The following is a 72,089-nucleotide window of genomic DNA, read 5'->3' on the forward strand; positions in this document are numbered from 1 at the left end:
CAGGCATGGACACATCATTTTCCTAATTTTTCTTCATTATTATTATACATGAATATTCAGTAAATATTTTTTCTGTCATCTAAAGTAGTCTAGCAAAACATCCATTTATTTTTTTCTTAATATTTTTGTGTTAATTTGATTAAATTACAACATAACGCATGTTCAAACACAGCCAGACACATTGCGGTAATGAGATTTTCAGCAGAAAATGAGATAAAATTTACAATTATAAATTCTTATGTTGAAATCATGTCACAAGTCGGGGTGGACCCAGATGTAAATAAGGTCACGCCCCTTTCTCCACCTCGAGGAGATTCCCAAAGCCACCCCAATGACCAGACACACAAGGTAAGCATAAATTAAAATGTACTTTATTTAATTTATTTAAAATTAATAAATAGGGCAGGGAAAAAGGGGAACTTAAAATAACAGCCCCTCTAGGCTCTCTTCACAGTTCGTTATCTCGACGTTCACGCTGTCTCTCTCTCTCCACAGATGACTGCTGGGACACAAGGGCACAGTGAATCGGTCTCCAATGGTTTCTCTCACCTCGTCGCTAACTACAGCTTTGGGTAGGTATGGCTCTCTTCACAGTTCGTTATCTCGACATTCACGCTGTCTCTCTCTTTCCACAGATGACTGCTGAGACACAAGGGCACAGTGAATCGGTTTCCAATGGTTTCTCTCACCTCGTCGCTGACTACAGCTTTGGGTAGGTATGGCTCTCTTCACAGTTCGTTATCTCGACATTCACGCTGTCTCCCTCTCTCCACAGATGACTCGACATTCACGCTGTCTCTCTCTCTTCACAGATCTTCACGACACACTCCTCTTTCCTGTCGATCAGGCAGTTTTCACAGGTTATATTTCACTGAACAGGGGGCGGACTTACGGTGGCTGGCTATGCGGTGCGTCAACTAGACGGTGGTTTCCTAGGTGGCGCCGGGGGCCAAAACCCTCTCGGCGAGCTCGTTGGTCTATAGAGGGGCGAGAACCGTCACGCCGGCTCACCGGGTCGAGCGCTGCCCTTTCCTCGAGACCCGTTGGTCGATCGAAAACTGGCCCGGGGCGCCCTTTCGTCGAGACCTCGGGCCGGCGGATCTCCTTCGCCTCAGGCTCTATGTTGATCAAAAAGACACAGGTAAGGGAACAATATCATGGATGATACTCACGCACCGTCAGTAGCACAGTTCTTCAACCGCCACTCCTAAGCTCAAGTCCGCCGAGCGTTTAGCTGGGAAAATACTTTGAGACACACTCCGTGATTTGAAGACTGAAACACACTCACAGCATAATTATGTACAGGTCTTACTCTAGGACCGTTCTTTCCTCTTCGTCGTCTCAAGAGTGAGTGACTGGAGGCGGGGGTACGTCAGACAAGACAACAGCAATCCCACTGCAATACACAGCATTACACAGCACCACTTCAAGTGAAAATTTCTACATCCAAAACTCACCCACCACTCAGTGCACACATTAGACGCCCGTCTTCCTTGACTTTGCTCTGGACGAGAGTGTAGCGATGGTGACACGGCCTAGTGTTAGTTTTCGTCGCTGGAGTGGTTTCCTCACACAGACCCTTCGGCTCACCCACCACACTAGCTCAGGGGTAGGGCCTTCCACTCTCTTTCAGAAACACTTAGAGAAGCATACAGGTCACATATATATACAACACTCCCATAAGAAGGTTTCCGTTACTCCCAACTGCTGTAATTTCTCCGTCTTAGATTTCCTTCACACTGCAACGAATTTCAGATGCACAGATAGGGCGTTTTCCAGCCACCATCAACACTTTTCCACAGTCGTATACTCACAACGGTGCGTCTTGCCTTCGTTTCTTTTCCTCCAAGATCAACATTCGTTTAATCCCTTCACCTATAAGGTCTTCGGTATCTTCCTCAATGTAGGTCTAGAATCCAGACGAGAGAGAGAGAGCTATACAACAATCCAGAATAGCGTACCCGGTGAGCCTAACTCAGCGCTCCATACACACCAACAACAGGGATACTAAGCACCGCTTCGGGGTGCTCCTCCTTAAAGATCCCCGCCTGCCTTCCTTTCGCCTCCTGTGGCTCTTCAAAAGGTGCGTGTCTTTGTTTGCCTGTGGCAAAGGAGCTTCCCCCGTGTCAATCGCTCCCCGTGTACATCGCTCTCGTGTCCATCGCTCTTCGTGTTCGAACCCCCTCTTTGTGTTTCAGCAGAGCTATATATTTCATACGGCCTCCAATCACCCTTCGCTGGCTTCATTCCTCTCACCTGCGGCTCGTCAACCCCTGATTCCGTTGTCCTGGAAACCAGGAAGTGAGAAGGTCCGTCCTCGTATGTGGCCCGGTGGGGAAACCTTCCGGGCGGAACCAAAACTTCCCTAACTTTGGTTCCGCCCTTAAAAAGATCGTCACCTTGTGACATCCTCCCCCGCCAATGCATTCTAGTCCCTGGAATGCCTCGGCGTCGTCCACTCACCGTACCGGGCAGGGGGGCGTCCTCGGCTCTCCCGTTGGGAGCGTCTCACGGGTGACTCGGGTTCGACTGGCTCGGGTACTACCTCTGGTTGCATCTGGGCCGCCGGGGGTTCAACCGGCTCAGGTACCAACTCAGGCGGTATCTGGGCCACTGGGGGTTCAGCTGGCTCGGGTGCTATTTCTGGCTGCCTCTGGGCGGCCGGGGGTATCGCCACCTCAGGTCGACCTGGTACCACAGCCCATCCCTCCATCCAGGGGGCCGCCGGTACTGGCTCTGTGGGCCCCTCTATCACAGCCTCGGGGTAATTCGGACAGGGGCGGAGCATGTTCCGATGTACTACGCGTTCGGGGCCAGATTTTCCTTCGGGCCGAATGGTGTACACCGGCTGTCCCGGTCTCTGCTGCTTGCACACCACATACGGGATAGCCTCCCAGCGGTCGCTTAGCTTTCCCTTTCCTTGCCGCCGGTTATCCCTCGCCAGAACCCTCTCACCTGGTAACAGGGGGGCATCTCGAGCGGTCCGATCATACAAGCGTTTGTTCCTCTCTCCTGCCATCTGTATCTTCCTAGAAACTTGTTCGTACGCAAAGTGTAAGCGCTGGTGATGGCGCCCCACCCACTCCGTCACACTCACTTCTTCCCGGTCTGCTGCGACTCCCAGGACCAGGTCAGTGGGCATCCGTACGTGCCTGCCGAACATCAGGTAAGTAGGGGCATACCCCGTCGTGCTATGAACACTGTTATTATATGCTTGCAAAAGGTTTGGTAAAGCACTCACCCAATCGCTCTGCTGCCGTTGATCTAAAGTCCCCAGTAGCCCCAATAGGGTCTGATTGAACCTCTCACAGCTTCCGTTCCCCTGGGGATGATACGACGTGGTGTGGGTTTTGGTACATCCATACAACTGGCATAACTCGCGGATGACCTTGGATTCAAAATTTGCCCCCTGGTCGGAGTGCAGGAACTCGGGACACCCAAATGTCTGGAACACATTTCGCCATAGAGCTGTGGCGGTGGTGTTGGCTGTCTGATCGAGCGTCGGGACTGCCCAGGCGTATTTAGTGAATAGGTCAGTGATTACCAGAATATTTTGATATCGATCTTGAGGGCGGCCCAGCGTCAGGAAGTCCATTGCCATTATGTGGAGGGGGGCTTTCGCGTAAATGGGTACCATCGGTGCTCGGGCCTCTCGTCTGGATTTAAACAGCATGCACCGGGGGCAAGCTTGAATTAAGTCGTGCACAGACGCCTTCAATCCCGGCCAATAGAAGAATCTACGCAGTAGGGATACGGTCCTCTCCTGTCCCTGGTGTCCCAACTGGTCATGATAGACTGAGACCAGTGCGTTTACCTGGTTGGCAGGCACCACGATCTGGCACACTTCTTCGCCCACTTTCGGATCGCGGGTCTTCCTACAGAGCACTCCCTCCTGTAGCTCCAGCTTCTCCCACTGTCCCAACAACTTCTTCCCAGTCTCTGTCTGGGCCAGCCTCTCCGCTGGCGTGGGCCGTCGGCCCTGCTCTACCCACGTCCTCACCTGACACACGTCCCGGTCCTGGGCCTGCCTCTCTATCCAACGGCGGGGGTCCCACCCCCAGTTCCCTGGTGCAACTTCCTGCTGGCCTCCTGGCGCCTCCACGGCCCCTATCATGTAGCCCTCCTCACGGCTATTCTCCCTTCGATACCCCTGATGCCTGGGGCTCTTTCCCTCTGGTAGTCTGGAAAGGACGTCCGCGTTCGTGTGCTCCCGTCCAGGCCGATACTGCAGCTTGTAATCGAAGTTGGCCAGCTGAGCCACCCATCGTTGCTCCACGGCCCCCAGCTTCGCCGTCTGTAAATGTACCAGAGGGTTGTTATCGGTGATGACTGTTACCTTGGCTCCCCAAAGGTAGTCCTTGAACTTTTCGCTCAAGGCCCACTTCAGGGCCAGCAGTTCCAGCTTGAAGGAGCTGTAGTTCGCGTCGTTCCTCTCTGCCGGGTGGAGACTCCGGCTCGCATAAGCGATCACCCGCTCCGTTCCTTCTTGCCGTTGGGCCAATACTGCCCCCAGTCCCAGGTTGCTCGCGTCTGTATATAAGACAAAGGGTTCAGAAAAGTCAGCGTACGCCAAGATAGGAGCCTGTAACAACTCTTGCTTCAGCCTCTGAAAAGCCATCTCACAGTCATTGTCCCAGTTAATAGAGGGCGACCCACGGCCCCGGCTTCGGCCCGTGCCAACCAGCAACTGGTTAAGAGGCTTGGCAACCTTCGAGAAATCCTTAATAAATCTCCTATAGTATCCCACGAACCCCAGAAAGGATCTTACTTGCCTCACAGTCTTAGGTGCGTCCCAATCCTTCACTGCAGATACTTTCTCTTGGTCCACGGCCACCCCCGCTGCGCTGACCACGTGGCCCAGGAACTTCACTTCCCGCCGCAGCAAGTGGCATTTGTCCGGCTGCAGCTTCAGCCCGTACCTTTCCATGGCGCGGAAGACTTCCTCTAGGTGCCGGAGGTGGGAATCGAAATCTGGGGAATACACAATCACATCATCCAAATATACCAACACTGACTCCATCAACTGACCTCCAAGACAGCGTTGCATCAAGCGTTGGAAGGTGGCCGGAGCGTTGCAGAGCCCGAAAGGCATCCGGTCCCATTCAAATAGTCCGAACGGGGTCGTGAAGGCGGTCTTCTCCCGGTCTGCCTCGGCTACTTGCACCTGCCAATATCCACTGGCCAGATCTAAGGTGGAATACCAGGCCGACTGCGTAAGGCTAGCGAGGGAGTCTTCGATTCTTGGTAAGGGGAAGGCGTCTTTCTTAGTTACCAGGTTCAGCTTGCGATAGTCCACACAGAACCTCCAAGTTCCTGTCTTCTTTTGTACGAGCACGATGGGGGCCGCCCAGGGACTACTACTTTCTCGGACAATGCCCCGGCTCAACATGCCCTGCAGGAGTGTACGTACTTCCGCATACAAGGTAGGTGGGATCGGTCGGTATCTCTCCCTACTTGGCCCTGCATCCCCAGTGGGGATGTGGTGTTCCACCACCCTGGTGCACCCATAGTCCTCGTCGTGCCTCGCAAACACATGTTGCCACTTCCGAAGGAGTGCCTGCAGTTTCTGTGCCTGTACCTGTCCCAGGGCGTCCCCTTGCAGCGACTCACCTGCTAGGTGCTTTGGCACACCTCTCCCCTGGTTACTCACTGGGGCATCCATTTGGGTCAGGGCCACCTCGATCACAGTGGGGCACACCTGACGAAAACTGACGTCCCTCTCTTCCCTCACCTGGTGAGGTGTGACCATCGTCAGCCGAGCCAGTCGTTGATGCCGGTATAACTGTACTGCATAGGGGTGCTCGTTTCGTACTCTTACCGGGATTCTCCCCCGGTGGACCGCTGCTAGTCCCCGTGCTACCTCCACTTGTGGACAATCTGTATGTGGCTCTACCAACACCCACTCCTCTGGGTTCACTTCCCGAAGGGGCACTCTTGCCCATACGATGGCCTCACTCCTAGGGGGAATAGACAAAGCAAAACGACACATTACTCTTCCCACTTCCTCCCGATCTCTACGAACCTGGTTCAGTTGGACCCGTCGGCAGTCGGCCATTACACGCTCCCACTTGGGTCTCTCGGTAGGTGAGATCCTCGGACCAGGCCTAGCCTGGAATATCTCCTCCCAGCATTCGGAGAGGACATTCATGCCCAATAAGGCTCGGTGGGTGCCCAAACACTTATCTTCGACAATGATCACACCTTTTTGGGGGACGACTACCCCATGCACCTCAAGATCCGTCAGGCGATAGCCAATGTAGGGGATTTCTAGGCCATTAGCGCCCTTCAACGTCAGCCAGGGGGCCTCCGCTCCTTTTGTTCCTCCCTGTCCGAATATCTCCTTGGAGAGGCTTTCTGCGAACATCGTTACCTGTGAGCCCGTATCTACCAGGCACTGAATCCATTTGCCACACACTTTTACTTCTGCCACCGGGCTATGCCCGACCATCTGTTGCCTAGAGCTGTCCCTTCTTCCCGGGTCTTCTCGAGGGGTCCCGGCCACACGACCCACTGTGGCCGGTCGTCCTAAAAACCCCCCTCTGATGCCCTGCGGGGCCCACACTGACGGCTATAATGCCCTGGCTCACCACACCGGTTGCAGATCGGCCGTCCCTGCTCATCCCACTCGAAACGGGGCCGAACATAGCGGTTTGGGCGTCCAGGTGGCTCCCGGCTGCGTCCAGATGGCTCTCGGCTCCTCTCCGAGTATGCTCGCTCTCGGGGTGCCGGCCTTGGTTCCTCCCGCGCCTTACCTTGGCGCAGCTCTCCCAACAGAGCACTAGATAATTCTGACATCTGTTCCCGGACATCCTTCAAGAGTTCTGCTTTCAGAGCCTGCTTCCAATCCGCGCGTTCTGGTTGTGTTGGCACGCTCTCATTTACAGCCGCGCATACTGGGGTCTCACTCACCTCTATCTCATCGCCCTCCAGAGCTAGCGCCTCCTTCCTTAGATCTTCAAATGTGAGGCCGGGGTCCCTCCGAAACTGGACCCTCAGGCTCTGTCTCACGGGGCCCTCTTTCATCCCCAGAAGGAACTGGTCGCGCAACAAAGTTTCTCCGTCGCCCAGCCCATGATCGCGGCGGGCCTGTAGCCGGGTGAACTGTTCACGCAGTCTTAGGGCAAACGCTCTAATGGGTTGTCGGGGGCCTTGTTTAAGATTAAAAAATTGGGAACGGAGGACGGCTACGGGGGTGTGGTCACCATATTGCTCGGTGAGAAACTGGAATATAGTTTGGGCACTGGTTCGGACAGCTTCAGGGGCGGCCTGTACTTCTCGCCGCGCTTCTCCCTCTAGGGAGTTCAGCACGAACTGTAGCCGCTGAGCTACACTAAGGCCTTGTAGGTCGGCTAAATACTCTAACTGAGCCTTCCATTCCGTTAGCCGTACTCCCGACTCTGTCCCTCCATACTTCTGGATCCAAGGGCTGCCCATAAAAACAGGCACCGCACGGGGTTGGGCTGCGGGCCCCGCGTTGTCGGTCATTGGGCTAGTCTGGTTACTCAACTCGAGGTGGAACCCTGCCGACTACGCCAAAATCTGTCACAAGTCGGGGTGGACCCAGATGTAAATAAGGTCACGCCCCTTTCTCCACCTCGAGGAGATTCCCAAAGCCACCCCAATGACCAGACACACAAGGTAAGCATAAATTAAAATGTACTTTATTTAATTTATTTAAAATTAATAAATAGGGCAGGGAAAAAGGGGAACTTAAAATAACAGCCCCTCTAGGCTCTCTTCACAGTTCGTTATCTCGACGTTCACGCTGTCTCTCTCTCTCCACAGATGACTGCTGGGACACAAGGGCACAGTGAATCGGTCTCCAATGGTTTCTCTCACCTCGTCGCTGACTACAGCTTTGGGTAGGTATGGCTCTCTTCACAGTTCGTTATCTCGACATTCACGCTGTCTCTCTCTTTCCACAGATGACTGCTGAGACACAAGGGCACAGTGAATCGGTTTCCAATGGTTTCTCTCACCTCGTCGCTGACTACAGCTTTGGGTAGGTATGGCTCTCTTCACAGTTCGTTATCTCGACATTCACGCTGTCTCCCTCTCTCCACAGATGACTCGACATTCACGCTGTCTCTCTCTCTTCACAGATCTTCACGACACACTCCTCTTTCCTGTCGATCAGGCAGTTTTAACAGGTTATATTTCACTGAACAGGGGGCGGACTTACGGTGGCTGGCTATGCGGTGCGTCAACTAGACGGTGGTTTCCTAGGTGGCGCCGGGGGCCAAAACCCTCTCGGCGAGCTCGTTGGTCTATAGAGGGGCGAGAACCGTCACGCCGGCTCACCGGGTCGAGCGCTGCCCTTTCCTCGAGACCCGTTGGTCGATCGAAAACTGGACCGGGGCGCCCTTTCGTCGAGACCTCGGGCCGGCGGATCTCCTTCGCCTCAGGCTCTATGTTGATCAAAAAGACACAGGTAAGGGAACAATATCATGGATGATACTCACGCACCGTCAGTAGCACAGTTCTTCAACCGCCACTCCTAAGCTCAAGTCCGCCGAGCGTTTAGCTGGGAAAATACTTTGAGACACACTCCGTGATTTGAAGACTGAAACACACTCACAGCATAATTATGTACAGGTCTTACTCCAGGACCGTTCTTGCCTCTTCGTCGTCTCAAGAGCGAGTGACTGGAGGCGGGGGTACGTCAGACAAGACAACAGCAATCCCACTGCAATACACAGCATTACACAGCACCACTTCAAGTGAAAATTTCTACATCCAAAACTCACCCACCACTCAGTGCACACATTAGACGCCCGTCTTCCTTGACTTTGCTCTGGACGAGAATGTGGCGATGGTGACACGGCCTAGTGTTAGTTTTCGTCGCTGGAGTGGTTTCCTCACACAGACCCTTCGGCTCACCCACCACACTAGCTCAGGGGTAGGGCCTTCCACTCTCTTTCAGAAACACTTAGAGAAGCATACAGGTCACATATATATACAACACTCCCATAAGAAGGTTTCCGTTACTCCCAACTGCTGTAATTTCTCCGTCTTAGATTTCCTTCACACTGCAACGAATTTCAGATGCACAGATAGGGCGTTTTCCAGCCACCATCAACACTTTTCCACAGTCGTATACTCACAACGGTGCGTCTTGCCTTCGTTTCTTTTCCTCCAAGATCAACATTCGTTTAATCCCTTCACCTATAAGGTCTTCGGTATCTTCCTCAATGTAGGTCTAGAATCCAGACGAGAGAGAGAGAGAGCAATACAACAATCCAGAACAGCGTACCCGGTGAGCCTAACTCAGCGCTCCATACACACCAACAACAGGGATACTCAGCACCGCTTCGGGGTGCTCCTCCTTAAAGATCCCCGCCTGCCTTCCTTTCGCCTCCTGTGGCTCTTCAAAAGGTGCGTGTCTTTGTTTGCCTGTGGCAAAGGAGCTTCCCCCGTGTCAATCGCTCCCCGTGTACATCGCTCTCGTGTCCATCGCTCTTCGTGTTCGAACCCCCTCTTTGTGTTTCAGCAGAGCTATATATTTCATACGGCCTCCAATCACCCTTCGCTGGCTTCATTCCTCTCACCTGCGGCTCGTCAACCCCTGATTCCGTTGTCCTGGAAACCAGGAAGTGAGAAGGTCCGTCCTCGTATGTGGCCCGGTGGGGAAACCTTCCGGGCGGAACCAAAACTTCCCTAACTTTGGTTCCGCCCTTAAAAAGATCGTCACCTTGTGACAATCACACATTGTGCAAGGTAGAACACAGTATTGTGTTAATTCTGATGCTTTTTAATGTTACTATATTACACATTTTAAAGCTAAAATCATTAGTGCCGTGGTGTTTCAATGGTTTCGTGAGAATCACCCATATATAGTTTTTTGTTTTTTAGTCAGGTAAATACTTTTTATCAATGTCCCCAGTGAATAAGACATGTCATCAGATTAAATAAGATCCAGAAGGGCCATTTTGGCATGACTTTGTGATATGGAAAAGAGTTAAACACAAAAGCTGGGGTTTCATAGATGAATGCTGAAGATGTGGGAAGCTTTAAGTGACGGTCTATGGGGAGCATTTACAACACAAAAGATGTGACAATTTGTTTGGGAAAGTCATCGCTTCTCATGCCAAAAATTTCCCATAAACTCAATTACTTCAAAAGTAAAGCAAAACATACCAGGAAATCACACATCTTTCAGTATGTTTTATTAACACATTTTTATTGAATGAATGATTTATTAAGTTACTATTGATAACAAATCTTCAGCAGTGATTGTTTCTGCTATGCTCAGATGTGATAACAAGAGGGCATCTGAACATCTGAGAATGTGATTCGATTCAATAGCAATTAATTTAAATATATCAGCATTATTTAGCTACGCGTTTTTATCCTTTTAACTCAAGGTTGGGTAGATACTGGACAGAACGTATGAATAAACCCAACCATGGGTTAAAAACAACCCATCATAGCCAGGTTTATTTACCCAATAAGCATGTTGTTATAGTCTCGTCTTTGTTGATCAGATTACTGGTTGATGATGATCATCATCATCATCATGGTCGTTGTGACTCGTGTGTATAATTACCCTTGCCTTTGTTCAGTCGTTGTCGATCTTGTTTGTATCATGTTCATGTTTTGTGTAATATCGCCTGTTTTCCTGTTTTGTTTTGTTATTCCTAATTAAAGTGTATTTGTTTTTGCATCCATCGTCCTCCTCGTAGTGATGGCGAAGTGAAGCTTTCTTGAACCACCAACGCTTTTAGCACAATTGTATCAGAAAAAGATTCATTACTCCAAGCTTTTCAGATCAGAGCTCGAAGAGGACCTCTGCTAGCGAACGTGGGGGAAAGCGCTGTGTCACAAAATGTTTTACAACATCTCAAAAGCAAAAAAATGAATAAATGGAAAGATTAAAGGCGGAGTCCATGATGTTTGAAAGCCAATGTTGATATTTGAAATCACCTAAACAAACACGCCCCTACCCCAATAGAATCTGGACCTTCTGTTGATAGACCCGCCCCACACATACGCAACCCGGCATTTGATTTGATTTGATTGGCTATAAGTGTGTTTTGGTAGTCGGACCGTCTCCTTTTCCAAAGCGTTTTTCAAACATCGTGGACTCTGCCTTTAATAAATGTATTAGTCCATATATGTATATATAGTTTTTATTTATTCCATTTTATTTTAAACATGTAAATGCAATTACAAAATAGAAAATAGAAAAAAACACATGTTAACAAAAAGTAAAAAAATATATTTTTTTCCAGTAACAAATATATAAAACAACTCAATTTACATGTACAAAAGGGAGTAGGAAGAAACAAAACTTATGTACTCCTACCCCTTTAAACCCCTACTTAAAATTTATAATCTGTAGATCTCCATATTCACATACAAACATTACACATACACAATATTATTTATATACATATAAGTTATTCCAAATACACTTAAATTATTATTAACCCTATGGGCCGTATCTTGCACCCAGCGCAATTGACTTTGTCAGTGACGCATGTATCATTCGTATTTTGCACGGCGCACAGCGGGTTTTTCCCTCCACAGACGCACGTCGGCAAACTAGGGAATGAACTTGCGCTCCCTGGGCGGTACAGCGTAAAAAAGGAGGCGTGTTCCGGCGCAAACCATCCCTGATGCTATTTTGCAGTTTCAAAAAACAATTGCGCCACTGACCCAAAAAACTAGTCTAAAATCAATGGCGCGTTGCGCGTAGTTCATTATGCTATTTTAAGGGCGCATGTTTGACCATAATAGCGTGCACAACGCGCACACACTTTGCTTATCTAATCTACACAGATGCAACAGTTATTTTTGCAAACCATAAATTGTTACAAAAAAAATATTAACACATGAGATAAGGGAAATCATAGTGGTGAGCATAGTGGTGATAGTTTTTATTAATTGTGTGGCTGCGTAAAAAAAATCTCATGCAAATAACGATTAAAATATTTTCATAAGTTTGTTGTGTGGCTGTATAACGTTTATTTTATGTAAATAATAATGAAAATGTTTTTATAAGAAACCTTAATGTATATGAACTTGATTTGTAAGTGTACTTTGGGGTTGGACCTTGCTTGCGTTTTTTGGGTCCGATTTCAAAGCCCCCAAACCCTTTCGGCGGTGAGGGTGGACGCAGCGATGTCCTCTGCTGGCGTCAGGTCATGTGTAGAGGCAGATCCATCTCCCATTACACGGCGTGCCCGATTTATGCTGGCAAGCTTGGGATTCCCCCGTCTCCTGACATCATTGTAGCGCTTGGCGCAATGATGGGGATACCAGCTGATGAGACAATTTTGGCTATTTCCTCTCGCGCCTGTTTAACCGACGCTGATTTGGGCGGGTTTCTCCCATCCCCATACAAAACAACTTCTCTGTTTTTGACTGCTCTTACAAGAACGTCTGTCTCCTCGGCTGTGAACCGCTCCTGGCGTGCGCCTGGTAAATCCGTCATAATAATAGCAACCCGCCATGGAACTTGCACCCTTGCATTTAAAGGGAATGTTGTATAGCGTTCTGATTGGTTTATTTGACGTTACGCCCAAACCACACCTATGAATAATGAACCTACTTCAGACCAACCCCTTATTGATTTGCGTCTGGCGCAAGACTCATTTCTCCCGCCGGGAAAATAGCAACAGCGCCCAAGATCCGCCCACAAACTCACTTGCGCTTTGCGCTTCGCACTTGCGTTTCAGATCGTTAAAATAGGGCCCTACGTGTCTTTATACCTCTGAAATATAATTTCTTTACACATCTTTTTAAAATGTAATATGTTTGTACATTGCTTTAACTCACTATTTAATTTATTCCACAATTTGACACCACTGACAGATAAACAAAAACTTTTCCTTGTAGTTCTAAAACTTTTTTATATAACTTTTATACATCTTTTTTGATAACAAACAATCAATTACATACTCATAGTAACTTAAAACAATAAAGATTTTGTATTGTGGGTGTGGAAATTTTTCCTGTTTTAAACAAATCTAAAACACGAATAAAGGATGTAAATATGCACACAAAGTCATACACATAGGTTATTATTTATTTTCCAGCTTATTACACTACTATCCAAAATGTAAATAAAAATGATGACATGACTGCTGATTGGTGTGCCACACAGCTGTGAACTGATATGACACGATAAGGCATAACAAATAAAATATGTGACACTATGTTGACAAGAACGGGACATCCCAGTATAGGCTACTTGATGGAATGATATGAAAGATGTGAAATAGAACAAAGCAAGTTGCCTATCGGTCAGAATTCATTTCAGCAATCAAATAATCTCATATTCACAAATATAAGGCTTCAGCACAAAAGCCAAATATATTATCAATTCAATTATCAATCCTATAAACTCTAGTAATACAACAGAAAAAGAACCACACAAAACAATACACCTTAACAACCCACAGGGGGGCTCCCTGTGTTGACCATTTTAAACCATTGAATCAAAGTACGAAGCAGTCACGTGGGTGTGTGTGAAACAATAGATGTGTTCAACATCCTCTCCAGAGGGGCTGCACGGAGTTCTGATCATAAATATGTACACTAGATGTCGCCTTGGCTCAGCGGTTCATTGGACCGAATTCATCAAACAGAGCCGCCATCTTGAAACAGGGGAATCCCGCATCAGCGTCATTGTAGGCAATGGTGTAACAGAAATAAAATCACCATGAATCGTCATGAATGCGATTTTCTTCGTTTTCTTTTGGTTCGTTTCAACAGTCAGAGATGTATTTAGCATTGAGTCCAGAAAAAAAATAAAGTTTTAAAATTTTGAAAATCTACTTTTTCTAACTGTAATGCATAGTGCTAGTAGGCCTAACATCCATAGGCTACGCAGCACAAAAGTCCGACATCGTCCATGAATTCGAAGTACAGGCGGAGATAGCAGCTTTACCCAGATACTTCCTATTACAAGACCCCTGTTCCAAGATGGCGACGGTTTTGACGCGTGCTCAGAACCCCAAGGCGACATCTAGTGTATATATCTATGGTTCTGATGACGACACAGCTCTTCGTGATTGGCCGCCTCACTGATGACAACTATCACGTGCGTTTCAGGTTTAGTCCAACCTTTAGTTCCACTAATAAACTTTATACATTCATGTTTTTTTATCAGGAAAAAAACACGTTAATATACATAAGTATGTTCTATTGTGTCTAATAAAATCAAAATACCAAACTCTTGGTATTTTAATAACTTAAGCTTAATTGTTTCCCATTATTTTCAGACATACGGTATAAGCAGCAATTAAAATATTCAATATAAATTGTTTCTGTTTGCAACTTTTTATTAAAAGGTTTGTTTTTATCAAATTCACTATCTATTTCACTTCATTCACGATAAAAAAAAAAGGAATCATGTCACACACGTCACTACGGCAAGCAGCAGGTGTCCGGATCCGTCTTCAGCTCCTCCCTCGAACAGGGCTGAGTTCCACTCCAGTTTTAGACACACACTCGCGAACTTCCCTAAGCACTTCCCCTCGGGGGAATCCCTGTCGCCATTTTGAAGTGCGTTCCACTTCGTGAAGTGGACAAGGGAAGTTTGTATGGACAGACCCTCGCTCCCTCGGTCAAAATCGAGGGAGCGAGGGTCTGTCCATACAAACTTCCCTCTGCTTCATATGTACACTTCATGCAGCTTCATATCCCACAATGCAACACGATTGTGACGTCACTTCAGCAACTCACGCTTTGCACATGGAGGGGGCGGTCTCCACTTTCCATGTGATCAAGGGCTTAGGGCGATCCATTTCAACCCACTACAAGTGTTCTAGCAGTAGTGGGCACTCGTACAACGTAAGCAATGACGTACATCCGAGTGAACGCGACTGAGGGAAGGTCATAAAAAAACGAACTGGAACGCAGGGCAGGAGCTGATCTCGAAAATACCTAAAGCGTTGGATGTCACTGGTCACGTGATTTTGACAGAACGAATACACCACTTCACTAAAAATAATTTCATTTTTTTGACACATGCCCCGGAGCTTTGGCTAACATCACTACCTCGTCTCTCTACACCAGCGTAACATAACACTTGTGTTCTGCCCAGTCTTTGGTTAAAACAAGTACCAAACATTTCTAGTGTTTATATGTTGACCATAACTTTTGCGAAAATACTAATATTTTGTCCCAAAATTTTTTTTATCCAAACCTGTAGTCCAGGCTTCCCCAAATCTTACCCTGGAGGGCCGGAGCACTGCAGAGTTTAGCTCCAACCTTGATCAAACACACCTGAGCAAGCTAATCAAGGTCTTCATGATCACTAGAAAATCACAGGTGGGTAAGTTTGATTAGGGTTGGACCTAAACTGGACCTAAACTCTGTAGTTTAATCGCGTGTGTGTGCAGAAACACCCTGTTATTATACAAATCCATTTTTTCTTCTTTGTGTAATCTCCTTTAAACCTCAAAAGTTACACAAAACAGGCTGTTGGGGATCCATCATCAATGTGATGTCACATTGATTACGCTCCACCCATGACCGCTCACAGACTCTGACTTATCGCGTAGTTCAACCTTCTGCTAGAGACACATGTTTTGATGTAGACCTCCTACTTTGCATATGGGGATGGGAGCAGAAGCATTTAAAGAGACACACACAAAACAACACGTTTTTCATTGCAGCCATAAATTGCCATGTTCAACATCGTATAATGAAAGCTATGTGGTGTACTTTGAGCTGAAACTTTACAGACACTTTCTGGGGATACCAGAGACTATATTTTAATATTGCTGAAAACACCTAGGTTAGGGGGCCTTTAATGCCTTAAATAGATGTTAACAGCTCTGACTATTTAACTTTTTCTTATTCTGTAATAAAGAGATGCACAAATCAAACAGACAATATAATTTTTAATGCAGTAAATGTGTTTTATTGTCAAAGAAACACATCTTTCAAAATTATGTATTTAACAAACATCTAAGGGAAGTCAAATAAACAGTTCATTTAGATCTACATTTCCCTCAGAGGCACCACACATATGGGGAATAATCTGTTTTAGTTTACCATTGACCGTCTCTTAACTGGGAATCATTTTCAGCAGTCGTAACTTTTATGAAGTAACAATTTATTATACAATTTATTATTGTATACATTCCAGTAGTGGATAAAAAGTCCTGACAAATGCCTCTAATCGATAATTTTTCATATACAACACTTGTAGTCAAAACTCTTAAAATTTTTATTAATTGACATCTCATGTCTAAATATTACTTTAAAGTAATTTACTGTAAATATGTTAACAGGAGTGATTGTCCAGTGTTGGAGCCTGACTCAATTATATTATTCATACTGCTTTACACCGGTGAATTCATAAACTGAGATGTCATTGTGTTGTTAATTGTTTCCAGGTTTTGGGGGGTTGTAAGTCCAATATTACCAAAAGCTGTACAACAGAAAAAAGATAGCAAATTTATATACAACACTGATCTTATATACTGATCTTGTTATATACAACAAAATATATTTAAAAACATTCAAATTAAGGGAATACAAATACATTTAGCATATTATAAACAAATACTGCAGTTTTTTATGATTTGCAAGAAAGTTAAATAGGGCCATATTTCTCACACAGTTATGAAAGAGACCTGTGATATGATACTCACATGAAAGGTTTATCTGGGGTTTTAATATAATGACTTTACTGAGAGGGAAAGACTCTCTTCTTTAATGTGTATTGTACTGTCCATACCTCATTGTGTGGATGACACTCATCTGATCATTATCTTCTTCCTCTATACAGCACTGATAATAAAAGAAGATTTTTAATTCTCATTTTTAAAGCATTTAAAGAAATTTATAAAGATCATTTAAGGTATAAGAAAATCTTACCCATTCCTACATCGCTGCCTAAACATGAAACTGAAAGATAGAGAAAGTGCACAAACATTAGGCAACCTATAGTATCAATCAATTTTATCATTGATTAGATTAAAGACTTAAAGCAGCATCTAAAAACTTTAAGGAAAACACCACCGTTTCTCAATATTTACTATGTTCTTACCTCAACTTAGACAAATTAATGTAGATAAAAAATTAGAACTATATTGCATGGTGTTTGGTGGCTTCTAAATTCATCCCTGTTTGGATCCTAAGAAATGAATGGGCTGGACTAAATGCTAACACATTTAAAACACGCTGTACAAAGATTGAGTGCATGCATTGAAAAAAGAAAAGTATGTATTAGTTTGTCTAAGTTGAGGTAACAATATAGTAAAATATTGAAAAACGGTGGTGTTTTCCTTTAATGACTGACATTACTATAGGTAGCAGTACATTTGAAGTAATTTTGCTAATACAAAGACAAAACACATTTTTAGAGGCACGATATGTAAAAGATTTTTGAATTAAAATATCCAAAAATCTCTAGCACAGTATTATATATTTTGTTCACATAAGTACTTATCCTAAATGTTTTTAATGTTTGAATTTAGATAATTCACAGTTTTAACCATCGCTCCGCCCTCTGTTCAAAGGATCGCTTGTCAATAGTTTCTGCTTTTGCTTCTGGTGTGTTCATGTGACACGCTCCAACCAATTGGCTTGTGACATCAAAATATCATGAAAGCGATTTAAAAACAACACTAATGAATCACATGTCATAAACCAATTGATATGCACAGTGCCGTATGTGTGTCTAGCATGCATGCAAGTCTGATTTTGCTTCTATGGTTATAAAACTTTATTTCATTACATCATCCATTAAAATGATTTGTGAGTCTTGTCAGATCGACACTGAAGGTCAACTCCCACCATCCCATGCTCTCATCAAGTTGCACTGCTGTTGTTGTTTAGTGACCTCTAGTGTTGAAAATAACTTATTGTGTTTTTAAAAGTGACTTGAGCGTTCAGAAAATCTGGTGCCACCAAATATTACCTGAATACATTCTCTTTGAACAGAACTGGACCTTGGTTCCATCTTTATGCAACGGGGCGACGACCACCGAGTACACTTGACCGCACACTATCTCTAACACATCACACATGTTCGTGCCGGGTTGTGGATTGCACACGTGGGTGCTTTGGCTTCCAGTTACTTCTGCCGTGTAGTTGGACAGGACGTTGTTGGACCTCCATCGCACACGCAGTGTGTTATTGGTTCCTCTGAAAAGCCGAATTCCCATTGGACAACACTCACCTCCAGAGACAAAGAGAAAATGGCATGAAACTCTTGCATTGTATTTAGTGATTCAACAGCAGAAAGTGTGTGTGTATATATGTGATAATTCATTATTAAAAGACACATATTTTGGATCTTATGCATTTAAAAAGTCAGTGATGAGAACGCACTGGTAGAGAAGCCGTGATACGTGCACTCCGACTTGTGTCCAGTACGACTGATGGCTTCCAGAGAGACAGTGTAATTCGTGCCACAGGTGATGCATCCCATCAAACAGTCAGTGTCCATAGTGTGACACTGTGCATTGCCCCGTGCCGAAGAGAGGGTGACAATGTAGGTCTGCGCTCCAATGGCAACTGACCAGGTGACGTTGCTCACGGCCTGGGTCACCTGGCTCACCTGAAGGCTTGCTGGGCAACAAGGTGCTGAAAGTACAAATATAGTGCATTACAGACTATTAGGCTAAACATTAGCTGCTATGCTCTCTACTGCTTGCAGATTCAAATGCGTCTTAGGCCCTGTCCCAAATGGCACACTCCGGACTTGTGGTCCTCCTCTGAGTCCGCACTTTGATGACATCATGTAGTCCAGACTTTAGGGACCCTTGATGCGAGTCCACGTGGGTGCACCGGAGTCGTATTTTGGGACAGACTCGAGCGTCACACCGGAAATAGGTAGAGAAGTTGTCCGTCAGTGTGAACTCCTGCCTTCCATCCTCTGATTGGTCTGATTGCTCTTTCGCAAGGACTTCTGGGTTGGTAAAGTGCTTCGCTAAAGACCGCATCAAGGGGGCGAAGGAGGCGCTGATGAGCACACTTCAAAGCATAAAAATGACAGATGGGACACCCTACGGACTCGTAGACTAAGCGAGCACGCGCAATTTAAGGCCACGAGACCTAAAGTCCACATTACGTGTGCTATTTGGGACAGGGCCTTTACAGCTGTCAAAAAAAGAAGCTAACATTTAAACATCAAAAGTGACCTTAAAGGAAAGCAAAAACATTAAAGTAGTGTAGATTTTAAGTTGCATCTAGCAGTAAGATTGACACCTTTAAGGAAACCTAACCTGTTTCTAGTGGAACGGTGTAACTAGGCATGCTCTGTCCGGCTGTGGTGTATGCAATAGCACTGACTTCATAGACTGAACCACAGGGCAGATTGGGCACCAGACAGGAAGTTCCATTTGATTGACAGCTGTGTGTGTCATTCACTGAGCCAATCACACTGACGTTGTAGTTGGCAGCTGTGTTAGATGAAGTCCAGGAAACCAACACACCGGAGCTGTTACTCTGACTCACTTGGATGATCTCAGGCATGCATGGAGCTTTTGAAAGAAAGAGAGATTACACACTTCTGTCACATAAACAGATTCAGTGAACGTGTGTGTGTGTGTGTGTGCGTGTGTAAGTGGTTTTACCTGTTTCATGTGTTTGTGGGCTGCAGGTGAGGTTACATCCGCGGAGGTCGTTGCATGGTAGGACCACTACACTGTACCTGCTGTTGCATGTGAGGTCAGAGAGGGCACACATGGGTGCCGTGTCATTACACAGAATCACCTCAGACGTATCCACAGCCCGGGTCTCATACAGATCCGCTCCACGTACAGGAGACCATTCGATCTTCAGTGTCTCCCAGGACTCAAGGGAAATTGATGTAGTCTCTGGACAGCAAGGCACTGTGGGAATTAGGATTTATGCATTAAATGCATTATAAAAAATGTGTTATTTGTTTTAAGTGTCAGGTGGTTTAAAAAACAAACACTGCCTTATTTAACTGTCTTCATCACTTTCTGCATGAGATTTGGACCCCAAACACAACAGGTTAAATGTTAAGATTCTTACAGGTGGTGTAGTTGAGAGCAGGACCCGGTGGACTGGAGCCGGCCTGGTTATGTGCGAAAACAGTTATGATGTACGTATAACCACAGCGACAGGTGAAGTTACAGGAGGTCTGACTGGAGTTGATCATGTTCTCTATGCCGTCATCACTCTTGATGAACGTGGTGTAGATCTCAGCGTGAGGAACGGCGTTCCACATGACGGAGCAGTTACCAGCCACCGTCTCCTCCACCCAGATGGGCTGTGGGGGACAGGGGACTAAAACACAACAGATGAATGTACTATAAAGCATTTTATCAACGATTATCAAGCAGGTGTTGAAAACATGCTCTTTAGGAACAGCTGGCCGTAAAAATGGCAACTTGACGAATATTAAAACTGTCCTTAGATTATGCTAATGTCTGTTTTGTAATTTGAATGAGATGATTTTTTTGTTTAAAGGAACAGTATGTAAGAAATTTATATCAATTAATCATAAAATTGCCCTAATATGTCACTAGACATTAAGAAATCGTTTTCATTTCAAATACTTATACAGTATCACTGACAACAGTGGTCTGACCAGGATATTGTCATTTAAAAAGTAGAATTGCAGCCCTCAATTGATGTTTATGTTGTCATTTTATGTATTGGCCACCAGTTGTGTGATTGCAGTACCAGTTTTAGCCACAATCCTACATACTGTTCCTTTAACAATCCTCTGAGTAGTCTGAATGGACTGAAATGAAAGTTTGCAATGTTATATAGTATGTACACACACTAAATTAGAAGGAGTAGTTTATCTTGTAAACCTGTGAATATGTTTACTCACATGAAATAAACTGTACTGGCTCTGAGGGGACACTTGGTCCGGCTTGGTTGATAGCGGTCACTTTGACCAGATGTGTTTCTCCACAACTCACAGGGATAGCGCAGGAGTTACTGGATGTAGTGCAGTTCTGTCCGACTGAACTTGAGGCCACATACTGCTCTGCACCCTGAGACCGTTCCCATGACACCATAATAGTACGTAACACCAATTTGAATTCAATTACCACACCCCCTATTTCTAACCGCATCTGTATCACAAGAGGAGGACCTGTGTAGAAACAAAATGTGACTCATTACTCAGTGTAAATTTTTTAATGTATGCAAATGTACCAATTTTATTTGACCTCTCTCTCTCTCTCTCTCTCTCTCTCTCTCTGTCTGTCTGTCTCTGATTATTATGCATGACACCATATTCACAAACTAATTTTCAAAACTAGCTCCTACATCTGAAAAGTTAGGGGTAGTCTAGAGGACTCCAAAGCACTGTAAGGGGTCGATCACACCAAAGCATTTATGGCAGTTACAGGCACCTTTTTTGCATGATTTTCTATGGACCGAGAGCGCTATGTGCGCTGTTTATGTGTGCCGAATGCCTTGTGTTATTTGCCGCATGCCGCAGCTCATGGTTTTGAAAAAACGTTGAAAAGCGCCCGACGTCATTCGCGTCTTTCCATTGTCCAATTGAATGAGGAAAAAGGCAGGCCTTCCGTTGTGGTGAGGGAAGTGTAATGTAATGTAATGTAATGCATAAAGCGATGTTCTTTAATCGGGGAAAGCCAATAAACGGCGTAAGCAAAAACCGATCGGCACAGGTAGTTTTTTGCTCATTACCCCGATTTCGCGTGGCATGTAAACACCTTAACCGGCTTTTTTACGGTTTTGTCCATGTGCGCATGTCTCCGCGTGTGAAAGATAAACGTCAGACGCGGAAGTAAGCGCAAAGTAACGCATAAAAGTCTCCACTTTTGGCAGAGAAACTGCGAAAATAAAAACTGATGTTATATTTACAGGTACTGGACACACAAAAAGAGATAAAACAATATAGCTTAAGACAGATATGCCATCAGCTTTTTGATCGACTATCATGTGCTATAGGCGATGATGTCACTGTCTGCGAGAAACCTGACAAATCTCCAAGTCCCATGTAAACGCAGTTGTCTGCATAGCCGGTTTATTGATTTGCATGTAAACGCATGAAAACAGTTTTTTATAATAAGCAGATTTTTGATAGTAATCTGCTTATTATGTGCATGTAAATGTACTCACTCTCTCCTGTGTGTTTGTGCACCTCTCACCCTCAATGAAGTCAGAGCAAGCACCCTCTTTTTAAAGTTTCTGCTAATATGACAGTTAACAGCAACAGAGCGCTCACGCTTTAATATTTGATTGAGAAGACAGCTGCCTCAGGGTTGCCTAGCAATATAAAAAGCTGCATGGCACAGCTCTTTTTAAAGGTGACCAAAAAAGGCAGTGCGGTGCGTCTTGCATTTCCAAGCGTTTAAAACGTGTTTGGTGTATTTGACCCAAATGCAGCACAAAGCTTTTGCAAGTCAATTCAACCTGCTATTTTAAGTTTGGACTTGTGATAAGTTGTAAGACATAACTTATAAGAACAAGTTGAAATTATTTGACTTAATTTGTTAAGTTAAACTAACATAAAAATCCATGTTGATTTTTTACACTGTAAGACCAAATCATAAACAATCCTAAAATGGCCTATTTTCATGTACAAGTTAAGCAAGAAGTAACAGCTGTAAACTGTATCCAGTTATTTTTATGTTTGCATGTCTTATAGGCGGTATACATTTCGCATATGAAACCACACGGAAAACGCGACTGCGCCGCTTTTCTCCCATTTCAGCATTCTGAAAAGTTTAAGTATTTTCAACTGGCTGCAGCTTGCCGTGCGTCCAGGGGCATAGCAGCCATTTTAAAAGTGGGTGTATATTTTATGTATGGTGATGTGACCCAAAGCTGATGTTCATAATAATGAATTCTAAATAGAATTTGCGGTCGGTCGGATCATTTGAAATAAAGATGACAATTAACTATTGTAATTACTACTTTTAAAAAATGTGGGCCAGGGAGCGGGTCGGGTACAATATTTATTTTAATTTGCGGTCAGAGTTGCAGGCGGGTTAGTTGAAAACGTCGGTTAGCCTTGTTTGTGTCATGGTCCTACAAAGCCATGTTTTTAGCCTTCTTAGACCACTGCATTCTCTGGTATCCTCTCAAGTGGAGGTTCCCGCTTTCGATTGGTTGCCGCCAAACATTTCCGCCTTCCGTTTGGTTCCTGCCAAACCGCATCATAGCCTATTAACATAAAGTTGAGCTGATTTCAACTCTGCTCGAGTTGACGCTCACACCGACCATGACACGTCGTGCCGGAGCTTGCCAACCTCGCGGTGGCGTGGCGGTGTAAAGCAATTCCGGGGGACGTGTCCCCCTGTCCCACAGTTGCTACGCCCCTGCACAAGTCTAAATAATTTATACCATGGGTCTGCTGAATGCTTTATTCTAAATGGTTGAGTAATGTTCCATGGGTGTTGATTATTTTTCAGTAAACCACACCTGACCTGTCAAATGTCTTAAAAATAGGCACCAGAGCAATGTTTGTCAGAACCGTGGCATAAAAGGAATAAGTGACAATGGGCCATTGGAATTATTTGAAAAATTATTTTCTTATAATTCCAAAGGCCCGTCATCAATTATTCCTTAAATATTTGCGCGTGCAAAAGACACAAAATGTGAACCACCTCTTACTATCATCTATGATTATTCTAGTCTGTTTATTAAAAGTCTGCTTACACACTGTTAAAATTAAGGTGCTACGTACACAATTCCATAAATGAACCATCTCTGGCCTTATGGTTCCATGAAGAATTAACATCTAAAGAACCTTTCTGGTTCACAAAAGTTTTTTTATTGTTAAAATGTTTTTTTACTATAGAAAGCCAAGAAAGAAATTATTGTTTTAAGAACTTTTGACTGAATGGTAGTTTGGGGAATCAAAAAATGCTTTTTTATGGAATGTAAGACATAAAAGAGAATGTAAATTAGATTAGCATTTACTTGTTTATAATTAAATAATACATAGCCTACACTTTACAATCTTTATTTTAAAATACAAATTTTTTATTTTAAAGGTATAGCGGAAGATTTTCTTTTTCCAGCCAAGTGGATCATCAAGACTGTTGGCCATCCCCATTGTCAATCATTCTGGTGATATGTTTCTATAAAGCCGTCGTACGTGCTCGTCCCTAGGTTCGCTTTCTGCACATGCACACTTTCCGGTGTATATGTGTGGTAAGCTATACGGTTTCAGCCATTCATTGAAGCTCGCGTTTTCACCGTATTTTTTCGAAATGTCTGAGGTCTACAAATTGTATGACTAGAAGATAAAGACCTTTGAAGAAAGAAACAAGACCAGGGTGTTTTTGGAAGGATATTTCACACGCTGGTGTGCGTGCGCTAAAAGCACAGGTTGGGCTTCCCACTGATGTCTCAGTCGCGAAGTTTCGACTCGACAAGTTTGTCATGCTATTTGGAGAAATCCATTTAAAATCACTGCTAGTATAAATTAGCGATGCTAGCCCTGGCACAAGTCATGAACCACACAGACACAGTAAACATCTCAATGTATAAGCCATGCCGAGCCGACAGAAACTTGTAAAAGAGCAAAGAAAACAACTAGGCTTGTGGATTCTCTCTCGTGCACACGTTTAATAGGAGTTTCCTCTTGGGAGCAGGTGGAGTGTTGCGCAATTGCATATTTTTTTAAAGCGGAGAGGGCGGTTCTTTTCTAAAATTCGGGAAAATCTTCCGCTATACCTTTAAAATCTTTATTGGAATATGCCATCATGATACTTTCTATGATATATATGTGTTATCTTAAATCACTCACAGAGACTCATTCAGCCATATCACATGTGGCCATAGTTAATAATTTAAGGTCAACCCCACCCTTTTTTTAGCGTTCTTTAGTTAAGGTTGCTCTCAGCAGCTTTGTGAATATGTTTTAGGAAGAAACTTTTAGCTAAGAACGTTTCCTGCTGTTTAGGAGAGCTCCTAAAATGTCTTGTGAATACAGGCCCTGATGTCTAACATATCTAATCACCTCAATCATCTAAAGAGAAAACCAGTGGGTGGATTTAAAACACTACTCTTGAGCTCTATCGGCAGTGTAAATGTTTCTCTTTTGTCCTCACGTGTGATCTGGCAGACACTGAAGTCATCTCCAGGGATGTTCTCCGGACTCCAGGCATTTCCCTTTATACAGTAAGTGGTCCCTGACTCCAGGTTCACGATAGTATTGTCAAACGTGACCAGAGAGTTCGTAGTATTGAGACGGGTTTGGCTGTATGAGCCGTCCCTGACGATGCTGAGGCTGTAGAGAACAGCATGATTCACTGGATCCCACTTCACCAGGATACTGCTGTTACTGGGTGAACTGGTGTTGAACTGAGGAGCAGGGAGGACTGTGAAGAAAAAGCAGAAACAGAGAAGCTGCTATGTGACCAGGTTTGTGGACAAAGATCTTTGCTGATGCATGAACCCTAAAAGATCAGACCTGTGTTGAAAGTTTAGTTGTTGGATTCTTGTTCAAGAGATTTAGAAAAATACATTCCTTAAAAATGGTTTTATTTACCACTTTCTACTCTGTCCTAATTGTTGTCATCTCAGATTGCTCAAGTGTTTGAAAAAACTATGCCATCCCATTGTACTGTTATGAATCACATCATGACATAATTCTGTCATGTTTGTAAGTGATTCTGGGCAATTCTTCTGTTTGTTCCTGTGTGACCTTTTCAGCGTGCTCCCTGACAAAAACACAAAACTGCTGTGGGCTATCAGCGAAGAAACAGAAGAAATGTTTTCTCAGCTCTTTGTCACGATTCGACATCTTATATTTTGCCTGCAGAGCAAAACCGGATAACGTTACTTACAGACAGATGTGGGAGAAACCTACTTCACAAGCTGCTAAATATCAAGCCCTTGAGAGCAGCTATGTGACCTATGCCGATCGTTCCTCTTTTAACCTCAAATAGAAGATAAGGTTACCACAATGGTCGAGGGTTAGAGAATAGCCAACTCTGTCCCTGCATGAATGGATCATTTCTTTGGCCTCGGGGTCAATGAGGGTGGAGAAAGGGGAGAAATGTACCTGTCTTTGCTTCCACGGAGATGGATGGCTGGCTCCTGCCTGCGCTGTTGACAGACATGACACTGAGAGTGTAGTCTGTGTAAGGCTGGAGGTTGGTGACGGTCCCCGGAGAGCTCGGTACCGGGGTCTCCGAGAAGAAAGAGCCATCGCTGGTCTCGGCTCGCAGGATGTAGGAAGTTGCGCCGGGGACTGTGGAGAACTCAACTGTAATTTTCTGGCTTTCTTTGGAGGAGGCCGTCTGAATGGTGGGAACGTCAGGAGCTAAACACAAAGAAGCATATGTGAAAATCACTTAATGCGAATGTGATGCGTCATACTATACTATATTAAATAGGAACCAACAGCTCATTCAAAATGTGTCAAATTATTACTTTGTAGATCTTGGGGTGTCATCAGTTTAGAAAGAATTTAAATGTTCTCACACATCTCAGGTACATACCAGTAGATCCATCCACAGTGGCATCTCCCAGCAGATTCATAAGGTCCCCCAGGGCTTCCACACGAAAGGTGTACGCAGTGTTAGGGTTCAACGAATTAACCGAGCCCATGACGGTGTTCTGTCCGAAGCTGGCGAAGACCACAGGGACTTGAGAGTTAGGTAGAGACGCTGTTACTCTGTAAGACAGCGCACCTTCATATCTGCTCCAGCGGACAACGGCACTCTTGGATGTCACCGTGAAAACACTCACTGTCATTGTGCTGCTGCCTGAGAGATATTATGAAAAAAGGGAAGAAACTGAACATTTTCCATTTCTAAAATATTGTGTAAAGTGAAACATTGCCTTAAAGAAGTGTGATGAATTTATATACGGTAGATAGGTTTGGTCGAGGAGAGCAGTACCTGATGCCTGTAAACAAAACAATAAACAAAAAGATGCCTTAGATATGTAAACATTTTACTTAATTTTATATTTTATAAAGGATTTTAATATCATTTCAGTATAGTTATTGTTTTACACAGATTTTAAAATTAAACCCTAAACATACAGTGTCTGACAGCATATGTAAAAGCATTTCTATTTTATTACATTAAAAGAATTACAGTTTCCACATTTTTTATTCTGTAGAGCCTCTTAATATTTAAATTTGTGTATAAAATACATTAATACATTAAAGTTTGTACCTGTAAGATTATTCCAAGCAAAAACACCAGACACTTGATTCCTCCAAGACCCATCTTGTTTCTTAATCTGTAATCTTTTTTTTAATAAAAGCTCTGTGCTGTCTGTTGTTTTTTCTGTTTGGTCTGAATATACATCTTCAAGTCATCTACTTTAATCTAGCCCCACCTACTTAGCAGAGGTGGCCAATCAGAATTAGATGTGTGAGTGAGCTGGCTAATCAGACAAAGGGATGAGAAATAATCTTCAGACAGGTGTTACACAAAACTAGTGTAAATCTAATACAATGTAATTTAGTAGAGTAAAAGTGTTACAGGTAGTACGAGAGATTTCTAAAATAAACTTACGCAGACATCTGACGACAGACTGTTTACAATATTGTAATCTTGGCTTGTCAAAAATGTATCATTTATTATGGATCTGTATCGTTTAAAATTAAATTAAACATTTACTACAATAACTCTTATCACACTTTAGTTCTCTATATTGTCTATAAACTAAGATTTCTCATAAATTTTACTTGCACACAACTAAAATTGTACTTGACATTACAATCTGTGTTTAATGGTAGATTGTTTATCATGTGATTTAAAATATATATATATATTTTTTGAACATAAATATGTTAACTTTAATGTATCTCGCTGTGCTTTAAATAGAGACCATGTTGTGTACACGGATTATCTTGTATAAGCTGCAAGTTTTCTGTGGAAAAATATATGTGGAAACGATCACTAAAACGTTTAATAAATAAATAAATAAATAAATAAACATATATAAATAAAAATACATTTTAAAAGTCATGGTAGTGAAAATAAGATGATTTACACTTGGTCTACGAATTTTACACAGTGGTGAAAACTTAATTTACTATAATATTTCACATACAAACATACGAGCGCTCGTGCACGCACACAGACTTCTGCCCAATGACGCGCGCGCGCATCCGCCTCGATACAACTCAAGATGGCAACTGGACCAGAACACGGCTTGAAGAAAGTAGTTTGGCAAAGTAAGTTCAACATTCACTAAACTACTGTTTTGTCTGCACGCTTCGTGAATGCAGCATTGTTCACATGGGCTCACTTCAGACTGTCAGAAGTTTAAATGTCTTATACAGACACACGCGCACACAGAGACCGTCGTTTGACAAGAGCTGGGCTTGGCTGAAAAAGTTACAGATTTTCTGTTAAGTTTAAATTTATGAGTGTAAAGTTAAGTTACTTAAACTTTAGTTAGGAAATGAGCCGCGTCTCGCGCGCGTGCTGTTGTATTTATCTCATGCACGCGTCTCACTGGGTCACTTTATCCGTTAGCTGCTTTGCTAATGTTAGCCTGTCCTGTTTCAGTTTCAGTGCTTCGATGCTCACTTCTACATTTCTGCTCAAGCTTTCCCTGTCATGCTTTGAAAAGTTGATAATCGGGGGCTTGTATGCTTTGCCGTCATGACTTTGATGACGTAATGGGTAGTTTGTGAAGTTTACAAGTGACTTCCGGTCTTGTGTTATTTGACATTGTAAACATACAAATCTACTAAGTGTTTTGAAAGCATGTCAAATTTTATTACAATATTTACTTTATTACAAATAACGTTATATCATAATGTTTAAGGTGGCGCATTTCTGCCACATAAATATTATTTTTCACCCAGATATTTCGTTAAAAGTAAACGTCATCTTTTCTCATAATAATGAGATATTATGTCAGTAAAACAACACATTTTTCTTATTAAAATTACATATTTTACCGTATTAAAAAGCATATCGTTTTAATGACACACTATCTCGTTAAAACGCCATAACTGAGTGAAAAATTAACATGTATGTGGCAGCAGCTGCACTACCATAATTGTTAAGATTTTCTAGTCTCAATATCTGAAAATTTTACCATACACTTTAGTTTATTTAACATAAACTAACTTGTCTAATACAGTATTTAAATTTTTGTGACATAGAATGAGTGTTTCTTTCTTCAGGTCACCATGATGTGAAATAAGCCGCCTGTTGTGTTTAACCATCTTTTCCCCTTCTTGTTCAGAACAAAACTGATATGAGGAATAATGTTCTTGCTTTTTTGTTTCATACTGCATCAGCAGAACAGAGTCTGTAAATAACAACTTAATTTATGTGATATATAACAGGAATCAAGGACACCATCATTACTGACTGCAGAAAGTCAGAAGTATGGAAGGTCAGTGAGCATTGCTTTTTCTTCTCGTTTCTTCTCTTCCAAGTTAACTGACTCCACATTTGAACCAAAGCAAAATAATGTCGCACCCCTTTGACCCAATATAGTGTTTGCTTGTGTAATAGTTCACTATTGTTTACTACACACAGAATCTGGTTGACTCAAAAACAGTGTATCAGTTTGGGGCGTCTACAGGACACAGTTACAATCCTTTTGAATTTGGCTTGCTAAACTATACTGAAGAGTTTTTAACTGCCAATGACAGTCGTGATTAGACACGATTGATTAAGTCACATGTTATTATTCCAGATCCTCATCCTGGACCACTTTACCACCCGCCTTCTCTCCGCATGCTGCAAAATGTCGGATCTCATGTCAGAGGGCATCACGAGTAAGTCTGATAAGAGATTCAGCTCTGGCATCCTTTGAACATCCTTTGTGCTTGATGGAAACTAAACAGTTCTGTGAGGTTCATTGTGGGGTGTAAACCAAACGCTCTTCCTTCCTGTGTTGTTCAGAAGGGAAGCATTCTTAGTTCCTCACTTACCTAAAAAACGTAGACATGAAAGTGGAGTATAGGAATGATTATAAACATATTACCTGTCATTGTTCACTGCAAAAATTGATTTCTTAGTATATTTGTCCTATTGTCAGTACAAATATCTAAAAATTCTTAAATTAAGATGCATTTTCATGATGAGCAAAATGACCTAAGAAAATAAAGTTTTTAAACAAGCAAAACAAATTCATATTCATATACATTCATATATATATATATAAAATGTAAATATTTTTTAGTTGTCATATTTCGTAGTTTGCAGTTAACTCATATTTCTGAGATTTGTTTACAGTTGTGGAAGACCTTTACAAGAACAGAGAACCAGTACCAGAAATGAAGGCTGTCTACTTTATGACTCCCACTGCCAAGGTAAATGCAACATGATTTACTAATGTTTGCGCGTGTGATATTAATGGTATTTGCACCATTATTTAACACCGAAAGAAAGCATGTCTTAAATCATTTTGCGCTTGAAATGGCTGCAATTGTTTCTAAAAGTAGAGGCATCACAGAGATCAGAGAGCGTGCGGTACAGATTTCTTTTTAACATGTAATACCAGAGGAACATATTACTCAAAAATATTGTTTGCCAAGACATGTTTTTTTTATTTGCTGGAGAAAATAAAAGAGGAGTCACTAGCAGAAGTCACACAATTCAAAACTTCTTATAAACCTTTATTTTTGTCCTTCAGTTTTTTTCAGTGTCGCATCAGGCATTAGTAGATTACTCGCACCTGAGGACCATCAGCTCTGCTTATTTGCACGACCCTGAACTAATGCTGCGTTCCAGGCAGGTTTTTTAACCCGTAAATTACGACTTCAAACCACGACTCACGACTTTGTAGCGTTCCAAGCAAAGTCAAGCCAAACTACCTGAGCGCAAGGAATTTCTGTCACCTTAACATGCCCATGCAGCGATATACTTTCACGACATACTTATTGTTTTAGACACATAACATTGTAATATATAATTGTGTGTATTATGTAAGGAATAATTGACGACGGGCCATTGAATTATAAGAAAATAATGCACACCAAGGTGGTAATGCCGTTACACCGCAGGTGTGCATTATTTTCAAATAATTCAATGGCCCGTCGTCAATTATTCCTCTTATACCACGGTTACCACAAACATTGCTCTGGTGCCTATTTTTAAGACATTTGACAAGTTACGTGTGCGGTTTACAGAAAAATAATCAACACCCATTGAACATTTCTCAGCCAATCAGAAACCAGCATTCAACAGACCCGTGGTATAATTACAATTATTATTATATTATTATTAATTTAACTGCAGCGTTATATTGTCCTAAAGTGTATTCCCACCGTGTACCACTTGCAGAAACACTGCATCCGTGGGGGCCGCCATTGTTGTTTTTTATGGTTTCACGTGCTATGTGACGTCAGAGCTCGGAACTGGGAGTACATCGATCTAGTACGAGGTCAAGGGTTTGACTGCCGTTCCAGTGCACTTTCACGGGTAGAAGGTTGGAAAAACACGGGTTGCAGGTTGCCTGGAACGCGGCATAATTTGTGCTGCTTTTAGTAGATTGCGTTGGTCATAATGGCAATCAGCTATTGTGCTTGTGCTATTTAATTTGCGCTTTTTTAGTAAATAAACCACAGATATTGCCAATCCGATCTTCACTTTTTGAAATTGCGCTCTCGTGCTAATTTGCCCCATTTAGTAAATCTGGCTTATAGTTTGCACCCCTACACTTGGGCTGTCAATCATTTTAAAAATGCCATTGCTTTCATTTCAATTCTTACACAAATCAAAATATTTACTAAATCACAGCCAATTACATGAAAGCATGTAGATAAGAGTTTATGATGATCTGCTAAAACAAGCTTCAGAATAGGGATAAGCCTGGTTTGTTGGTGCCAGACAAGCTAGCCAAAACTGTATAGGAATTGATTGGAAAAACATTGCCTGGTCTGATGTCTGTCTGTTTATACTGCGCGAGTCAGATAGTAGGATCAGAACATGAATGTAAAGATTCATCTCATCCTGGTTTGTTGAACATAATGAGTTTACTGTAGTCAAATGACCTCCAAAGTCAGCAGATCTCAGTTCAACAGAGAACCTTTGAGATGTAGTGGAACCAGAGATTCACATCACGAATGTGTAGCTGACAGATCTGCAAAACTGAGTAGTATAATATATGAATGTTTCTTGTTGAATCAATGACAAAGAATTAAGACATTTGTGAGGGCAAAAGTGAATCCAACACAGTATTAGTAATGTGTACATTATAAAGCGTCAGATGAGTGTATAGTGCCAATCTTTGGTGAAAAATAAATTTCTAACAATTTGTAAAAAAAAAATGTGTTGCATTGACAGCCCCTATAATAATGCTAATAAACTGATGATGATTCTGTGAACTATTCTTCATGTGTGTTGTATTCTGATTCAATCTGCTCACTTTACTGTAACAACCTCTTTATGATCCTGTTGATTTGTGTTTACAGTGTATTGATTCCTTCATAAATGACTTCAAGGTGAAACCCAAGTACAAAGCTGCATACGTCTACTTTACTGACTGTAAGTCCACTGCTTCAACTTTTTATTTCTTAAAAAGTCTTTCCTTACCAAGAAATAAAAAACACTTTTACATTCATTCATTTAGATTTTATTCAAAGTAATTTATACTGTATTATTTGTTATACATTATATAGAATTGAACCCAGGACTTGTGTTCCTAATTGGGGTGTAACGATACATTGATATGGATCGATACATCAATTATATTACTAATGATAAGTTGCAATGATGTAAAATTAAGGGTGAAATGTCACAATGCAATAATGCTTCTGACCTCCTTGAGAATGACAAGTGTTTTATGCAGCTCATTACATGATTGACAACTCTTAATTTCAGATTGTCCTGATGATCTCTTTGACAAGATGAAGAAGAGCTGTGCCAAGTACATAAAAGTGTGTAAGGAGATCAACATCTCATTTCTACCGCAGGAAGCACAGGTGAACGTCTCAATGAAAATACCAGGATTAATGTAGATGGATCATCTATCTAGTACCTCTCATTTACAATCAAGTGTTGTGTTTGTGTCACCTGTGCAGGTGTTTACCTGTGAGAACCCAGAGGCCTTCAAGAACATCTACAGCCCTCACTATCAGGACCGAGATCAGACTCTGGACCAACTTGCCAATCAGATCGTCACACTCTGTGCCACACTGGATGAATACCCTGGAGTGAGATATAAGAAGTACAGTGAACCTTGTGTGCTTTTTCAGTTTACACATGCTGAAATTACACCTGGTGTATGAACATTTGATATACTTACATGAAGTCGTCATTATCTGCAGAGATTCAGCACTCGATTATGGAAAGAAATTGGCTGAACTGGTGGATAATAAACTGGCACGCCATTGTGAGATGGATGAAAACTGGAAAAAAAAGGTGAGAATACAAAATTAACTCGCAGAAAAAAGAAAGTAATTTTTTTATGTTTTACATGTTTTAGCGCACGTCCACACGAAGCCGGTGCATTCCCTGTCCGATCATTTTTTTTCCTTGCTCTAAAAAAAGAACCCGTAAACACGAAACCACTGAAACCGACTGAAAGCGGTGTAGTATATATGCCGGACCAGTATGGGGCGCTGTAATTCTGCCACAGATATACACTATACACGGAGAAGAAGACTTTTAAGTAAGATAACCAACGTATGGTGTTGTCCATTATCGCTTGTTGGTCACCACAATTACATAGAAGCAATAGATTTTGCTGTAATAAAGCTAGTAGGCTTTAGTAGCTTCTGTAGCACGAACACAATCACGTAGTCCGCCGTTATTGTTGTTGCTGTTACGTGTGACGCTTCCGACACGTGACGTGATGACGTTTTCGCTTCACAAAATATACGGATTGGCTGTACAGACGAAACCGCAAGGGTGTCTGTTTCAGATTTATCCATTTTAGGACCCGGTTTCAAAAGATAGCAGATTCAGTCTCCCAAAACGCCGGATCCGTGTGGATGAAACGCCAATACGATAACAAATGTATACGTATACGGTGATAGCGTCTCCGTGTGGACAGCCAATTTAAAAGCACATTGTTTCCATACCCCACAAAAGTTGAATCCTGCGGAATATTCTGACTGTTCTTTACCATATGAGAAAGCTATTGTCTTGCCTCATACATTTTTTTTTTAAATATCACTTTTGGACTGATTTTGTGGTGCTTTACATATTTTTTTGTGGCTCTTTTGGAAAGGTTTATGTTTCACGTTGATCTTAGAAATGCTGTTTCTGGCCTTTTTCAGTAGGTCACATAGGGTTGCAAAGGGACGGAAAGGTTCAGTGAGAACTTAATCTGAGGAATTTTGGAAATATTTCAAATTGGAAACTTAATGGGAATTTACAGGAATTTATGAGAATATTTGGAAATTTAGGGAAATATATGTAAACTATATCATGTGCAAACATAAATAAACATTTTGTTTGGACATTCTCATATATTTCCGTTAATTCCCATTGAAAGTTTCCAGCCATGAAAATTCCTGTAATTTTGCAACCCAAAAATCATATTAAAATCATATTAACTTTGCACACCTTTCATCTGCAGGGCAAGACACAGGCACAGCTTCTGATCGTTGATCGTGCATTAGACCCTGTCAGCCCGATACTTCATGAGCTGACCTACCAGGCCATGGCTTATGACCTCATACCCATCAAGGACAACATCTATGAGTAAAAGACCCCATCCATTAACTTGATTTAACATTGAATTACAGGGCTCCAGACCTCCCCTTTTGACCCAACACTAGGTTAAAAATAAACCAGCATTTTTTGTTGAGATGCCACACTGAATAATAATAAAAAAAGTAGCATGCTTTACTAAATTGATGAATTAAATTACTTAGCAAAAATACATTAGCAATAATATATGAAGAAAAGCTAAAATGTAAGAAGTTGCATTTTGTCGTGTGTGATTGTCCAGACAACCATGATCACTTGTGTTTTGCATTGGTATGTCCCATGTCAGTTCATTTTCATCTAAGATGTTTTGATGGTTGTGTGTGTGTTTTTAGGTATAAAGTAAAGGATGGTTCTAAGAAAGAGGCCTTGCTGAATGAAGAGGATGAATTATGGGTCAAATTACGACATATGCATATCGCTGAAGTCACTGAGTGAGTAGGGCTGAATGATTTTAGTTTTGGACTTTATTATGTCTATGCAGGGCTCGACATTAAGGCTTTTGTAGGACAAGTGTAAGAGAAAATGAGTTGTCCGACTGGACAAGTTAAATTTCAATCACGTTATGTGCCGTTAACGACAGAGCAGAACATGCAGCGCAAACACAGAGCGGAATATTAAACAGAGAGCGCGGCACGCCGACACACATGTTTACATGTACTGTTATTGTTACTAAACAAGCTGTGCGCGCATTAAACCTGATCGCCGAACACGGAGGGGCGGGAGTCGCGGAGAGTGATGTTTCTTCAGGCTCCGGCGTGAATATAAATGACTTCACTGTGTGTCAAAAAAGCCGATTTAAGTCCGTATTTTTTCTCTTCTAACGTTCCGTAAAACACATAATAGGCTTAAAATCTTGTTTAAGAATCTGTTTTATAACGAGAATCTCTCTTTCAGCGTGCCTATGATTGTGTGCACTGCGCGACAGCTGATTTGAATCGGACAGAGTTCGTCACTGTACATTAAAAATCCCACACGAACATTACAGCGTAAATGCTAGGTTTAAGATTGATTTTATATATATAACAGATAATCTATACACATTTATTCAAATAAGTTATTTAAAACATGGTAATGTTCAGTGTTTTAATGTCAGACAATCATTGAAAAATCTTCTATTATTTTGCTTTATTTGCTAACGTTAGTCCGGGTTTGGTTGAAGGCTACAGTTTGTCCGGTTAGAACAAGTATGTCTCACTCAAAGTATTCAAATCGTTGACTTTATTAAATGTCCATAGATGTGTGGTTAGTATAATGCACACAGACGCACAGTCCACAAAACGTCCTTTGATTTGAATCAATCCTGCTTATTTAAACTATAACTATTTACACTCTTCAGCCGATCTCCTTTCCCGTTATCATTCACCTGCTCTATTCTCCGACACTGCGCAGACTCTATAGCGGAAAGGTTCGGAACAGTCCATTTTGCACTTAATAACAGGGGTGACCGGATTAGTCCATTTATTAAAGGTGACACTTTTCTACAATCATTGAAATGTGGGGAAAATGAAGAGAAAGGCAGCAGATATAGCATCATTCTTCAGAAAGAGTAGCAAGAAGCAGCCAAATGATTTGATTAAATTATTTGATTATGATTATTTGATTAAATGGTTTAAAAAACATGAGGTTCAATTATGACTATAAATTGTATGTTAATCTCAATTCATTTGAATTAAAATTAAAGTATTGTAGCAATTCTTATTAACACACCTATAATACTTAAAAGTATTTTAAGGTTGGATGATAGAGATTTTATGTGCACCAGAGTAACTGCTGGCCCCTGCCTGGTCACCCCTATGAGAAATCCCTTGCTCCGCCACTGATTAGCAAAACACAAAAAATACATTATATTATAAATCTTTACCCGGACAAGTGACTTTTGTTCATGGACAAGTGAAACACAAATTTACTTGTCCGAAGGACAAGTTGCTCAAAAAGTTAATGTCAAGCCCTGCTATGTATCCCGTATGTCTTTGATATCTGTCCAGATACTTGCTTTTAAGCATTAATTAGGAATATTATCTTAGCACTAATAGTAAATGTCTTGCACAGGCAGTTAAATTGCCTTATTATGCTAAGTACACACCGAAAGCTATTTAAAGCGATACTCCAGCCAAATATCAAAATTTCCCTATGATTTATTTACCCTAAAGCAGGGGTGTCAAACTCAATTTCATCCCGGGCCGCATCAGCATTACGGTTGCTCTCAAAGGGCCAGTTGTATTTGTAAGAATATATGAATCAACTCTTTTATTACTGTACATTGCATAATTTACTATTGGTTTTGTTAATAACTCAATTAATATCTAGCTTTGAAAGTTAAAGCCCAGGCAAATAATGACAAAATGTATTTAAGCGTACAGCTATTCTACAGATTATTTTAAAAGTAAATGTGGTAACAAAAACACATGTTGTATATGAGCACACTCAAATTTTTCTGTTATCCTTCATTGTGCAGGCAATTAAATGAGAGGCATTTTTAGATACTAATAAAGAGTTTTACAATCTCCACCATAATATGCATTTATTAGACACAGATACTCTCACTGTCGTAATTTCTTGCTCTCTTTGCAAAAAAGCTGTGATTTTTTTTTTTTTGTACCTGGCTTTGAGTGTCTGACTGATTTACTGACGTCTCATGAGTTCAGTGTTGTACAGATCAGTAGTTTGCGTATTTAGCGGAAATAGACGCATTGTACTAAGCCCAGCTGGACATCGCAAAACATTTATGTAAACGAGACGAAAAACAATTCCTCACTGAATAGGATTTGCACAAATCGTAGTGAACGCTCGTTGCCATGGGTGTGTTGCGCAGTTCAGACTCTTGAATCGTGTGAGTCCAAGATGGCGTCATTACCAATAGCTAGTAGGGATGTAACGGTATCAAAAATTCTAACAAATGAAGACTTGGAAAACTGCCATAAGTGTTTATTAAACAAGACTGAACATTACAATGTACGTAGTGTAGTGTAGTGTCATAAAAAGGACAAAAATAATTAGACCATGTAATAAAATAAAAAAAAATAAGTTTCAGTTTAGTTTGTCAACTTTAAACAACTCCTAATCAGTCAGGTTTTAAGAATTGAGTCACCCCTCAATTGACCTAGTTTATTATTATTATCATTATTATTATTAATGCTAATGCTTGGTACTCCTATGAAAGCAACAGTTGTGATTGTAGAATCAAGAAAAGATGATGGGAATTCTCGGGGCAGCCGCATATGTGTTCAATTTCATCATAAACAATCTGAAAACAGGGCTTTAAGTGTAAAATACCGAACTTGTCCTTTAAGTAACAGTATACAACAGTATACTTTGTCTTCCAAAGGCAAATCCCCAAACTGGTGAAGGAAATCTCTGCCAATAAGCAGCAGGCCGATGGGAAGGTAAGTATACATTTACAGTTAATTGATATCATGAACAATCTCTGTCTCCACTTACAGATTCTCTTACAGTATGTGTGTCATAGATGCCCTCTGCCAGACGGTTAATATTCATGTGATATTTCACTTTCCTTGGCAGATCACAATCGCAGGCCTATCGCAGCTCATGAAGAAAATGCCTGCTTTCCGTAAACAGCTGGATAAGGTAATGCCAGTAAAAGTAATACAGGAATATCACATGACAGTCACCACTGAAGGACACATGTGCTATGACATACATCTAATAGTGAAACTCTGTGTGGCCTGAGATTCTGTTAAACCCAAAACAATTTGACTGACAAACAGTTTTCCATGTTTCTCTCAGAAAACCGTTCACTTAAATTTAGCCGAGGATCTCATGACTCATTACCAGAAGAATGTGGAAAAACTCTGCAAAGCGGAACAGGTAAATTCCCACGGTTACAGCAGCTCTTGAATTTGTATGGCGCCATCCTCTGGACAGAATTTGTCTCTGAATGTACGTTCATGTTTCTTATTCGTGCTTTGAACGTAGGATCTGGCTGTAGGTGCAGACGCCGAAGGTCAGAAGGTCAAGGATCCCATGAGGACACTTCTTCCAGTACTGTTACATCCCCACGAAACCCCAGACAAGATTCGAGCCGTCCTCCTCTATATTTTCAGCCTGAATGGTAGATGATGTTTATGACTTTATTAGTCACACTGACTCAACAGATATTCAGCTGATTATATGCAGGGATGTGATTCTTCCGTATAAATAAGGATTTCCGTATTTTCTGACCTTGGTGGGATGACCCGTCTGAATCGCGTAAATCCGATGAGTTTTTTTTAGATGGGGGGGGGGGTAATCACGCGCGTGTTGTATGCCCGTGTTGTTGCAAGTGCTGTATGCCTGCGTTGTCTGTATGCGCGCGCTGTCTTTGTTCGCGAGCTTGGCCGTCATCCAACATGGATCCCAGACGTTTTCTGTGTTCTACGTCATACACATCAGGCATGAAAATCCCTCACCTTTCGGCGAAATTCGCCGTTTTGAAGCCAAAAAAAGGTGACCCACGTGAATCGTGTAGATTCGATGAGAAAACATTTTCGGGGGGAGGGGGGTGTTCGCGCGTTGTTTGTAGACGCGCCCTTCCCCGTCATCCAACATGTATACCAGACATTATATTTATTTGAGTTCATGCTGCGCTGCAAAAACCGACAGGCAGCCGCAGGTGACATAAAAGTATCACGAGAGCGAATCGAGATGTCATAAGGAAGTCTGCTTTCGAACGGCTCTCGCGCTACTGTGATGTCATCCGCATTTCTGTGTTCTTCGTCATACAAGCTTGTTGAAGATGCGTAGAGCGACTGCCTTCGGGATGTAAAGTCAACACAAAGCGCTGTAAAACTTTCATTGTTGAATACTAAGGCATCAATCAATTAAAACAACATATATACACAGACTGACATTGCAAAGTGACCTAAAAGATTTTTTGTTGGAATGGATTTGAACGGATTATGGACATACTCCTCGCTTGTAAGTCACATTGGTCTAACTAGTCTACGGCTGTAAGTACTTAAATGTAAATATGGTGAAACTGCAAAATATTGCATGAAATGCTGTAATAAGAACATACTGACATACTGTTACTAATACTGTTAATAAGAAAGTTTACAGTAACATTTAAGCGATTTTAGACTATTTGAGCGACAAAGATGCTAAAGTGAACTGTTTTCAGTGCGCATACGTGCATAAACTCCAAAGCCCACGCGCGTTTCAAAAATAACGCAAACACATAATTTCTTTGGGCTTGACAGGAGATATGCGAAAAAACTATATTGTAATATCACAGTCTCTGCAAGTATTCTCACAGTGTTAAAGGGACAGTTCATTTTATAAGAAATGCTTAGTTTGAGTCATTATGGTAATCAAACTACAAGACAAAAGGAAAATCACTTTTATAGCTTTAAAAAGATCAATTATATTTAATTTATAGAATGAAAACAGTGTTATATATTAATTTAATAACGTTTCTCTACCTAATCAATACTGTTAGATCATCTTACTTTATTTGTAACTTTGTTCTTTTCTATTTTATATGCTTGTAATTTCTTGATTTGTTCTTATTTTATTTTCCCACATCACTTTTTTGCTTATCTAAAAATTATTCAACCCATGACTCAAAAACCATAATGCAATTCATTTAACCAGTACTATATTGTAAAATTAATTCATTTCAAATTAGATGTAGGCCTTCAGGTCCACCTTATTCCAAGGCCAACTTAAAATTGTATAACCTTGCGAGTCATAGTCAGATTATGGCAAAATAAAATTATTGCAGATGTAAAATAGTAAGGGAATGCTACTTGTTACAGCTTTCCACATTTATCAACCCATTTAATTAAACATGGTTTCTGTCAGTCAAATGTTTACATTTTAAATTTGAAATCTAAATTTTCCGTCAGAATTAAATAATTGAAATAATGGTCATAATGTATTTTCTGCGTATGTTATGGTGTGCATTTTGTTTCTGCCCACGTGAAGGGATGTTAAGTTCCTTCCTTCTTTTTTGTCCTTGGCCAATCACATGCCTGATATGTTTGTGTGTAATGAGCAGGTACGACAGAGGAGAACCTGAATAAACTGATTCAGCATGTGAAGATCGAGGGTGAGAGCGAGTATATCCTAAACTGGAAACATCTTGGAGTTCCCATCCTCTCTTCGGTTAGTACAGTGCTGCTTTATAACGTATCACGTCAAGTCACACTGTTGATGTTCATGGTTTTAATGCATTGAAAGTTTTTTGGAGCTTACACACTTACTAAACACGAGATAATAAGTAAGGGATGGTGTAGGGGCAGCCGGTGGTTGTTGGGAGGTGGGCCCCGGCGGTGTGATCGGGACCCAACGCGAAGCGGAGGGTCTTGTATCGCACTGAGGGGGCTTGTTTCCCAGTGGCTACCGGCTGCCTCTACATTATCCCGCTTATTACACGGCTACTTGCCACATAAGAAAAAAAACTGGACATGAATATGAATTTTAAACATTTTATTGGCATATTTGTTTTAAATTAACATTTTTATCCTTCCGCGAAACTTTGCACAGATGCATAAAATGATCGTAATACCTTATTAAGATCCGCTGCTTCATACTGTCTCCATTTTTTCTCTTTTAGCCAGTCTTTGAGACGTTTTAATCCCCATTCTGTATTTTTGTGTGTGTTGGCTTCGTAGCTGTCATGCTCTATTTTGTCAAGTTCAGTCTCAGTAAGCTGTCTGTGTCTTGTCGTGGTTGTCCGTAGTGTTTGTCACAAGATGGCACCAAACAGACAGTAATCTTTATTGATCTTTATTGGCGCGGAGCGATTTCAGTCGTGCAAGTAGTCCGGCTATGCGTTATTAATTTGGAGCGGTTATTATTAGAAAAGAACGAACCTGCAAATGTCTCAACTGACCAATCAGAATCAAGCATTCCAGAGAGCCATGTAATAGGTAAGGAATAATTGACGACGGGCCATTGAATTATAAGAAAATAATGTGCACCCAAGGTGGTAATGCGGCACGACATTATTTTCAAATAATTCAAAGGACCGGAGTCAATTATTCCTCTTATACCACGGTTACCACAAACATTGCTCTGGGGGCGTATTACAGAAAAGTCCTAACTTTAAAATCTTATCCTAACTGTTTGGTAAGCATGGTAATTTCAGTTAGGACCTCATTTAAGACAAAAGCTATTACAGAATGATGTTCCTAAATGCATTATTTTATCTTAACTGCAGATAGGAAAGTGGTATTACAGAAGCATCCTTACTTGACAAAACATCCTAAAAACGGTCTTAACTTTAGGGTAACCTCACAGGTGTCTAGGGATGCACCAAATATTCGGCCACCGAAATAATGTGATGACGCAAACAGAAACCGCGACCTGCACGTGCTTGTCTGAAGTAACAGAAAAAAAAGCTTGTCTGAAGTAACATATCTGCGGTGTGGACTAGATTTCTCTCAAACCCGCGTCCGCCGAATTTCTGACCAGGACCTCCGCAACCTGTGAGTTCCACTCCCGCCCACGACCGTAATGTTTGTGTCCAAACCCGCGGATTTTCTCTGGGCATTTGTGTACTGTTTTCACAAGCTCCGACTAAACATTCGTTTAGATTAACATCCAGAATAACAGACATTTAACATGATTGCTTTTAAAATTAGGGATGTTCACGAATGGTCAAATATTCGATCTGCAATAATAATTAGAATGGGGAAAAAATGATATTCAAATGTTTTTAATCCGCCACCGCAGCATTACGGCTACTGCTCATTTCATCCTTTCACTTCACCTGTAAGGTCTTTTACAGACTTTAATATAAAATATACATGAAAATTAATATGTATGTTTCTGATTGTTTTGGTAATTCAGATTGCAGACTCATTTAAGTGTTTAGAGTTTTAATGCCGGGTGTTAGACGTGCTTCTCCGCCGCCGCATCAGCGTGCATGATGAGAGACTTGTTCGCTTCCTTATATAGCCTAGTTTATTTTGTTGTTAAAACGACACGAGACACACATGGAACGTGAAACGGAGAACATTTATTTTATCTGTGGATATGGTTATAACGAACCCGATAACTGCAAATGCCGTAACAGCAAACAATAGCTCCGTATTGTGAAGTGTTGTTAAATTAAGCTCATAACTTTGCACCCTCAGCAATAATGTATCAAGCCAGCTTGCGTTATTTGTAACATAATATTAAATTCAGATATATTTGTTAGATCCGTTTGTTGTTCTCACTGGATAACAACAGAGCAGAGTTTTTTCTGCAGCTGGCATTAATGAGAAAAACGGGTTTCACCGGAGAAGGAAGGCTAAATATGATTTTCTTTTTAAACAAAAACATGTCAGACTAAATAGATATTCATATTTGACTGAGCCTTCCATCCATTCGGGGTTTTAACGTGCATTAAAATGCCATCATTTTTTATCAGCATTTTGTAACATTAACGTTAAACAAAACCACAACTAGCACATCTCAGTTTTTAAATGTATACTGCATGGCAAACAAGCACCAAAGGATTAATTAAACAAACAGTTTAACTTTTAACAACCTGATGTGTCACTAGTAGCCTACTCACCAGTTTTTCCAGACGTGAGGCAGATAGCCTATATAACTGAAGTTGGGTTTGTTTATGCCACATACTGTTTGGCTTAATTTTCTTCTCAAATTGTGTGTGTTGACTCCATTTCTATTACACACTAAAATACCATAAGTGCAATGGTAGTACTAATAATTGGCATAATTTCTTTCGGTGTTTTGGTTTTCAGCGTTTTGGTTTTCGGCCTTGGTTTCCTCTTTTTCGGTTTTCGGTTTCGGCCAAGAATTTTCATTTCGGTGCATCCCTACAGGTGTCCTAACTTAAAACTTTAATGAGAGCCAGCTGAAACGATCACATTATAATAGAGCTGCGGGAGAATGACATTACATTTTTAACAAAGTGGAGGATGAAAAACATCAATGTTTGTTTTTGGATTACTCTTTGAATGTTTTTGACCTTCACACATTCACATAATCACAATGTTTCTCACTAGTGGAGCAATCTTTCAATTTCTGTCATCCCTCATTATTAAAAACCAGTCATCTTATCAGTGAACACTTGATGGGATTATGATGAATACAGTACACACTTGACTCAGCATCTATTTCTTCTCATGTCTCTATCAAATGTTGAAATGTACAATAGTATTCTAGCACTTAGGAAGAATATTTTATTTTTTATTTTTGTAAGTCACATTTGCTAAATGTTTAAATTGAATGGTAACTGATAGATGATGTGCTAAATACACTAATACAAAAAACACAGACTATGATTACTATGAATTTAATAAAATGTATTTTTCTGGCCCATTGAAATTAAAAGGACAATTCTTTTGTTTACTGTAGCAGCAGCTCACGCATTGCTGGTTTTGGTAACAGACATGAAAGTTGATAGCCGAACATGATTAAGCGATTTGGGATTTCCTAACTAGAGATGAGATAAGATTTAGTGAGATAAGATGTGAATCCTAAATCAACTTAAGATTTGCTTCTGTAATATGAATTTGTGAAAAATCTTAACTTAACACATCATATCTTAAGTTAAGACCTAAGATAGAAAGTTTCTGTAATACGCCCCCTGGTGCCTATTTTTATGACATTTGACAAGTTAGGTGTGCGGTTATCAAAAAATAATGCATGCCCACGGAACATTTCTCAACCAATCAGAATACAGAATTCAAAAGACTCGTGGTATAATAACATATTACACGGCACTCTTAACTCTTTCCCTGCCATTGACGAGTTATCTCGTCAATCGGCAATACCGCTATTATCCACCAGGTGGCGCAGGTCTTCCGCAACTTATAAAAAACGGAAGTATTGCCTTAGGGCAAACAGCTGTATGTCCGTGTATGTTTTAAAGATCGCTCTGCATCTGATCTCTATCAAAAGTCCTTCACAAAAATGGAATTATCTCAGCTTTTTGCTCAAAATGTGGTGTTTTTGATGAAACCTACACATATTTGAGAGGTGATAAAAACAGAACACATGAAGGTAGGATGAATCTGATTTTTTTGTTTGAAAGCAGAGGGTCTGTTCTTTTATTTCATATATTGTATGTTTATATATTTAAAAAGGAGCATTTTCTGGAAGGCATTAAGCTTTTGTGAAAATCATGAAAAATGCTGGCGGTGAAAGAGTTAAGACCCTGTTTTAAGAGTGCCGTGTAATAATTACATTATTTACTTTGACCATGTTTACGCCAAAAGGCTATGAAACGATTTTGCGATGAAAATCCAGACTACTCCAGTGTTTTCGACCCTCATAATCGTAGTCGTTGGTAAATGCTTACCAGCGTGCAGTACAGTTTAATATTACACAAAAAAATAAATATGTATTTTAATAACATATATGACATTATATTTACCAATGATAAAACCATATAATGTGTGCGTGACATTTGAACTTAAAACCCAAAGTAAACGCGTTTTCCTCACAGTCTGCATTCGTTAAAAATGAGCAAATAAATGATTTCAAATCAATATTTGAGCGCCCTTCAGGCTTCGCGTTGAGTTCTGATCACACTGTCTGGGCTTATTTTTGTGATAAAAACCTGCTGCCTATACATTATATCTTACTTAACATGTACATCTTTCCATATCAGTTTTAGATTGTTTAAAGTACAGGTGAAGTATAACAAGAATTGTTTATTTTTGCTTTTATTTTTTTCATTTTCTTCTGCGTTTCTATTCACAACAGTCAAGTTTCTTCTCATTTCGTAAACAATCTCGGAGGGATCGTTCAGATAGGGAGACTTATAATGTGTCTCGCTGGACACCTGTCCTTAAAGATGTCATGGAGGTGAGTGACTCTTAAACATCACACATTGCCGACCTTAATGTTTTTTGTTGCAAAACTTTTCTGTTTCTGTGCTCCAATAGTTGAATTTAGCTTAATAAATTCGGAATGATTGCAATTCATGCTAATTTATCTACATATTCTGATAGTACCCGTGTTGTTTTTAAAAGACTTAAAAGTAATCTTGAAAGAACTTAAACGGAAGTCTTCAGAAATCTTAAATGGATCCAGGGTTTGGGAATTATAGGAAGGTGTGGTGTCTGTATTTAGGCCATCAGTTTTACATCTCATCTGGTGATGATGGGAAACTAATGCTATATAACTCACAGACACAGAAAGAACAGCTTACAGATTTAAGATAATAAGCTATAAGATATAAAGATATTAGCTTACAGTTATTATGATCCACAATGAGACCAAGTAACATACAGTATGTGTATGTTTCTCAGGGCGGAAGCCATTAACATTATGACCCAGATTTTGACTGGCAGATTAGATGTCAAAAGATCATCAGCAGTAAATGGGAAAATAATTGCAGCTCATATATACAGGTCAATGAAATGTGTTTAAATTTTTAAAATGGGATACTTTGGCAGTATTTTATATTGGATTGCTTTCCTGTAAACACATTTCTCCAATATCAGTGGCCGGTTGCATAAACATAGCCGTGACATTAAGAATTATTCTGACTAACTAGCAATTAGTTAGGGCTAATCAGTCTTATTATTTGGATTTAAATTAGACCAATCTACATTTCTATGTAACATACTTAAAACAGTTATGATCAGTCTTGAAGAAAAAAATTAATGACTAACTTTTAAGACTAGTCTTTAAGTTTTATGCAACCGGCCACAGTAGTTGTTGGGATGTCAAGCAGACGATAATAGTCCCCTTATTAACTTTCATTGGCAGGGGACTATTTTCAGGCAGTACGTAATATCACTATGCCTGCTGCAGCCATGTTACAGCAGCAAAGTCCTCAGTTATTATGCCAGAATGAGAGTATAGTTCCTAGACATATCTGCCTAGAAAATCGCAACTTTTAATTTTCCGTCTGTATTAGTAAACACTGTAACCACAGTAGAGTCAAGTTTTAAATCAAAACTCTTTGGTTATTCTTAAAGGGACACTTCACCCATTTGCATAAAGCTTTGTATAGTTAGAACCCCAGTCATGTTTTTGAATGGTCATGCATCATTTCCTCAGTTGCCGCTGAGACAAGAGAAATACAGATTTCAGTGTTGCACTTCCTTCTTTCAATGATGTAAAAATCATCATTTTGCATCATTGAAAGAAGGAAGTCCAATATCTTTGTTGAGGGGGTGAGACTACAAACACCCATTTTCTCTGTCAGATAGGCACCAAATTCTAAATGTATGTTACATTTCGACTACAAATATGACACACTTTCAATAAAGATTAATGTTTCTACGGGTGAAATGCTCCTTTAAGTGCGATGCTGATGGTCTAATCAGATTTAATGGATTATGCTAAGCTATGCTAAAAGTGGTAGCATCAGACCCAGAGATCAGCTGAATGTAGGGATGCATATCAATTAATCGCGATTAATCTATAGCAGAATAAAAGTTTTTGTTTACATCATATATGTGTGTGAACTGTGTATAATAATTATGTATATATAAATATGCACACATGCATGTATAATTTTAAGAAAAAAATATATTTATATATTAAGTATTTATATTTATATATAATATAAATTATACATAAATATACAAATGTATATACATATGTAAACATTGCTTAAATATATACATGCATGTGTGTGCATTTAACTATACAAAGTTATTATACACAGTACACACACATATATGATGTAAACAAAAACTTTTATTCTGCTATAGATTAATCGCGATTAATTGATATGCGTCCCTAGCTGAATGGATTATAAAACAGTAAAAATCAATTGTTTAACTCTAGGGGAGCTGGAAAATGAGTTTTTTTTAAAGTGGAATGTCCCTTTAAATTTTCCATATTTGATGATTGTTTAAATTAACGATAAATCAGTCTAATAATCGTTACCTGTAAGTGCAATAAGCTTTTACTGCAGTGGCATATAGCCAATGGCATGAAAGTGTGCGTAAAGATGACAGCTACTCATTTTTTTGTCTAAATAACATGCTAGTAGATACTAGAATCAATGTAGTTAGTGTTTTGATAAAATCTTCAATTTAAACTTATCTCGTAAACTTATCCCCCCTCACATACACACTCTGGCAACAATCACATAAGTCTATTAAGTCTCTTTTTATTAAGTCAATCACATAAGTCTCTTTTCTAGTTGTTCACCTCACTTTCCGAGTCGTTGTACACCGCTTGTTGTAATTATATTCAAGAAGCACACAAACGTCACCTCTCCTGTTGTCACCTCCAGTTTGGACCTGCGGTGCACTTTCAGCAAAGATGCTTATATTATAATCAGGGCTTTCAGAGTGTTACGACAGTCCGTTACAATTTACAGTTTCTTACCAGAATTCAAGATTTCATTTGAATCTGTTCATTAAAAAAACTAAGCTTGCTTCCCTAGAGAGGGTCTTTGCTTTCAGTAAGCTAACCGTATTTGAATTTTCTGTACCAGACTCTATCGAAGATCAATTAATTGTTAACATCACTAGTTTCAAGGCAGCTTCAAAGGGCTCTAAACAATCCCAACCAAGGCATAAGGGTCTTATCTAGCGAAACCATTGTCATTTTCGCCAAACAAATAAAAATATGTACTTTTAAACCACAACTTCTCCCCTGCACTAGCTGTGTGATGCGTCAGTGGGACCTTACGTTTTATGTAATCACGTTGAAAGGTCACGCATAACATACGTGACATTACCGCTCCAGTTTTTACAATTGTGGAGAAAGAGGACAATTTAGATGTTGTTGTATGTGAAATGATACTAATTAATTTCTTTATGTCAGTTTATTGTTTAAAATGGTCCACAAGTTTGTTTCTCACATATGTAACACGTGACCTTTTCACGTGATTACATAATACATACTTTTTTTTTTTTTGACAGTGGGTTTGACGTCATCGAGACATTTATGCCTCTGTTGGGATCGTTTAAAGAAGCTGCATTAAAACTGTAAACTGTTGAGGTCCACTAAAATCCACCATATGGAGATAAATCCTTTAATTTTTTCTTTAAAAAACTTATTTTCTTGTCAACTGAACAAAGAAAGACATAAAATCTTAATTTACTCACCCCCATGTCATTCATCAGGATTTTTTTAATTAAGCTAATAATTAACATTTAATAATATGTGCAATTTTAAGGTTGTCTACAATTGTTGTTATAAATGATTGTTCTTAAATTTATAGTTTTCAAATGTTGGTTTTATGAAAAAGTTGTTTTACCTTTCAAACTATTTTCAGGATTACCGGTATAATTTTAAACTTTGTTCCTAATCCAAAAATATGATTTACATCCATTTTTAAAAGATTTTTTAAAAATAGGTTTTAGGGGCATGTTTTCTCATTGACTCATATGCATTGCATCAAGTGTCTTTCTAGAAGTGTATTTTTATTTGAAGTGGAGGTTTGTTAACCTGCGATGAACCGAAATTATTTGCATTAGACATCACACTGGAACTACATGTAATCTGTTGAGCTGTCTAGCTAGCCAACACATTTAGACATTATCATACTATACCTGTATTCAGACATGTGAAACGAATATTTTGAAATTGTGCCAAAAATGCCATCTTACTAGTCAGCAAAGCAGGTTTACATGCCAGTGAGAATTTGACAAATGTCTGTAAGTGACTTACAATTCATGTTTAATATTTGCATGTTTAGGATGCAATTGAGAACAAACTGGATGTTAAAGAATGGCCGTTCCAGTCTGAATGCCCGTCTGCGTTGAACGGCTCACGTGCTGTAAGGTAGGGCTAACAGTTCATCACAAGTCTCTTGTCATTTATTTTGCTGTCACAGTTAAGCTACTATTACACTTTGCAGTGTGAATAATTAAAAATCTTGAATTTTGGCATTGTCTCTCTTTGTTTGGCTGGGCCCACAGGGTGGTGAGGTAAGACAAGCGTGATGGTTTGGCCCTTTAGGCTTTTTGTTTTTCTTTTTTAGCTGTATGCACTAGAGGTCTGAACCCATCCTGTATACAGTCTGTGACCTGACCCGACCCGACTGATGCCCTCAAATTTTAAAACTGAATTTGACCTGGAACCACTTTGTGTCTGAGTAAAACTATAGATGTGTGTGCACCGTTGACAGCACTTAATATGTCAAGTATTTTCAGGTGACAACAATGTTAATAATATTGTAAATACTTACAAACCTGATCCAAATGCATACTTTTCAGCTGAGACCAGTCAGGCTCAGGTTGGGCTCAGGTTTGACTATGGCAGTGCTTCTCAATTATTTTCTGTCACGCCCCCCCCCCCCCCACAGGAAGAAGTAAACATTTCACGCCCCCCCCCAACTCTCCGCCGTGACTGTAAATAGTATAATTTGTCTATAAAATTACACATCTGCAAAACATTGTATCCTTATTTACATTAAAGAAAACACAAAAAAAGAAATATTGATCAACTTACAGCAAAGAATAACTTTATTAGGGCCCGAGCACACCAGGGTGCGAGGACCCTATTGTTTTTGCTCGGTTTATTATTAGGGCCCGAGCACCGAGGAGCAGGCCAGAATGGCCTGCACCGTGGGTGCAAAGCCCTATTGTTTTTGCTCCGTTTATTATTATTTTTCTTCTTCTTCTTCTTCTTCTTCTTCTCCGAAATGGATTGCATTTTTGAGGGCCTAAACATACCCGAAAACTCAGGAAAATTTGCACACGCGTCAGAAGTGGCGAAAATTTACATGTGGTATAGCCATCAGAAGTGGGCGTGTAAAAATGGCTCGATAGCGCCACCTGCAAAATTTCAAGAGAACAGCCCCCCCACTACGAAAAACGTACAGATACGAAATTTGGTAGGATCATCTAGCACCCCAAGACCTACAAAAAAGTCTCTTGGACTGAAGCTCTAAACCCCACAGGAAGTCGGCCATTTTGAATTTTCTCTGTCATTTTTCGACATTTCTAAGCATCGTACTTTAACAAACTCCTCCTAGAGATTAAATCCGATCATCATCATATTTGGTCAGTCTCATCTTAAGGCCTTTGCGATGCTAAATTGCGGAGCTTTTGACTTTTCGTTGGAGGGCGTGTCCGTAGCGGCCTGGCAAAATTTGATGTTTCGCCATGAAACAGGAAGCTGATGTAATTCAGGCATACATTGTCCGGTCTGCCCCTGACTTCACACGTTTGATAAGGGTCCCGGCCTGAACACATCAACATAGCATAATTCAGTAACACTCATAGCGCCACCTAGAGGCAGCAGGAAATACCATGTTTTACGCTGTGACTTCTGGTCTTAGATATTTAACCATATCAACATCATATTTCACAAGTGTAATCTCAAGACCTTGTGTGATGATAAAAACCAACGACCTTGACTTTTCATTAAAGGGCGTGTCCGTGGCGGCCTCGCAAAGTATCGCTAAATGAATCGCATTTTTGAAAGGCTAAACAAGCTCAAAAAGTCATAAAACGTTGCACACCTGTCAAATTTGGTGAATATTTTCATGTGATATAGGCTTCAAACCTGGGGGTGTAGAAATGGCTCGATAGCGCCACCTGCAAAATTTCAAAAGAACAGCCCCGCCGCTACGAAAAACGTACAGATACGAAATTTAGAAGAATTATCTATCACCCCAAGACCTACAAAAAAGTCTCTTGGAGCAAAGCTCTAAACCCCACAGGACGTCGGCCATTTTGAATTTTCACTGTGATTTCTGAGCAAATTTTGGCACTTCCAGGCTTTGTACTTTAACGAACTCCTCCTACAGATTTAATCCGATCATCATCATATTTGGTCAGTCTCATGTAAAGGCCTTTATGATGTTAAATTGCGGAGATCTTGACTTTTCGTTGGAGGATGTGTCCGTGGCGGCCTGTCAAATTTCTGTGTTTGGCAATGAAACAGGAAGTTGTTCTAAGTCAGGCTTTAAATGTCCAATCTGACCCACGCTTCACATGTTTGATAAGTGTCCTGGCCTGAACACATCAACATGGAATTATTCACATACAGTCATAGCGCCATCTGCTGGCAGCAGGAAATGTCCGGTTTTACACTGTGTTACACATCAAAGTTCCTTTGAATATCCACCTATATTTACCCACTTAAATTTAAATCCCCCTGGTTCACTGCTTTACTAAGACCATCGGGTGGCGGTGCACATGCGTGCGAGGGCCCTTCCATCGCTGCTTGCAGCTTTAATTATTATTATTATTATTAGGGCCCGAGCACACCAGGGTGTGAGGACCCTATTGTTTTTGCTCCGTTTATTATTATTATTATTTTTCTTCTTCTTCTTCTTCTTCTTCTTCTTCTTCTTCTTCTTCTTCTTCTCCGAAATGGATTGCATTTTTGAGGGCCTAAACATACCCGAAAACTCATGAAAATTTGCACACGCGTCAGAAGTGGCGAAAATTTACATGTGGTACAGGCGACATAAGTGGGCGTGTAGAAATGGCTCGATAGCGCCACCTGCAAAATTTCAAGAGAACAGCCCCCCCACTACGAAAAACGTACAGATACGAAATTTGGTAGGGTCATCTATGACCCCAAGACCTTCAAAAAAGTCTCTTGGAGCTAAGCTCTAAACCCCACAGGAAGTCAGCCATTTTTAATTTTCTCTGTCATTTTTTGTCATTTCCAAGCGTCGTACTTTAACGAACTCCTCCTAGAGATTTTATCAGATCGTCATCATATTTGGTCAATCTCATCTAAAGGCCTTTGCAATGTTAAATTGCGGAGCTTTTGACTTTTCGTTGGAGGGTGTGTCTGTGGCGGCCTGACAAAGTTCAGCATTTTCACCATGAAACAGGAAGTTGTTATAACTCAGGCATACAATGTCCAATCTGCCCCACGCTTCACATGTTTGATAAGGGTCTCGACCTGAACACATTTCAATGCCAATATTCAGCTTCAGTCATAGCGCCACCTAGCGGTAGCAGGAAATGCCATGTTTTACGCTGTGATTTACTGCTCTTTGAGATTTAATCAAATCATCATCATATTTGGTCAGACTGATGTTAAGCCCTTTTTGATGATAAATTGCGAAGATCTTGACTTTTCGTTGAAGGGCGTGTCCGTGGCAGCCTGGCAAATTGTGATATTTCGCCATGAAACAGGAAGCTGTTGTAATTCAGACATACATTATCCGATCTGCCCCCGACTTCACAAGTTTGATAAGGGTCCCGGCCTGAACACGTCTATATAAAAATAATCAGGTACAGTCATAGCGCCACCTTCTGCACACAGGCGGTGTGGCACATTTTTTGTCCTTTGAATATCCACCTATATTTACCCACTTTAATTCATATCTCCCTGGTTCACTGCTTAACTAATGCCATAGGGTGGCGGTGCACATGCGTGCGAGGGCCCTTCCATCGCTGCTTGCAGCTTTAATTATTATTATTATTATTATTTATTCTTCTTCTTCTCCAAAGTGAATCGCATTTTTGAGGGGCGAAACATGCTCGAAAACTCATGAAATTTTGCACACATGTCAGGAGTGGCGAAAATTTACATGTGGCATAGGCGCCAGAAGTGGGCGTCTAGAAATGGCTCGATAGCGCCACCTGCAAAATTTCAAGAGAACAGCCCCCCCGCTACGAAAAACGTACAAATACGAAATTTGGTAGGATCATCTATCACCCCAAGACCTACAAAAAAGTCTCTTGGAGCGAAGCTCTAAACCCAACAGGAAGTCCGCCATTTTGAATTTTTGCCTTGATTTTTGTGCAAATTTGGTCATTTCCAGCCTTCATACTTTAACGAACTCCTCCTACAGATTTAATCCGATCATCGTCATATTTGGTCAATCTCATCTAAAGGCCTTTGCGATGTTATATTGCGGAGCTTTTGACTTTTCGTTGGAGGGTGTGTCCGTGGCGGCCTGACAAAGTTCAGCGTTATCGCCATGAAACAGGAAGTGGCTCTAACTCAGGCATACAATGTCCAATCTGCCCCACGCTTCATACGTTTGATAAGGGTCTTGGCCTGAACACATTTCAATGCCAATATTCAACTTCACTCATAGCGCCACCTAGAGGTAGGAGGAAATACCATGTTTTATGCTCTGATTTACTGCTCTTAGAGATTTAATCAAATCATCATCATATTTGGTCTGACTGATGTTAAGCCCTTTTCCTTGATAAATTGCGAAGATCTTGACTTTTCGTTGAAGGGTGTGTCCGTGGCGGCCTGGCAAAGTGTGATGTTTTGCCATGAAACAGGAAGTTGTTATAACTCAGGCATACAATGTCCAATCTGCCCCTGACTTCACACGTTTGATAAGGGTCCAGGCCTGAACACATCAACATGGCATAATTCAGTAACACTCATAGCGCCACCTAGAGGCAGCAGGAAATACCATGTTTTACGCTGTGATTTACTGCTCTTAGGTATTTAACCATATCAACATCATATTTCACCAGTGTAATCTCAAGACCTTGTGTGAAGATAAAAAGCAACAACCTTGACTTTTCATTAAAGGGCGTGTCTGTGGCGGCCTTGCAAAGTATCGGTAAATGAATCGCATTTTTGACAGGATAAACAAGCCCAAAAAGTCATAAAACGTTGCACACATGTCAGAAGTGGCGAAAATGTACATGTGGCATAGGCGCCAGAAGTGGGCGTGTAGAAATGGCTCGATAGCGCCACCTGCAAAATTTCAAGCGAACAGCCCCCCCGCTACGAAAAATGTACAGATACGAAATTTGGTAGGATCATCTATCACCCCAAGACCTACAAAAAAGTCTCTTGGAACTAAGCTCTAAACCCCACAGGAAGTCGGCCATTTTGAATTTTTGCCTTGATTTTTGTGCAAATTTGGTCATTTCCAGGCTTCATACTGCAAGAAACTCCTCCTACAGATTTAATCCGATCATCGTCATATTTGGTCGGTCTTATCTAAAGGCCTTTGCGATGCTAAATTGCAGAGATCTTGACTTTTCGTTGGAGGGTGTGTCCGTGGCGGGCTGCCAAATTTCTGCGTTATCGCCATGAAACAGGAAGTGGCTCTAACTCAGGTATACAATGTCCAATCTGCCCCACGCTTCACATGTTTGATTAGGGGTATTGGCCTGAACACATTTCAATGCCAATATTCAGCTTCAGTCATAGCGCCATCTAGAGGTAGCAGGAAATACCATGTTTTACGCTATGATTTACTGCTCTTAGAGATTTAATCAAATCATCATCATATTTGGTTAGATTGATGTAAAGCCCTCTGCGGTGATAAATTGTGAATATCTTGACTTTTCGTTGAAGGGCGTGTCCGTGGCGGCCTGGCAAAGTGTAATGTTTCGCCATGAAACTGGAAGCTATTGTAATTCAGACATACATTGTTCGATCTGCCCCAGACTTCACATGTTTGATACGGTTCTTGGCCTGAACACATTTCAATGCCAATATTCAGCTTCAGTCATAGCACCACCTGCTGCACACAGGCGGTGTGGCACATCAGTTTCCCTTTGAATATCCACCTGTATTTACCCACTTTAATTCATATCCCCCTGGTTCACTGCTTTACTAATGCCATAGGTTAGCGGTGCACATGCGTGCGAGGGCCCTTCCATCGCTGCTTGCAGCTTTAATTATTTTTTTATTTTTTATTTTTTTCAACACTTTTGCTAATTTGGGAGCCTTAACATACTCGAAAAGTCTTGAAATTTGGCACACACGTCAGAGTCGCGTGCCACTAGGCTCACGCAAAGGCTGGAATACGGGCGTGGCAAGGGAGCTCTGTAGCGCCCCCTGTAATTCAAAAACAAACATTGGGGCACAGATCGGGCAAAAATGTACGCACATGTACGAGAGTTGGTACACATATAGATCTCATCGACCCGAACAACTTTCGCCCTCTAACATTTAAGCTCCGCCCAACAGGAAGTCGGCTATTTCGGATTGTTTAAAAAATGCATGCAGTGAACTTTTGAATACTCCTTCTAGGGGATTCATGGGATTGACACCAAACGTGGTGATCATGATGTCGAGACATTGTACTTGCTAAATTGCGAAGGGATTTTTGATATCTCGAACGGTTCTGCCATGGCGAAGCGACAAAGTCATGGCGAAATCAGAGAAACAGGAAGTGTCTAATATCTAAGGCAAAAAATGTCTTATTGTGATGACACGTGGGGTGTTTGTTCGTCTGAAGATTCCGATCGCATCGATGTGCCTATTGTGAGTCTCGGGTATAGCGCCACCACCAGGCGCCAGGAAGTGTTGCAGTCACAAAGGTGGATTTTTTTGACAGTTCCATCCGATGTTCTTTTAAATACTCCTTCTAGGATATTCATTCGATTGACACCAGAAGTGGTCAACATGATGCTGAGACATTGGAGATGCTAAATTGCGAAGGAATTTTTGACATCTCGAACGCTGTTCCCATGGCAACGTGTCAAACTTTACTTTCATTTTAAAGGCATATTGAAGCCTTTCAGTTCCATGCAGTGAACTTTTAAATACTCCTTCTAGAATATTCATTCGATTGACACCAGAAGTGGTCAACATGATGCTGAGACATTGGAGATGCTAAATTGCGAAGGAATTTTTGATATCTCGAACGCTGTTCCCATGGCAACGCGTCAAACTTTACTTTTATTTAAGGCTTTTTTAAGGCTCTTGGCGTGTTTGGATTAACTTTAAATTTGGCACACACATCAGAGTTGTTGGCAGTTAAGTGTTGACAAAAAGGTCAGATAAAGGCGTGTCTATTTAGTGGCTGACTAGCCCCCCCCCCCCCCCCCCGTTTGTCTAAAATGTGGGGTTTCTTTTACCTACAGTCCCCAAATGGGTCAGTAACAACATTAAATAGCCCACTGATATTTACCCACTTGAGGCCCTTGCCCACCGTGCATCGTTTTCTCGGACGCACCGTGTAGTGGAAAAATAACGTGCGAGGGCCCGCCATTGCTGCTTGCAGCTATATTTAACATTGTTTTTTAGTCTGTAACAGAAAAGACTTAAAATGTATCAATTTGCCTGAAATAAAAAAAATCAATCTTTATTTAAAGTATAATATTTTGACCATTTGATACTGAAAAATAAAATTAAATATAATCAATATAAAAAACTCAAGCAGGTTATCAGCGAGATTGGGGTGTAATGTCTTAAAGTGACGGTGCAAAAAAAATCACTTCCTGAAAATGTATTTTCCCGGGGTCTTGCACCCCCCTGGTGTCGCTTCGAGCCCCCCCCTGGGGGTCCCGCCCCACTATTTGAGAAGCACTGGACTATGGTAACGAAACAAACCCCTGTCACATACTGTGTAGGTCACATTTTGATGTGTGTTTTCTTCATCAGTGTGCACCAGTGTCAAGTGAAGAATGATGTCATTGATGATCTCATTGCTCCTAATTGCAGCAGCTTAGTCCCCTTTAAATCAACCAAACTCAGTCCACCATGTTTAAAAGGATCTTTGAAATAGCTTCAGATCTATTTAGGTTTCGCTTTGATTTTTACTGTGTCTGTAGCCTGGTGGTTTCCATTACATATTTGTACCAAACCTCTGTGATATTTTTTAAATGTCGACAAAAACTACTGTGAATCAACACCTTTTTCATTAACAGATGTTATGCGACTTAAACATTATTTATAATTTAATCGAATCTATGAGACCAGTGACGATTCACACCCCTAATAAAGAGATCTCTGTTTGGTTTGCTTTAAAGCACTTTGAGTTTGCTTGTAACATTCACAAATTCCTAAAGTTCACAGACAACCACTGGACGACCCAAGCATGAAGACCCATTAAAGTCATTTTCTCTTCAGCTTGATGATGAATGTGTTTTATTCTGGTTCTTTCTGTAAGTGCTCGACAGAAACACAAGGGCAGTTCTCCGGATGATCTCAGGAACGGCTCACGGCTCATCATCTTTGTTTTGGGTGGAGTCAGTTACTCAGAAATGCGCTGTGCTTATGAAGTCACTCAGGCCAATAAATCCTGTGAGGTCATCATTGGTAAGAATCTATACAAGTGATCACTTAAAGACAATATCCTGATAATAAGATAAATAACACAGTGAGATTATTTATGACTGTACTGTGAGAATCTCACAGTTTAAAATGTTTGCCTATGCAGGCAGCTCACCAGATTTGGAAACCAAATCAAATCTTGACTTTTTAATTGTCCACAGGCTCCACACACATCCTCACTCCACGCCGTCTGCTGGAAGACATTTATAACCTGAGCAAACAACCCACGGAAAGCTTTACTATTGAGGAGGAGAAACTCTGAAGAGCCCTGTGAACCATCCATCCATCTACACACACACACAAATATACAGACACACACATACACATATACAGGCAGACACACACTGAACTGTAGGGAACATAATGAACTGCTTCTGTAATATCTTGTACAACATTAATTTTTGAATTAAAAAAAATAATTATTCCTGTAAATATCACAAACACAAGCAAATAAAAATAAATAATGGTTCTACATGAAAAATAAATATTTTGAAATATTGAGGTGATTTGATTACATAAATTTAGTGAGTGTTGGTTGTTTTGAGGTTTGGTGTAGACCTCACTGTGACCTGTCTGTAACTATATGAAGGCCTGCAGGTCAAATACTTTATAAAGCATGGAAAATACAGACCTATGCCATTTATAATGTATGTGGACTAATATAATACTGACTGATTTATTTACAAACCAATTATAACACATTAACACAAATGAATGACACTGAAAGGGCTTCAGCATCAGGAGACACAGAAGTGCCTTTATTTATCATAATCTTACCAGTTGATGGCAAAAAGCTTACACTAAATTTACTATAACACTTTTCTCTTTGTCTTATACACCTCCTCTGTCAGTTTAAGAATCTGTTTTTATTTCTTTTTACTCTGTGCCTTTTTCATTCTTGTTTAGGATTATGTACATACGAATTCATTATCTGCTTGCTAAGTGTTTAGCGTTTATAACACGCATATATTCATCCATGAACAAAAGAAGGTTTTAACAAAAATAATATATAAGTGTCTTGCAATTGAATAACGGACATGAATGAATGATGTGGTTCAATTTCTTTATTGTTTTGTTATTGTGTATTATGGCTGAATTTCATTTGTCTAACTTCTACATAAAACGATGCATTTCCTATATAAGATTTTGCTAGTGTGTCTCATTTTATAGCGGATGGCTGTGTTGTTGTGTTGCACTATTTCAGTTCCTTTGATTGATAGATTCAACTTTCTTCATGTAATACACAACTGGCTGAAAGGTGACATGATCCTCCTCTCTTACAGTACAGCATGTTTCAGAAACATCTCTTACTTGATACTTGAGCTCAGATTAAATGTATTCTTCTGCTGTCTCTTGTTTAGTGATGCTGAGATCTGATTACTGCAGAGTTATTGGCCCCTGTAAACAATATAGATGAGTCTCAGATGATCTGATAATCTAATCATGTCAAATCTGTCCTGTTTTAGCTCTTAAACTGTAATGTGGTTATGTGAAAGCATACTGTGCACTAAATGCATGCTTGTATACAGCTGACAGAAAGCTGATATGATCTGTGCCGTATGTGTGGGAAGGCTGAAATATTAAGACGCAAGTGAGATGACTTCTAGAGAACGTCTGCCACCTAGAGTTTTTACAGCATTTGATTTTGTTAGTTTTATTATCTTCCTTGGCACCTTTTTATTGACTATACAATATTTGTACAATAAACAACTTTATAGCACATTTAGTAGGCCTACACAATGGTAATTCAATGTGCTTTACATAGAAATGATTTACAAAGATGACAGTAAAAGTAAGAGATATCACAAAAAATAAAGGAATAAAAAGGAAATACATCTAATTTTATAAAATGATTTTAATATCCGTATAAAAGATTGTAGAATGTTTTTTTGTTTTGTTTGTTTTTTATTGAAAGTGTACATACAAAATAGGCTTGCAACATAGAAAAATAAAAATACATTTGTCACAGGCAGATGTTTTGCATTTTTAACAGCCATAGTTAGATATGAATTACAAAGTGTAAGGAATTAAACAAATTAAAAATAAATTAAAATATAATAATTAATCAAACAGAAGAAAATAAAAAGAACAGTTAAAACAAATAAAAAATAATTTAATAAATAATAAACTTTAAATAAAATATTGATATACAAATAGTTATTGGGTACAAACATCTTTGAAAAAATTGTGCATGAAACGTACACTTGTTAATGAAATATTTTGCAAGTTCAAAAGTTTATTAATTGGTGGATAATTTTTATTACAAGTGTGAATAAAGAAATCCTTAAGATGGGTATATGTCGTTTATTTTTTTTAAATGGAGTTATTTCACTTGGAAGACTTGGAAGGAAAGGTGAGATAGTTTATTCTCATTTAGTTAATTTCATTTAGGTTGAAGCCTTAAAAATAAAATGACATCAAATTTGGTTTGAATGAAGCTTCTCAATAAAATTACTAATAATATATTTGTTGTTGCATTTATGATCTTTCTAATAACAAATCATATTACAAATCATTTACCACCAGATACAACAGGTAGGCCTACCACGTGACATGGTGACAAACATATTTATGCATTGACGTCACTTTTCCACTTGACCACGCGAGAGCTCACCCGGTTGAGTGGCAAAACCAAAATGGCTGGTTTTCATAGCGGCTGCTGCGAAAACGCCAGAAAAACTGACTATTATCAGCTTAAATTGAATTTAGTTGGACTTGATAGCAGAGGTGCACAATACTTAGTTACATTAGTTACATTTTCCAAGCATCTGTGCTTTATTAGGATGTTTATCTTGGGAAACATTTTACTTCACTACATTCTAAAGCATATAATCATACTGTGTATTCTTTAATATTGCATATTAAAATTTATATAATACCTAATTACATTAAACTTGTGTAGTTTTACTTGAGTAAAAGTACATTTAATGTACTTAAATATTAATTGTAAAACAAAAACTTGTGTTTATGTAATAAAGTAAAAATTATGATAATATGCTTTGGAATGTATGTTTTCCAAAGAAAAACACGGATAAAATACAAATGCTTGAGGAAATACTTTTAAGTAGAAAGTAAAACCTCTGCTTGATAGGCGATCCTAGCAACTTGTCAACCCACCTGTGGTTAGTGGACGTTGGCAGGTGGCATGAACAATCTATTTACTTCTCTTTTCGGTGTTTTTTGGCAGTCTGTAAAACGATAGCTCTGAATTCTTGTTAATCTGTTAGTACAGTCTATCCCACAACAGCTTTTTCTCATTTAGACGCGTTTTCACTGTTTTCGCTGATTTCACACTAAATGCTGCCACTCTGTGAGCGTAACCGCAGTCACTTTCGCTGAAGGTGACGTCACGTGCATACCCTCTATTGACAACAAGTTTTACATTTCATCTTAAAATTTCGTTTTAAATAAATTTAAATACATTGTTTAAAATGTGATGTGTTATTGTATTGGTGTTTTTGTGAGAAAAAAAAAATCAGACAACGACAAATTCCAAACGATCAACACGCAGCTTTGCTTTGTCCACTAGAGGGCGGAAGCTGACGTCACGGTGACGTCTGTATGGTGCGCCGGAACAGTCGTTTGTAGTACAGCTTGCATTCTCTGGACATCCAGCAAGATCGAGGTAAAACACCGTTTATTTCGCTGATCAGCTGCGGTTGTAAGCAAAGGTCACAACGAATCTCACAAAGTTTGATGCATGTTTGTCAATGCAGGGCATTAAATTAACGTAAATGTCTTATTCTGATGCTTTATATACAACCTGTGTGGAAACATCAGAGATGTGCTGTCACTTAAGAGGTTATCATTCTTATGTTGTTGCGATTTAGGTGCTGATGTTGGCTTTTTATTGGGTCTGGATTGCGTAGGGTGAACTGATATAAACCAATAATGTAGGACTCATCTGTCTTTAACACACATGTTCTCAAGCTAAGACCAGCATAAGTTGCTAGCTGGTTGGCAAAGCTGGTCAAGTTGGTGGGGTCATCTGGTCTGACAGCTAAGTCTAGCTTTAAAAGTGACCAAAACACAGCTAAGCCAGCTTGCTACACCAGCAAAAACCAACTCACCAGCTTATGCAGGTTTTAGATGGGGTTATTTTCAGGAGGGATGTCCAAATCCTCTCTAAAAACTGTAAATTTATTCACACAAAGATATGACTTTTTTGTCATTATATTAACAATGTTCTCTTCTTATCATAGATTTTCATCCTGTGGTAAATAATGGTGAGTTTCTTCTTATCACATTCACTACTGTTACACGTCTGTCCAACAAGACATATGGTGGTTTCCCATACAGGGATTAGCTTAAACCAGGACTAGGCCTTAGTTTAAGTAGGAAATATAAAAAACATGCCTTACTAAAAAACATTACTTGTGTTCATTTTGAGGCAAAGCAAAGGGCACTGATGCATTTTAAGATATGTCAGTGCAAGTTGTTTTCAGTTTGGACAGCTCTTACATTAGTTTTAGTCTAGGACTAGTTTAATCCCTGTCCGGGAAACCGGCCAATTAAGTCTTCATGGTTCGTCCCCCTCTTTTTCTTTCAATTTTAGCACGGACGTGTTAAAGTAAAGTCGACCGCACAGCAGGAGGAAGAAAAGAAAAAAGAGAGAGAGAAAAAGCTGAAAGTGTTTGTATCTGCTCGAGATGCTGTGTTAAAAAAGGTTTGTTTTTAGGTGTGGTTATATGTAAGTCAAGTCAAGAGTCTGTTAGTTAGTTTAACTTTGTCTCTGTCAGAGGAGTGCTGGGGAAAATGACGATGAAGCTTTGCAGTTGACGCAGCAGCTCCTCTCCTCCAACCCAGACTTTGCCACACTGTGGAACTACAGGAGAGAAGTTCTGATGCACCTGGAGACGTCACGGTACGTACCGTTTTAACACGGTTCACGACATTAAACTACACATTCATTTATATTTTCATATTTAGCTCAGAAGGTAAAAGTTTAACATCATCATTGTGAGGTATTTCTCTCTTTTCCATCTAGAGAAAAAGATGATGTTCAGAAACTCTACGAGTCTGAGCTGCACTTTATTGAAGCCTGTCTAAAAGTGAACCCCAAGTCTTATGGCAGCTGGCACCACCGCACTTGGGTCACCGCGCGTCTGCCCCGACCCGACTGGAAGCGAGAACTCGGCCTCTGCGATCGCTGTCTCAGCCTGGATGAACGCAATTGTAAGATAAACCAAAAACGAAATGGGATTAAGGACATACTGTATGTAGGTTGCACAAAGGTGATTTTTTCCCCCTCTCTCTCTCAGTCCACTGTTGGGATTACCGGCGGATGGTGGTAAAGGCATCCGGTGTTTCAGTGGAGCAGGAACTGCAGTTTACAGATCAACTGATTGGCTCCAATTTCTCCAACTACTCCAGCTGGCATTACAGAAGCACGCTGTTACCACAGCTCCACCCAGAGCCTGACTCCGCCCCCAATGCAAGCTCCTCCCCTACAGCCTCGCCTCAAACTCATCACTCACACAGAGTATGTGAAGAGCAGCTTCTGAAAGGTACAAGAACTCTGCCTTTTGTTTCTTAAGTATAAACTGGGTGTGCTTCATACGTTATAAAAAGTGAAGCTGCTGGTTCTTTGATCGCCCCCTGGTGGCTGGCTGCAGTACAAGTCATAAACCCCAGCCTATCAATGCAAACGAATGGGACTTGGGTCAAAATAAAAAAATAAATTACACTTCCAATAATATTTTCCGAAAGATGTTTTTGGTCCTTTAAGGTAGTTATCATCACGCTGATATATGTGATATATCAGTTTTTATTTGTGAAAAGTTTCATTTAAGCTAGTAATTTGATGCTATAGAAACGGGAAGTGTCGTTATGATTGACATTTGTGATTGACAGCTTCTCTGAGCTAACTGTCTGAGCTTCGAGGGAAGATTGAAGATAAAACTAACTACTAATTTTCGATTTCTGTGTTATCAGATCGTTAATTTAGCTGTCCAACACATTGTGATAGACTAAGGGGCTGATCACACCAAAAGCGTCTATGGCAATTGCAGGCGCCTTTTTTGAACGATATTCTATGGGTAGGGAGCGTTTGCGCGCTGTTTATGGCGACGAGCGCCTTGCGGTTTTTGCCGCCAGTCGCAGCAACGCGGTTTTGATTGACCAATCAGAATCAAGTATTCTGTAAAAATGCTTCATTTGAACAAAACACTTTTTGAGCTGTTTTTTGTGATTTCTAGAGTATGAGCTGGTTCATAATGCCTTCTTCACCGACCCCAATGACCAGAGCTCCTGGTTCTACTACCGCTGGCTGCTGGGCAGAGGTGTGTGTGTGTGTTAAAAGATTCACAACATCCTATGAAAAATTCAAACCTCCTGATCTCTGCTGTGTGTGTGTTTGTGTAGCGGAGCGAGAAGAGATGATCAGTTGTGTATACATCAATAGGGAGGGCGAGACAGTGGCTGTCGCTTTCTCCAAACCCGTTCATGTAAGTGAGTCCTAAAGAAAAGGCATGCGAAATTAAACTTGACAGGAATATATGAGAATTACAGGTAATATTTGAGAATTAACAGAATATTTGGGAATTAACGGAATATTTGAGAATTCACGGAATATTTGAGAATTAACGGAATATTTGAGAATTAAAGGAATATTTGGGAATAAACAGAATATTGGGAATTAACGGAATATGTGGAAATTAACAGAATATTTGAGAATTAACAGAATATTTGGGAATTAATAGGAATTTGAAAATATTGCAGAGTTGCCTATAACAAGGAACTTAAATACAAAATATTGCAGCATAATTTTGTTTTAAACAACATGATTTAATGCAATTTCAGTTAAATTTCTACACTGCACATTTCCCAGTCACATTCACACTGCTTACTAGATTCATTTCTGAAGGATTTTTGAACAATTTATTTAAAATAAAATTCTTTTGTAACAATACACATTACCATTCAAAAGTTTGGGGTCATTTTCTTCTTTCCATTTTTTTAAATGTCATTTTTAAAATTGTATTATCTTGCATTCATGTCTGCTTATTATGATGTTTATTTATGCATGTATATGATATAGGTTTTTCCCTAAATTCCCAACATTTCCAAATAATTTCTGTTTAAGTTTCCAATTTGGAATATTTCTGAAATTCCCCAGATTAAGTTCCCATGAAAAGTTTCTGGAAATCTACCGGAACGTTTCTGAAAACTTTACGCCCATTTGCAACCCTATTTAAACCTGACTGTGAAGTAATCACAATCTCTCTTTCTCTCAGGGTCTGCCCGGGGGTCTCATGCTGGTGTTAGATGGTCAGCCTCAACAGGTGGAGTGGAGACGTGTTCATCCACGCTTTCGTCACAGCCCTGTCTGGGTATCCTTTAACAACTGGTCTCAGACTCGGATCAGCTTATCTCAGATTTTATCCCCGTGCTGTTTTAAACCCACATTCGTTTGCTAAAGAAGCTGTTCACTTTGATTGAATCGAGCTGCTAAATGTCTTTTGTGTTTCACAGAAGACAGAAAGCCATACTGACACAACATAAAGATCTTTGTCTTACCCATCAGGCTGTGTTTTTATTGGAAATGTGCTCTGAAAATGAAGTTCAGTATTAATAAATGAAGGCCTACACATAACTTTAACCGTCTCTTTAAGCTGTGTGACCTTCCACCCGGCTCTATCAGCGACATCAATAATGAACACAACCTGACCATCCACTGGACAGAGAAACACATACACAGAGACTGTGCTCTCTATACAGGTAACGGACTAGGATTGCAGAATTCTGGGAATTTTGGGAACTTTCAGTGAAGTTGAATAAATGGGAATTGTGGCACACAGATGTCGTTGAAGCTAATGTTTGTATTTAATGCAGTTTGTATAAATTAGTAAATAATTTCCAACTTGGAATGTTTCTGAATTCCCAAGCTTTGCAGCCCCATGAGGGACACACTAATAGATTATTATAACAGATTATTGTGGGGAGGGAAAGAATTTTATGATTTTCTGATAGCTTTGTATGTCTGTTTGAGAGAGGTGGATTAAGATGTCTCTGTCTTGTTTTAGGTGCTTTTGAAAGTTGGTGCAGAGACTCTGCCACAGACCAGGAGCTCTTCAGGTTTGTATCTCTGCCCAAACATGCATCTATTTATGGTGGTAATTTGATAAGCATCAGATTTTCTGTTCATTTTAATACAGAACCCAAAAATGTTGACCTGGGACCAGGATTAGATGTACAATTATTTTTGTCAAATATCAATTCCCACCAGTGACACTATTACATTCAGATTCAGATCATTACTAACATTTGTAGCCCTAATATTTGGCAATTCGGTTTGATTTTCAATTTCATGTAGATTAGTTATCAATATTTCATTAAAAATGTTGAATTTATATTTATATATAAGTGCTGGTAACTGAAACTCATTCAACTTGGGTATATTACTGAAATACACATTTAAATTAGCAATAGACCCACACAATTGTTTCATTGCTTTTTACTTTGAGTAACAAACATTGTAACAATTGTAAATATGCGCATTGGTCCACAAACGGAACAGTTCACATTACAGTCAAAAAAACATTTTAAATGTACAACAGTGAAATTCATTAACCATTTGTAAAGTTTAAGAAACAAAACGGTTTGCAGAATTCATAAACAAATTCATAAGGTGTTTGTCTGGACATAGCATGAACAAAAAAAATGTGTCGACCTTATCTTTACCGTCATTGCTTTTAAACATGAAATCCACACATCAGACTTTAATTTGCGTTGGCTACCATTACCTTCCCCACCTTTTTGTTTTACTTTAAGTGGATTAACTTGAAAAATAGACATCTTCAGAACGAGAGTTGAACTACAGATAAGTACAATAATCGATGCAGAGATTTCCTGAATAGTTATTGTTTGGTTAAATTGAAGCTAGATTAGAATCTGATCCTCAATATTTTGTACCCAGTCCTAAATATTTGCAACATATTCATCTCATTCTACCCAACCCTAGCCTGGCTAACACCAGACCAGTCTCATAGAGAATGAGACGTGGTCTGGGAATCATACGCTCATTTTCTCGTATTTGAGGCGTGGTTTACGAAAGCCCAGAGCCGTTTATTGTGCGCTACGAAAGTCTGTCAAATGCGTCTGTACGTAGCTCATAGCCAATCGTTTCAATTATACCAGATGACATATGTAGAGCGACATCAATTCAAAAGTAAACAACTTTTATCGGTACGTGTGCACACAGCTGAAAGCTATGCAACTAAACTGGTAGCTGTATATTGATATTGAAAAGCAACACAATTTAGTGGCACTACAGGCATAATGACAATATGATATTAATAAATACCACTTACCATTTATAAGTTAATTGTACTTCGTCGACATGGTTATCATGTCTTGCCATATCCAAACATCCTTCTTGGATATGAAATTGTTTAATGCCAAAAGTTGCTCTTTTTTTAAATAAACTTGCGTTCAAAACTACTTCGAACACTATCTAAGGCTGCATTGAAAAGTACCTTCGCGTCTGCTGCCGTGTTGGATAAACAAAACTGCTTCGGTGTGTCCCATAGACATCGTCATCGTATTGCTGCCCCCTCCCCGTTCTGTGATTGGTTCCCTATTTCAGGGTCAAAAAAGGTCCATAGTTTCCATGCTGGACTTGCAGCACAAATAAATTTGCGCGCAAGGCAGCATGGGGAAACCCAGCCTTACCCAACGCAGTATTTGCGTACAAAGTTTTAGTAAATAACCATTTTATTTTATACATTTATAAATGTCATACATAGCTTAAAGCAGTGTTTCTCAACCCTGGTCCTCAAGGACCCCCTTCCAGAAAGTTTTAGATGTCTCCTTATTTAAAACACCTGAACCAACTCATCAGCCTCCTTCCAGAATGTCTCCCTATCAAGCTAATAATTTAAATCAGGTGTGTTAATTAAGAAACTTTCTGGAAGGGGGTCCTTGAGGACCAGGATTGAGAAACACTGGCTTAAAGGATATTGATAATGTGCTTGGGCATAAATTAAATTATGTGTAGTTGGATGGTAGTTATTATAATTGCAGGTGTTTGTGTGAGAGGTAATTACAGATTTACAGTTAAAGTCTTCTAATTGTGACTTACAAATGTGTGTGTGTGTGTGTTGCAGGAGTGAGTTGTCTGTAGAAAAGACCTCTGTGCTACAAGCTGAACTTCAGTCCTGCAATCAACTTTTGGAGCTCGAACCTCAGAACAAATGTGAGTTAGAACCACTGTAAAAAAAATGGTTAAAAAGTCTGTGACGTCACCCATAAGTTTCTGAAGATCGTTTTTGAAGCTAAAAGTAGGCGTTGCCTGACGTCGCCATCTTGGCCACGCGTCACCACGCATCACTCGCGGATATCTGAAAATGGGTAAAGAGGCGGACATGGGTGAAGCTTAGGTGGCTGGTTGCTGAAACAAACAGTTTGACTCTAGTGACAGCAGTGGCTGTTCAACCGTCACTCAAGTGGCCACACCCTTAATTATGCAGAACTTTTAATTTTTTTCTTAAAAGAAAAATCCAGATAATTTACTCACCACCATGTCATCCAAAATGTTGATGTCTTTCTTTGTTCAGTCGAGAAGAAATTATGTTTTTTGAGGAAAACATTGCAGGACCTCTCTCACTTCAATGGACTCCAATAGACACCAACAATTAATACTTAAACAGTTTTTTCAACGGAGTTTCAAAGGACTATAAACAATCCCAAACGAGGCATAAGGGTCTAACGATTGTCATTTTTGACAATAAAAATAACAAATATACACTTTTAAAGCACAACTTCTCGTCTAGATCCGGTCGTGATGCGCCAGCGTGACTCGACGCAATACATCATGACGTCAAGAGGTCACAGAAGACGAACGCGAAACTCCGCCCCAGTGTTTACAAGTGTGTTGAAAGAGGACCGTTCCTACGTTGTTGTATGTCAACTGATACTAATTAATGTCTTTGTGTCAGTTTATTGTTTATAATGGTCCGCAAATGTGTGTTTTATATATGTAACACGTGACCTCCCTACGTCACTACGCATTTTAGGTCGCGCTGGACCGGATCTAGACGAGAAGTTGTGCTTTTAAAGTGTATATTTGTTATTTTTTGCCTCGTTTGGGATTGTTTGTGGTCCTTTGGAACTCAGTTGAAAAAAACGTACGTGTTGAGTTAAGTTTGGGATTGTTAATAGTCCTTTGAAACTCCATTGAAAAGAACTGTTGAAAAAAACTGTTGCGTGTTGAGTTGAGTGTTGATTGTTGGTGTCTGTTAGAGTCCATTAAAGTGAGAAAGATCCTGCGATGTTTTCCTCAAAAAACAATTTCTTCTCGACTGAACAAAGAAAGACATCAACATTTTGGATGACATGGTGGTGAGTAGATTATCTGGCTTTTTCTTTTGGGAAAATGGACTATTCCTTTAAGGCTTAATATAATTTAAACAGATGAGTTACAAAAAAAATGCCCCCCCTCACAGTGGTCATGAAGTGCAAAATGAGCTTTACAGACCCCAAACAATTTTTGTACTAGGCTGTAAACATATTATTTTCTGCTGTAAATATGGGCATTTTAACATGGAGGTCTATGGGAATTGATTCCCTTTTGAAACCTGCCTCAATCACTTCCGTATTGGCTTCATCAGAGAGATCGGAAGGTTGCCCCTCGGTTAGAACAAGTGTGAACGTGTGTGTTTAGTGATTAGTGTGTGTGTTTGCGTGTGTGTGCGTGTGCGCGCCCATGCACGTGCTTGTGTGTGCTTAGTGTGGGTGTATATGCATACTTGACATAGTGTTACAATGTGTTGTCAAGTATGCATTACAATGAATAACCTCAAAGCAAAAGTAGAGCGTTACAATAAATACATTTCCTCTGACAGATGATGGTGTTGTTTTTTTAGGGTGTCTGCTGACTATAATCCTCTTAATGAGAGCTCTGGATCCACTGGGTCATGAGAAGGAAACCTTGGCTCATTTTCAAACCCTTAAAGTAAGAAGTGTCTTTCAGTTACTTATACACTTGACAGGAGACTCCTGCTTCTCAAGCATTCATTTAGCTTCTTTGTCTTGGGAAAACTTGTGGATGCAGAGCGATACGAGGGATAGTTTACCCAAAAATGAAAATTACCTTTTGATTTGTTCACCCTCAAGCCATCTTTCATGTATGTGAATATATTTTTCAGACTAACACAATGGTACAAAATAGTGCTTCTGATTTTTGAAACCCAAAAAGTGCGTCCATCCTTCACAGAAGTAATCCACACACCTCCAATGGGTTAATAAAGGACTTCTGAGGGCAATTGATAAAAAATATCCTTATTTAAAACTTTATAAACTAAAATAAAATGTTAATGACAATGTGCATTCTTGAGAGAGTGCGTGTCCAGCGTATGAAGTAGCGTATGAGCCGTAGTGGCGTAATGACCATTGCTGAAGCCCAAAGAGCAAAAAATGCCAGTCAGGAAATCCACAAAAAGTGATTTTTTTGGGGCTTAAAATTGTTTGATCTTGTGTCTATCCGGAATGCGTTCACCACTACGTCTCAAGAATGGCATCAGTCATTACCAGAAGCTAGTTATTTTAGTTTATAAAGTTTTAGATTAGAGATGACCGATATTAACAAATATTTTTTTAAGATTACATTTTCTGAATGTAATTTATTCATATAATGACCATTAATACTGAATGTTAAACTATTGATGTTAATTTACATTTTCAATACACTTTCGAATTCATTGTATTTTCCTGTTCTCTTTTAATTGACAGGATATAACTGACTATCGACTTTCGGCTGTTTTTAAACCTTTGGCCGAAAGTGTGAAATTTGCTTTTATCAACCGATACCGACTAGTATATATCGGTGCATCTCTATTTTTTTAATATTGAAATTTGTCTCACAAAATCTCTCAGAAGTCCTTTATTAAACCCCTGGGGCCGTGTGGATTACATCTGTGGGGGATGGATTCACGTTTTTGGCTTCAAATCAAAAGCACCATTTACTACCCTTATAAAGCTTGGAATAGCAAGGACATTTTCTAATATAACTCAGATTGTGTTTGTCTAAAAAAATGATAATCACATATATCAGGGATGGCTTGAGGGAGAGGAAATCATGGGGTAATTTTCATATATTTTGTAAACTATCCCTTTAAGAAAAGAGAAAAGAGTATTTGTTTATTTTTATTTGCTAGATAAAATTAAGGGCACACAGAGGAGATGAATTTTCAGCTGTTTTTTTTCCCTCTTAATCAGGAAGTGGATCCAATGCGCTCTTCTTACTACAGTGATCTGTGCAGCAAGTTTCTGATTGAAAACACCATTCTGAAAATGGAGTATGCAGAAGTTCGAGTGTTTAGCCTGTCAAATAAGGTAAGATCAACCCAAACATACAAAATATTTAAATTATGTAGCGTTTCCACTAGGGATGTCCTTTTTAATTTCCGATCCTATACCAGAATTCCGTATATCAGCCGATACGGATACCTGCCCAATACTATTGTAATTAAATGTGTATAGTGCTTTCGCACGTGTCCGTGCAGCTTTCCAAGTATACTCCCCGCGGCTAAACGCGGATGGCCGCGTTTGACACTACACGCAATACAAATGATTTCTTATTCAAATTATTAGTCTAACAGGCCATCAGAGCAGCACTGATTTGCCGACATTTACAGTACCTTAAAACATTAGGATAGGTGAAGAAAAGTAGCTGATCCACAATTGCAAACACAGTTTAGAACAAACAACAAGACAACAAAGAACAGGAATCAAACATTATGGTAATAAACATGCTCCACAGGTTTCTGTTCTGGGAAGAAGTAAATATTAAAGAAGAAAAATGATAGTGTGTGTGTGCAAATGCTGTCTATTTCCTTTGTATAATTGTTTGTTGTGTAGTGTCCTGTCCAAATGTTCATGCGCATGCACTGTTGTACGCGGACTGTTATTATAACTGTTAAAACAAAGAGAATAAATGCATTGCGTGCTTAGCACATAGTTAATTGCATCCATCCAACGGCTTACTGAGACTTTATCAAATCTGATCTTTAACTAGACGCGTTTCATCCGTCGCTTCACCAGTGGATTAACCCAGTTTGTGAGTCAGTTGCAGTGTTTCTGTGAACTAAAATATATTTAGATGTGCGTTTGTTCCTTCACATGAAGCTATTAAGTGTATTATAAGACTTTGAATATATAGTGCATAAAACGTTTAAGGTGCTTTTATTATACTTTGTCCTTTTAATAGCTTGTCAGTAATAGGGCTGTGACGATAACCGCGTCACCGCATCACCGCAGTAATTATATGACTACCGCGGTGCTGAGGTCATCATCGTCATCACCGCACTTTTTTATATTTTCATTATTTATTTATTTTGCTGGTGAAAATTACAGAAGTCATATTCTGTATGATATGAACTATACACAAAAGTCATTGTTAATCATAATAATTTACTGTCTTCCATCCTGTGTTCAGGGCTTCTAGAGAAAGAAACAGCTTTCCGCGCAAGGGGGAGGGATTAAACATATATAGGGGTTTATTATGTGCGCGTGTCAGAAAATTATTTAATTACTAAGGTTCAGTACTTGGTGTCTACCGAAAATTTTCAATTAAATGCACACAAATACTGTCACAGCTGCAACCTTCTTAAACATGAAGCCATTAATTTAACCGCGTCATGCCCAGGTGCTCTGATATTTCTAGCATGCCATGGAACGGTCCTTCCAACTCACTCACTGCGCGAATACAACCAATAACAGAAGCTCAAGTGCAAGAAAATCTAA

The 72,089-nt window shown here is 40.2% G+C and overlaps 3 protein-coding genes across 3 annotated transcripts in view; 2 read left to right on the top strand and 1 right to left on the bottom strand.

The window, feature by feature from the left end:
* Positions 1-15,864: 15,864 nt before the first annotated feature.
* LOC129430710 (fibronectin type III domain-containing protein 7) lies at positions 15,865-26,715 on the bottom strand. Its single transcript, XM_055188204.2, has 12 exons — positions 26,376-26,715; positions 25,937-26,197; positions 24,981-25,250; positions 20,774-21,040; positions 19,966-20,220; positions 19,542-19,799; positions 19,191-19,448; positions 18,295-18,549; positions 17,882-18,142; positions 16,837-16,866; positions 16,697-16,749; positions 15,865-16,387 (listed from the first exon to the last, which is right to left on the bottom strand). Exons 1-11 carry the CDS (start codon positions 26,629-26,631, stop codon positions 16,727-16,729), a joined length of 2,394 nt encoding a protein of 797 aa, XP_055044179.2. The 5' UTR covers positions 26,632-26,715; the 3' UTR covers positions 15,865-16,387; positions 16,697-16,726.
* A 1,244-nt stretch (positions 26,716-27,959) lies between these two features.
* stxbp3 (syntaxin binding protein 3) lies at positions 27,960-57,927 on the top strand. The gene is made up of 19 exons (XM_055188205.2): positions 27,960-28,069; positions 29,198-29,247; positions 29,554-29,635; positions 30,096-30,172; positions 32,276-32,348; positions 32,685-32,785; positions 32,885-33,030; positions 33,131-33,224; positions 34,387-34,511; positions 34,853-34,951; positions 37,846-37,903; positions 38,040-38,105; positions 38,265-38,345; positions 38,454-38,589; positions 40,516-40,622; positions 45,183-45,284; positions 49,090-49,175; positions 57,184-57,332; positions 57,509-57,927. The coding sequence occupies exons 1-19, from the start codon at positions 28,024-28,026 to the stop codon at positions 57,607-57,609; spliced, it is 1,779 nt and encodes a 592-aa protein (XP_055044180.1). The 5' UTR covers positions 27,960-28,023; the 3' UTR covers positions 57,610-57,927.
* A 2,917-nt stretch (positions 57,928-60,844) lies between these two features.
* rabggta (Rab geranylgeranyltransferase subunit alpha) overlaps positions 60,845-72,089 on the top strand; it is a 15,593-nt gene continuing 4,348 nt past the window's right edge. The window contains exons 1-14 of the mRNA XM_055188690.2: positions 60,845-60,972; positions 61,550-61,573; positions 61,903-62,013; positions 62,087-62,211; positions 62,335-62,522; positions 62,609-62,854; positions 63,545-63,628; positions 63,711-63,793; positions 64,583-64,678; positions 64,961-65,066; positions 65,372-65,423; positions 67,454-67,542; positions 69,212-69,300; positions 70,563-70,679. Of these exons, the coding sequence (XP_055044665.1) occupies positions 61,571-61,573; positions 61,903-62,013; positions 62,087-62,211; positions 62,335-62,522; positions 62,609-62,854; positions 63,545-63,628; positions 63,711-63,793; positions 64,583-64,678; positions 64,961-65,066; positions 65,372-65,423; positions 67,454-67,542; positions 69,212-69,300; positions 70,563-70,679 (1,389 nt within the window). The 5' untranslated portion in view covers positions 60,845-60,972; positions 61,550-61,570. The remainder of the gene's footprint in view (positions 60,973-61,549; positions 61,574-61,902; positions 62,014-62,086; positions 62,212-62,334; positions 62,523-62,608; positions 62,855-63,544; positions 63,629-63,710; positions 63,794-64,582; positions 64,679-64,960; positions 65,067-65,371; positions 65,424-67,453; positions 67,543-69,211; positions 69,301-70,562; positions 70,680-72,089) is intronic.

Source organism: Misgurnus anguillicaudatus, chromosome 13 (genome assembly GCF_027580225.2).
Source record: "Misgurnus anguillicaudatus chromosome 13, ASM2758022v2, whole genome shotgun sequence".
NCBI lineage: Eukaryota > Metazoa > Chordata > Actinopteri > Cypriniformes > Cobitidae > Misgurnus > Misgurnus anguillicaudatus.

Bases quoted from the DNA above. Each gene is read 5' to 3' on its own strand.
- LOC129430710 (XM_055188204.2), bottom strand. From the start codon at position 26,631: ATGACAGTGAGTGTTTTCACGGTGACATCCAAGAGTGCCGTTGTCCGC. The intron at 25,251-25,936 runs GTACATTTCTCC...TTTTCTTCACAG, and splicing joins CTCCGTGGAAGCAAAGACAG to TCCTCCCTGCTCCTCAGTTC. The intron at 21,041-24,980 runs GTGAGGACAAAA...GTTTCTACACAG, and splicing joins CAGTGTCTGCCAGATCACAC to GTCCTCCTCTTGTGATACAG.
- stxbp3 (XM_055188205.2), top strand. From the start codon at position 28,024: ATGGCAACTGGACCAGAACACGGCTTGAAGAAAGTAGTTTGGCAAA. The intron at 38,106-38,264 runs GTAATGCCAGTA...TGTTTCTCTCAG, and splicing joins TCCGTAAACAGCTGGATAAG to AAAACCGTTCACTTAAATTT. The intron at 49,176-57,183 runs GTAGGGCTAACA...TCTTTCTGTAAG, and splicing joins AACGGCTCACGTGCTGTAAG to TGCTCGACAGAAACACAAGG.